The sequence below is a fragment of the Globicephala melas genome, chromosome 19 (genome assembly GCF_963455315.2).
Source record: "Globicephala melas chromosome 19, mGloMel1.2, whole genome shotgun sequence".
Lineage (NCBI taxonomy): Eukaryota > Metazoa > Chordata > Mammalia > Artiodactyla > Delphinidae > Globicephala > Globicephala melas.
Window position 1 is genome coordinate 33,812,672 of NC_083332.1, and position 61,897 is coordinate 33,874,568.

Genomic DNA, 61,897 nt, shown 5'->3' on the forward strand with positions numbered 1-61,897 from the left:
ACTTGTACATCTGCTTTAACCATTGAGAAAAAGTATACATTTAAAAATCAAAGTAGAGTAAATATGGTTCAGGCATTGAATACAGAGCTGGATGGCTGTTACGGATGTGGTTTCAGACATGTTTCTGTACGACTGAGAACCTGGCAGCCGACTGCAACCTTATGCCCTCCAAGGTGTTAATATAACAAAAGGTGACATCAGGCCAGAAAGAAAGAAAAAGCCTCTCTGCTTATCTTGCAGGATTCTAGAGCACCTTTTGGGACAAGCGAATCCTTTAAAATGAAAGTCCAGAACTTTCTCTCTTCTAATCCTCCCCAATTTTAACATTGCCCCTGTTCAGCAGGAAGTAGCCAGATGACTTTTTAGTCCTCACTGCCATAGATATGGAGGGTTATAACTGACAGTGGGGAATATGTAGCTGAATATAGAGTTAAAAATTTAACAACTGACCACCTCCTTTAACTCATGCATTAAATCAAATAATGTACACATGCTGTTTCTGTCTGCTAACTATGCTGATAAGTTCTAGCCTGTTTGGCTAGTTCTTCTTAATTTGAGTCACAGGTGTGTAGGATCAAGCAGAAGAAAAACAGAACATCTTGACCAGAGGCAGACCACTGCAATGGCCATGAATCACAGATATATCGAAAGAAACAGCACCAGCCCAGTGAGGTCTCAGTCACGTAGTCCTGTTACCCCTACCCTCAAAATTCTCCTTAAATAGACCTGCCCTCTTTCAGAGAGTAGGACAGTAGTTTTCAAGAAGTTAGTCTCCTACCCTCCTCATTTGCTGGCAAAATAATATTTCTCAAGGGAATTCCCTGGCAGTCCAGTGGTTAGGACCCTGCACTTTTACTGCAGAGAGTGCAGGTTCAATCCCTGGTCAGGGAACTAAGATCTCACAAGCCATGTGGGGCAACCAAAAAATAAATATAAATAAATAAATAAGTAAATATCTCAAGGACTCCAAAATGACACTGGCCAGCACCAGTGTGCTTGTGGTAGAATGAGCTACCAAAAATGGCTCCTGCCAGCAACTGTGTCCCCAGGGTGAGCTCCAATTGCTTCCCGCCTCTCCAGGAGACTCTTCTAGAACAGCAGAGGTGACTCAGGAGGCCCTGGAAGATCTCAGCCTCACAAGATGGAGAAGCCAGATATCAAATCATGAGGGAAGGCCAGCTGCAGTTGGCAAAACTCATTTGGACTGTGATGTGAGTGAAAAACATATGCTTGTTGAATGAAGGAATAATCAAAGAGCTAAAAGACTGGAATGTTTCTAAGTACCAAGAGCAGAAGAGTACAGGGTTTTCTGTGAAACTTTGGAAAGGATGATGGACTAGTTGACAAGAAATTTTTCTCACTCCAAACAATTGGGTTGGATCAACTGGCACTTTGGTGAAGCTATCCTGAGAAGCCACTATTCTTTTCCATTTTCTCCTGCTGCCCCCACATCGAAAGAGCACAAAGTGTTTCTAAGGCTATAGATAGCCCTGTGGGATGGTATTGTAGTTAATACTGAGTTCTGAAGGCCCTGGTTTTGCTAGTGAAATGATAGGAGCATGATGTGTGTACATTAAAAGAAGTGTTGTTATATTAAAATCTTTTCTTTCTTTCCTTTATTCTCAAAACCTTGTCCTCATTATCATTTGGCATTGGGAACAGGGACCAAAATTTTGGTTACATGCTGAGCAGAGCATTTCTGCCCACTCCAGGCTCCTGCTCCCCTTCTCTGGCCTGACAGGGCCCCTTGGCAATGGAGGAGGACAATCAAAATAGAACATGAGCACTGTGGCCACCAGGTAGCACCAGCACACACTCCTGCTGCCAAGCAAAGGCTCAGGGAAGCCCAGAGGACTAGGGGTCTTTGTTCTCTGGACCCGTCTCAGAGCCTATCTGAACCCTCAACACCTCCCTGACCAGGGGAGTGAAAAGCGGTTCTTGTTTGGATGAAAAGACCCATTGGGTTTTTTTTTTTTAATTTATTTATTTATTTTTGGGTGTGTTGGGCCTTCGTTTCTGTGTGAGGGCTTTCTCTAGTTGTGGTGAGAGGCAGCTACTCTTCGTTGTGGTGCACGGGCCTCTCACTATCGCGGCCTCTCTTGTTGCGGAGCACAGGCTCCAGACGTGCAGGCTCAGTAGTTGTGGCTCATGGGCGTAGTTGCTCCGCAGCATGTGGGATCCTCCCAGACCAGGGCTCGAACCCGCGTCACCTGCATTGGCAGGCAGATTCTCAACCACTGCGCCACCAGGGAAGCCCGACCCATTGGGTTTTGTATTGTTATATCTTGGGTGGCATTATTCACTCATTCATTCATTGATCAAAATCATACCCAGCCATTCCAGGAAGGAAGTGGAGAATACAAAGAAGGAATAACCCTGTCCTCGGGAACTCTCAGTCTAATGGAGAAGACAGACGGTGTGCTAATAAGGAAACATTTATTGAGCACCTATTGCATGCTTCTTTAAAGCCCTCTAGTGGCTCCCATTGCCTTCAAGGTAAATCCAAACTCCCCCTCCTCAGCCCACCCTGCCTCTCTGCTCCAGTCATCCTGTACTACCTGCAGGTGTGTCCCCAAGCACACCCAGCCCCCTGGGCCTCATACCTGTGCATTTCTCTGAAACTGACTAATTCCTATTTGTCCCTCAAGATGTCACCTCTAAAAAAAGCCTTTCTGAACCTATCCTTGTCACTGCACTCACCACAATTTGTCAAACTGATCTTTCAGGGGACCAACAACTTTGGGGCCAGGAGGTCACAACCACTTACTTTTATTTGTATATCCAGTGCCTAGACAAGTATCTGGAACATGGTCAGCCCTCAGTGGGTGGTTGGGTTTACAGATGAATGAGACGAGGCCATTTCATGACCTGGCAGTGAAATCACACACAGAATCCCACCTAGGGAGACAGGGCTCCCCATTACCGATGACACTTGAGCTGAGTCATGAGGGAAATTCCAGGTCATGAGAGTCACAAAAGTGACAGCACAGAAGTATGAAGCAGTACAGGGAATACAAGGATTTGCAGATTTGAAGGGTCTAAGTGAAAGGGCTGCAGAGGGACATAAAATCCAGAAGACAAGGGCCCTCCTATTCTGGATAAGGTGATGGAACTTTTTCCAGAGGGTGGTGGGGAGTCGCTGAAAAGCTCTAGATTGGTGGAGTAATGTGATCAGACTTGGGTGTTATATAGTGTATCAGTGAGCAATTGCTGTGTAACAAACCACCCCCAAACTGAAAACAACAACCATATATTTGGCTCCCGAGTCTGTGGGCTACCAAGCAAGTACTGCTGATCTGGACCAGCCTCTGCTGATCTTGATTGGGCTCACGCAAGTGTCTGCATCTGTGGGTCAGCCAGAGGCTGGCTGGTCTTTGTTGCCTCCAGGTGCTGTCTCATTCTCCAGCAGTCTCAGCTGGACTTGTTCACATGGCGGTCACAGGGGCGCAAGAGAGTAAGTATTTGTATGCAAGCCCTCTTATATCCAGAGCTGAGAGCTGGCACACCATCACGTCTGCTGTGTTTTATTATCAAAGCGAGTCAAGCGGCCGGCCCAGACTCTTCATGAGTGCAGCTGCAAAATCACATGGCAAAGGACACGTACAGAGAGATGTGAAAACAACTGTGGCCATTGAGATGAATTTCTCTGGCTCTGCAGGGTGGAGAACAGCAGCAGGGAGAACTGGTTAGAGTCTTTGATTAGCCCAGGTAAGAGGCAAAAGATAGATACTCTTCAGAGAAATGCTCTGTGAGTGAAGTCTCCTTAGCACTTCCAAGGTGCCAGGTCCTGGATTAGTTCCATCTTGGAGGCTGGGGAGTCCACCTGACAAGAAGGCATTAAATCTCAGTTTGAAGAGGAGGAATAAGATTTGGGAAGCTCCCACCCAAGCAGCCGCTGCATGGTTGGGGCTCTAGAGGCTGCAAGAGCCAAGGGATCAGTCCGAATGCTGTCCCTGGAAGTGTCAGCTCAGGCACAGTCACCATTATTTGGGAAAAGTGCTGGGAGTCTGGCCCTGGGGTTGTCGTCCAGCTCCATCCCTGAAGGAAGATGAGAAGCCCAGGTAAAGATTTTTAAACCATGGTCTGTGTAGGAAGGAAGGATTACTTTGCACTTAAGGACTTAGATTCTAGAGCCAAACTGGCAAGGGTCCTATCCCAGCTCTGTCACCAGCTCTGTCATGGGTGTGAGACCTGTGCTGTCACACAGTACCCACTCAGAAGCCTCCAGGCTCCGTGGTAGCTTTAGTACTCTGCTGTTGCCATCTTGAAATTCTGAATAACTTTTAAATTATTGCATGTGCAGTCCAGTTCCTTTAAACTAATCTTCACAAAAGCCTTGCTAGGTAGACATTAATATGCCCATTTTACAGATGAGGTAACTGAGGAAATGGAGGCAGCCAGTATGGGCTTTCTAAAGGTGGAAGTGGCGTGGCCCTGCCAGGGGGTAAACAGCAGTAAGGGAATAATCTGCCCCTAATTTGGTTCTTACTCTGCTCTTACCCTCAGTTCCAGGCCTCTCACAGTGTCATAGGCCCAGGAAGAAGAGAAAACCCAGGGGAGCCTGGGCTGTCAGTGCACTGACAGCCAGAGCACCGGCTCTGGGCTCAGGAGTTAGAGATAGAATTCAGAGCATGATTTTCCGGTTGACCTTGGGCATGTACATTTCCCTCTCTGAGTCTCAGTTTCCCCACCTATAAAATGGCACAGATGCATTCTGAGGTCCCTTGCCGCACCCTTGTATTAACCAGGTCTTTTATGTTCTGTATTCTGATGCCTTGACATCTGGGGCCTTGCTGATTCTGGAGGGACTGCCCCTCCCAGAGTTCGCCAATCCCTAATGATACGAATGAACTTCCCCTTCAAGCGTGCCAGAGCCTGTACCCCAACTACCTTCTCTACCAGGCCCTCCACATCTGGCCACTATCATCCTGCCCTAATCACTCCAGGCCAAGTACCTGACAACTGTGGGAACTCCCTAAGCCCCAGAGCCCATTGCAATTGGCTAGTTTGCCAATCCCAAACTGCTTATTCTGCTTCACCTCGACCTTGCCCCCAGCAACCAAGATAAAGGTTCTTGCGCCCAATTCCTCGTTCCTTCCTCTGCCTCCTGATGCACCCGGTGCCTCAGCTGTGGCCCACCATTGGTGGTGTCACGCCCCCTCCTCTGGGGAGCTGTGAGTAACAAACTATCTTTTCAGTGGCAGTTGGCTCCTGATCCGTGGCCTTACCACACCTCAGACTGTCTATTAATACACTATATCTTAAAACAACCCCTTTATTTATGAATTACTTTATTTTTCTTTCTCCATTCCAGGCACTCTTTAGAAACAGCAACCCATTTCAACCTCGCAGTAGCCCAATGAGGTAGATACACTTGTCACCCCCATTTTAGAAATACAAAACCGAGGCACAGAAAAGGGAAGGTTCTTGCCTCAGGACACACAGCTAGTAAGTGCTGAGCTGGAATGCAAACACACGCACTATGGCTCCAGAGTCGGTATTAATATTCTGGTATGCCACTCTCCATGATTTGGCCTCATGCATACTGATAATCAAGAGGAAAATAGTAGGCACTCTCCAAAGTTCTCAACAGCAAGGCGGGAGGTCAGCTGATGTCCCTCCTGCACATGGCCCGTGCAGCTGTGTCTCATGGTGTTTACCTTCCCCTCTGTCTCCTGCCACCAGATTGGCTGGACTCAAAGCTCCAAGCCCAGAGGGTGAGCCACTGCTAGGGAACTTTGGCCCTGTATGCATCTCTGGCACCTCGTCCCAGACAAAGATTTCAAAATGTCACCCTGCTATTTGCATTTCAGCAGGACTCATGCCAAGCTGTGGAAGTGGAGAGGGAGGTCAGGACCAGAGCAAAGAGCCACAGTACAGAAGAGCAGCTCGCATGCCTACAGGTCTCTAGGAGTTTGGAGAGGCAGTACGGTCCCACCCCTCAGCTCTGCCCCCCTCCAGTCCCGCCCTCTCTAGCTCTGGCTGCAAGCTCCTACTCCCCCGAACCCCCGGCCACCTCTAAGACACACCCTCCCCGCCCCAGAGTTTCCCCTCTTTTATACTGACAGCCAGGACTAAACCCTCCAATTACAGGTGGCCGGAGACTCTTCAAACAATTTGTTTCATAAGTGTTTTTCCCTTCCTGGACTCTAACCTTAGGGTGCTGTGGGCTACCAAGGCAGACACAAGCACACAGAGGCCTTTGGACAAGGGGAGGCTGTGGTCTGGGGTCCTCAGAACAACTTGAAAACTTTCAGAGCAACTCCCAGACCCACAGCTGCCCAGCTGGGGAATTAAGGGCAAATCTTTTCATTTCCCTGGGCTTCTATTTCACAGAGTTCCATGCTCTTATTTTGGAAACATCTTAAATCTCATTCAGTCTCCCTTCTGATGCCTAAATTGACTTCACAGTATTCCTGCCAAGTGACTCAGCCTCCTGTTGCACACCTGCAGGGTCAGGGAACTCATTACCTCTCCAGGCAGGGATCTTTGGACAGAATGTTCTTACAATAAAGGGACTCCATCTCTCCATAGTCTTTGGTTCTAATTATTCATTCATCCGTCCCTCCGTCTTTCCTTCCATTTATTCATTATTTCATTCATTCATTCATTCTCCTAACATTTACCAAACGCCTGGCACTCTGCTAAGTGCAGTGGATACAAAGATAAATCCAAGACGTGTTGCTGTAAACTGGACTGGATCCTGAATTTTTCTAGTTTCCTCAAATATCTGGCTACGACTCTCCAAACTAAAGTTTCAAGTTTTTTCCCACCTTTCTGATTTGGAATCACTAAGCACAAAGACTGTCCTTTAATCTCCTTGGAAGGGAACCCATTATAACAGGTCCTCCTGACTACCCAGATGACAGCCAAGTATCAGGGACTTAAACCTTGGGTCCTCATTTCCTTTTTTTTTTTAATTAATTAATTTATTTACTTAGTTTTGGCTGCGTTGGGTCTTTGTTGTTGCACGCAGGCTTTCTCTAGTTGCGGCGAGCGGGGGCTACCCTCCGTTGCAGTGCACAGGCTTCTCATTGCAATGGCTTCTCTTGTTGTGGAGCACGGGGTCTACGCACACAGGATTCAGTAGTTGTGACACATGGGCTCAGTAGTTGTGGTACATGGGCTTAGTTGCTCCACGGCATGTGGGATCTTCCTGGACCAGGGCTCAAACCCGTGTCCCCTGCATTGGCAGGCAGATTCTTTTTTTTAATATATAAATTTGTTTCATTTATTTATTTTTGGCTGCATTGGGTCTTCGTTGCTACGCATGGGCTTCTCTCTAGTTGCAGAGAGCAGGGGCACCTCTTCGTTGCGGTGTGCAGCCTTCTCATTGCAGGGGCTTCTCTTGTGGAGCATGGCCTCTAGGCACGCGAGCTTCAGTAGTTGTGGCACACGGGCTCAGTAGTTGTGGCTCGTGGGCTGTAGAGTGCAGGCTCAGTAGTTGTGGTGCATGGGCTTATTTGCTCCATGACATGTGGGATCTTCCTGGACCAGGGCTCGAACCCATGTGCCCTGCATTGGCAGGCGGATTCTTAAGCACTGTGCCACCAGGGAAGTCTGGCAGGTGGATTCTTAACCACTGTGCCACGAGGGAAGTCCTTTGGGTCCTCATTTGTCAACTTAAAAGGATTCCTCTAGACGCTAGGAACTGCACACCTGCTGGAGACCTCAAAATCAAATTGACTAGGAAAAGAAGTAGCCAACATTGAGGTAGACTACTTCCTACCAAGGCATTGGATCCAGAAAGTTTCATTCCATTTCTCCTTTGCTACTTGACCATTCTTTTCCTAATTCTTACACCGTGAAAATATTTTATGATTCTTTTGTCCACCTTTTGTCTTGCTCTGGCCTGGAAAGATAATGCCATTGCTCAAATGCCTCAGGACATTGCAAATAATGGTAATCCAACCACCAAATGACAGTTAGATTTGCCATGATGGTGGTGATTCTGTAGTTTTTCCTGTCACAAACTTACCCTGATTTCCAGTGCCTCAGTTTCCCTGGAACAAACTCAGTCCCCTCTGTACTGTGTCGGACAACGTGACCCTGGGGGTCCATTTCCCTGTCTCTGATTCCCTGCCTGTGATCCCAAACTGTGTACAAAAAGACGGGCACAAGGCAAGGATAACTGGAATAAACATGCCTGTGTGGTCTATCCACCCTCAAATTTTATTGACCTCCATGGCTGATGCCTTTCCAGCCCTGAGACACAGACTCAACTGGGAATTATCAGAAGGCATTCATCATTCAAGATTAGCTTCCTGTGGCAGATTACTACTCTCCCGGGGAGGAGTAAGTGCAAATGAGGCTATGATCTGAAACCTCTCCTCAACTGTTCAAAGTATTGCAGGATCTTCTGCTAACATAATGGTTGCCCAACAAAAATCCTTAGACTCTCTGGACAGGTTGTTTTTTGTTTGTTTGTTTTGTTTTTTTAACATCTTTATTGGAGTATAATTACTTTACAATGGTGTGTTAGTTTCTGCTGTATAACAAAGTGAATCAGCTATACGTATACGTATATCCCCATATCCCCTCCCTCTTGCGTCTCCCTCCCACCCTCCCTATCCCACCCCTCCAGGCAGTCACAAAGCACCGAGCTGATCTCCCTGTGCTGTGCAGCAGCTTCCCACTAGCTAACTGTTTTACATTTGGTAGTGTATGTATTGGACAGGTTGTTTCTGATAATAAAACTGCCAGTGATTATCTTTTAGCTGAACAAGTAGGTGTCTGTGCTGTGGACCACGACACTTGAGGCACCTGGATTAACACTTCTGGGGAAGCTGAACATCAGTTGAGCATGAGATCACTGAGCAAGCCACATGCCTTAAGAAAGTGACCCTTTCAATGGGGTCTTTCCTTGACTCATTTGATTTTGATTGATTTAGGTTCTTGGGGACCACGGCTTTAAAGTACACTCTAGACATTGGGAATTATCCTGCTTCTAATAATCATAGTAATCTCCCTGGTGTGTTGTAGCCCCTCAAAATCTTAGATACATATTCGTAGCTAATCTCCCTAAGACTGGAACATCAGAAAAGGAACAAAGAGAATAACCAACTAAAAAAATGTGAATCGAAAATCATGACCTCTGAATACAACAGAGATTCAGCAAAGAACATCATGACCTGTGAATACACACAGAGGATCAGCAAAAACTTCAGAGTGGCAGCTGGGAGTGGCACCGATGCCTTAAATTTTTATCACGTCTCTCAGTTAAGCTGAGACTCTGACCAAAAGCAGAAAATTGTCAAAAGAGACAACAGTCCCCAAATGGAATCACTTGCACTAAGCACACGTCACCAAACAGGTTTAATATCTGACTTAATTATAGTTCAACTTCTCCCAGGAGTAAAATGTTAAACCGGTCAATCTGGAATTGCCTGGTCAGCACCAGTGAGGTCACTGGCCTGATAGACCCCTGCCATCCCCCCCTTTAAAAATTTGTTTTTATTGTGGTAAAAGTCACATAATATAAAACATACTGTTTTAACCATATTTAACTGTACAGTTCAGTGGCACTAAGTACATTCACATTGCTGTGCAACTCTCACCGTCATCCATCTACTGCATTTTGCACCTTCCTAAACTGAAACTCTGTCCCCATTAAACATTAACTCCCCATTCCCCCTCCCCATGCCCCCAACCCCCTAGCCCCTGGCATCTACAAATGTACTTTCGTACTCCATGAATTTGACTATTCAAGGTACCTTGTATAAGTGGAACCAAACAGTATTTGCCTGCACCTACTGTATATTGGAATGCATTTTTAAGGTTAACAAACAGATTGTACCTTCTTTTTTTTTCCCCTGTGCTAAACAATAGGTTCTCATTAGTTATCTATTTTATACATAGTAGGGTATACATGCCAATCCCAATCTCCCAATTTATCCCACCCCCTTTTCACCCTTGGTGTCCTTTGTTCTCTATATCTGTGTCTCTATTTCTGCTTTGCAAATAGGTTCATCTGTATTATTTTTCTAGATTGCACATATATGCGTTAATATAGGATATTTGTTTTTCTCTTTCTGACTTACTTCACTCTGTATGACAGTCTCTAGGTCCATGCATGTCTCTGCAAATAGCACAATTTCGTTCCTTTTTATGGCTGAGTAATGTTCCATTGTATATATGTACCACATCTTTATCCATTCGTCTATTGATGACCATTCCATCAACTGGCTATTGTAAATAGTGCTGCAATGAACCTTGGGGTGCATGTATCTTTTCAAATTATGGTTTTCTCCAAGTATATGCCCAGGAGTGGGATTGCTGGGTCATATGGTAATTCTATTTTAGTTTTTTAAGGAACCTCCATACTGTTCTCCATAGTGGCTGCATCAATTTACATTCCCACCAACAGTGCAAGAGGGTTCCCTTTTCTCCACCCCCTCTCCAGCATTTGCTCTTTGTAGATTTTCTGATGATGCCCATTCTAACTGGTGTGAGGTGATACCTCATTGTAGTTTTGATTTGCATTTCTCTAATAATTAGTGATGTTGAGCATCTTTTCATGTGCCTCTTGGCCATCTGTATGTCTTCTTTGGAGAAATGTCTGTTTAGGTCTTCTGCCCTTTTTTTGATTGGGTCGTTTGTCTTTTTGGTATTGAGCTTCATGAGCTGTTGTTATATTTTGGAGATTAATCCCTTGTCAGTTGCTTCATTTGCAGATATTTTCTCCCATTCTGAGGGTTGTCTTTTTGTCTTGTTTATGGTTTCCTTTGCTGTGCAAAAGCTTTTAAGTTTAATTAGGTCCCATTTGTTTATTTTTGTTTTTATTTCATTACTCTAGGAGATGGGTCAAAAAAGATCTTGCTGTGATTTATGTCAATCCGGAATTGCCTGGTCAGAACCAGTGAGGTCATTGGCCTGATAGACCCCTGCCACCCCTTAGTGTAAGGTGAGCATGCCACAAAAAATGCACTCTTATTTAGTAACTTCCTTGTCCCACCTGCTTCTGCCTGTAAGAGTCTTTCATTTTGTATAGCTCTCTGAGCATCTTTCTTTCTGCTATATGGGATACTGCCCGATTCATTAATTATTGAATAGAGCCAATAAGATCTTTAAATTTTACTCAGTTGAATTTTTACCTTTTTAACACCTTTAATTCATGACAATTTATAATCTTCCATTTATGGAAATGGGTAAAATTTTTTTGAACAATTGCATTAAAACAAAAAGAATTAATTCATTTAAGAAAACTGCTCATAGGAACTTCCCTGGTGGCGCAGTGGTTAAGAATCCGCCTGCCAATGCAGGGCACATGGGTTCGAGCCCTGGTCCGGGAAGATCCCATATGCTGCGGAGCAACTAAGCCCATGCGCCACAACTACTGAACCTGCACTCTAGAGCTCATGAGCCACAACTACTGAGCCCATGGGCCACAACTACTGAAGCCCGCATGCCTAGAGCCCGTGTTCCGCAACAAGAGAAGCCACCGCAATGAGGAGCCCGCACACCGCAACGAAGAGTAGCCCCCGCTCGCCACAACTAGAGAAAGCCTGCGTGCAGCAACAAAGACCCAGCACAGCCAAAAATAAATTAAAAAAAAAAAAGAAAACTGCTCATAATAGTACAGACGGTATGCTGATATGGCTAAAAATGTGATGTTAGCATGAGAATAACAGATTCCAGAAACACTGTATATGTCTAGGCTGCATTGAAAAATTTCATAGAATTCCAGGTTCATAGAATGTTGATCCAAGGTGGATGGCGCATGAGGGATCACCTCAGCCATCGCCACCCCTGCCTCTCACCACTCCCTTTCCAAAAGGGACGTTCCGAAGTCACCCTGTGAGTTTCCAGACCTCTGGTCCGCCAGTGCAGCGTTCGCCACCATGAAGACTCTGCCTGATTAATCCCATGATTAATGGACAGAGTCCAGTTGAATGGTCCAGTAGGACATGGGCTCAGACTTGTCTAGTGCTTGTTCTAGTATGTGCTTTCCATGTATCTGTTGAGTGAATTGATGGAGATGGCAGGGGTCTGATTTGGAGGTTAGGGGTGTCTTCTTTCCCAAGACCTGCCCAGCTACTTAGGCATTAAGGCCAGTATAGGATTTTCCTCTTCAGACTAGTTCCATATGGGAGTTTCCCAAGTTAAAAGCTGTAATCTCTATCAAATGCCACTGAAACAAGAGCTGTATCACTTACAGCTGGTGCGACCCAGGGAGCGGGCACAGGTTAAGCAAACTGAGGTCTGGCTTGATGCCTTACCCATTTCTGCAGAGTCATCGTGAGCCAGGAGTGGGCATGCAGGCTGCAGACACTTCAAGGTCTGGGCATAGCTGCGCATGTTTGCGGAACTGTGGGTGTCACAAGAGGGCATGTGATGGAACAGTGGGGCTGGGAGAATAATTCATCCTTACCTTTTATATTTTGCTAAGACAGCATCCGGCAGTCTTCATAGTCTAAGAGCCAGGTCTGTCTCAAGTTGCAAAGGCCAGCTGGCCAGGGCAAAAGGCAGGATGATTTTGCCTTAACAGCTCTGTGTGTGTGTGTGTGTGTGTGTGTGTGTGTGTGTGTGCGCGCCGCGCGCGCGCACGCGCACGCATGCGTGCACGCACGTGTGTGAGTGTATGAGTGCAAAGTGATTAGAAACAGCTTTGTTTTCTGCTTAGGAAGACAGCCTGGGTTGTTCAGTGTGGATAGAGATAGGGGTGTTCTTTATTAGGGTGTTCTTTAGGACCCATGTTTCTTTCCTGGTAAAAGGGAGGAGCCCAGCCCAGGTCAATCTTTGTAGAAGCAGTCACCTCTGGGGCCTGACTCTACTGCTGTCCCAAACTCACCCCTCGCCGGCCTGCCACAGTGGCTAGAATGGGTGCAGATGAGCATCACTCTTAGAACTTGGATCTCCAAAAGCTTCATTTCAGCTACAACCTATGACGTTGGCCAAGAACCCATGAGCTTTTCTAAGAGTGTCATGTGCTTTATGGTTGCCCAATTCTTCCTAATGTTAATATTGGTCTGGCCTGGACAAGGTCAGTTTTGACAAATGACAGTTGGGAAACAGTGCAAGCATGGAGAAGGCACAGCTACCTTTTCAGTCTTCTGCCCTAGAGACAACCCCTTCACATCTGCTCCCTCTCCACGGACAAGAACAAAGTTCACATCTCACGACTCCGGTTAACACAATGTTTAGAGTAAGGTCTATAACACTGTGCAGCTTTTGTTCAATTCTCAGCTCTTCCTCTTACTTGCTTTGTGACTGTGGGCCATTTCCTTGTCCTCACTGAGCACTGGGAGATCATAGTATCAATTCACAGGTTTATTTTGAGAACTAAGTGAGATCCTGCATACAAAGCCCTCAGCACGGTCATTCTCACACTGTGAGCGCTCCGTAAATATTTGTCAAATGAATGTCTGAGTGAATAAAAGTGGAAAATACTAATAAAAACACACGCAATATTATAGCCAGGAAATGGCTGTTGCAACACAAGTTAGAGGTATAACCTTCCAAAATTTTTCCTCCCCAAAGAAAGATATTTTTTATATTATAATGGGATATTGTACATGACTAGATTTTTTATTTATTTTTAAAAATTTTTTTTATAAATTTATTTATTTATTTTTGGCTGCGTTGGGTCTTTGTTGCTGCACTGGGCTTTCTCTAGTTGAGGTGAGCGGGGCCTACTCTTCGTTGCGGTGCGTGGGCTTCTCATTGCGGTGGCTTCTCTTGTTGTGGAGCACGGGCTCTAGGCTCGCAGGCTTCAGTAGTTGTGGCGTGCAGCCTCAGTGGTTGTGACACACGGGCCCAGTTGCTCTGCGGCATGTGGGATCTTCCCAGACCAGGGCTCGAACCCGTGTCCCCTGCATTGGCAGGTGGACTCCCAGCCGCTGTGCCACCAGGGAAGCCCTAGATTTTTAAAAATATTTATTTATTGAAAGATTATCCACACACCATAAAATTCACCTTTCTGAGGCGTCCACTTCAGTGGTTTTCAGTATATTCACAGGGTTGTGCAACCATCACCACTATGTAATCCCAGAACATTTTCATCACCTCAAAGAGAAGCCTCCATGCATTAGCAGCCGCACGTCATTCCCCCACCCCAGGCCTGCGGCAGCCACTAAACTACTTTCCGCCTCTATGGATTTGCTTAATCTGGACATTTCATACGAATAGAATCATACAATATATGTCCTTTCATGTCTGGCTTCTTACATTAGCGTAATATTTTCAAGGTTCATCCATGTTTAGCATGTACCAGTACTTCATTTCTTTTTATGGCTGAATAATATTCCATTGTAGAGATAGATATTATTTTATTTGTCCATTCATCAGTTCCTGGATATTTGGGTTCTTTCCACTTCGGGCCGTTGTGACTAATGCAGCTATTTGTGTACAAGTTTTTGTATAGATATGTTTTCAGCTGTTGTGGGTATATACCTAGGAGTGGAATTGCTGGGAAATCTGGTAACTTTGTGTTTGATTTTTTTTAATTTTTAAATTTTTTTGGCCTCATCACGTGGCATGCAGGATCCTCAGGGATCGAACCCGCACCCCCTGCAGCGGAAGCATGGAGTCTTAATCGCTGGACCGCCAGGGAAATCCCTGTGTTTGATTTTTGAGGAATTGCCAAACTGTTTCCTAAAGCAGTCATAATTATATTATAATCTGTTTTTTTCCCCTTCACAATAGATCATGACTGCCTTTCCTTGTCAATAAATAGGGGTGTGTATGACTTCCCTGGTGGCTCAGTGGTTAAGAATCCGCCTGCCAATGCAGGGGACACGGATTCGAGCCTTGGTCAGAGAAGATCCCACATGCCACAGAGCAACTAAGCACATGTGCTACAACTACTGAGCCCGCGAGCCACCACTACTGAAGCCCCCGCACCTAGAGCCCGTGCTCTGCAACAAGAGAAGCCACCCCAGTGAGAAGCTCGCGCACTGCAAAAAAGAGCAGCCCCCGCTCGCCTCAACTAGAGAAAGCCCACGCACAGCAACAAAGACCCAACGCAGCCAAAAATAACTAACTAAATAAATAGAGGTGTGCTTCACTAGTTTGAGTGAAAGCATAGTATTTCCTTAGCCAGCTGTACCAGAATGTATTTAGAGAATGTCCTACTGTTCAACATTTAGTAATTCTATAAAACAGGCTTTGAGCATTTTCCTTGTGTCCCTAGTGAGTAAGTGGCACTTTCACAGGTGTACTCAGAGCACTTTGTATCCCTCTACTTTGGTGCTTTCAGATTGCACTGCAATCTACCTATCACCTCTCCCTGCATCTGTCTTATTTATTACATAGAGAGTTCCTCCAGGAGATGGAACATGTCTTGGATTTATCTTTGTATCCATTGCACTTAGCCTAGTGCCAGGCATTTGGTAAATGTTTGGAGAATGAATGAATAAATGAAATAATGAATAAATGGAAGGAAAGATGGAAGGATGGATGAATGAATAATCAGAACCAAAGACTATGGAGAGATGGAGTCCCTTTATTGTAAGAACATTCTGTCCAAAGATCCCTGCCTGGAGAGGTAATAGTTCCCTGACCCTGCAGGTGTGCAACAGGAGGCTGAGTCACTTGGCAGGAATACTGTGAAGTTAATTTAGGCATCAGAAGGGAGACTGAATGAAATTTAAGATGTTTCTAAAATAAGAGCATGGAACTCTGTGAAATAGAAGCCCAGGGAAATGAAAAGATTTGCCCTTAATTCCCCAGCTGGGCAGCTGTGGGTCTGGGAGTTGCTCTGAAAGTTTTCAAGTTGTTCTGAGGACCCGACCACAGCCTCCCCTTGTCCAAAGACCTCTGTGTGCTTGTGTCTGCCTTGGTAGCCCACAGTACACTAAGGTTAGAGTCCAGGAAGGGAGAAACACTTATGAAACAAATCGTTGAACCTGTAGGTGGCTACCTGTAATTGGAGAGTAAAGTCCGGGCTCTTGATTTAAAAGAAGGTAAATTCTGGGTGGGCGTGGCTTACAGCCCTAAACAGCAGCCCACGGGGAAGGGTGGGAGAGCTTTTCTTATTTCCAGATTAGGCTACTGAGCAACTGGGGCGGGAGCCTGTGCAGAGAGCTGGGGGCGGGGACTGGAACAGCCCCTCTGAGCAGGGCCGAGACCTGCGGGCACAGGAGCTGCTGTCCTTCCACGATGTGGGTCTTCGCTCTGGTCTTGTCCTCCCTCACCACTTTCACGGCTTTGGGTGAGTCCTCCTAAATTCAAATAGCGGGGGACCTTTGGAAATCCTTGTGTGGGACAAGGGGAAGGAGTGACAGGGGTGGTTCTGCAGCAGCGCACGCTCTGTGGACTTGGACCGTCTAGCCCAGCTGGTCCCCCGCAGCAGGAGACACAGTGGACGATAAACACCCTAGACTCGGCTGCACGCCGCCACACCAGAGGAGGACAACCAGCTAACCTCCCGGTTGGACAACCAGCTAACCTCAACCTCCAGCTGAGGACTTGGGAGAGTTCCATAGCTTTTCCTCTTGATTACTAATACGGACGTGGCCAAATCCTGGAGCTTAGCTTACCAGAATATTAATACCGCCTCTGGAGGCAGAGTGTGTGGGTTTGCATCCCAGCTTAGCACTTACTAGCCCTGTGAGCTTAGGCAAAGGACTTCCTTTTTCTGTGCCTCAGTTTCCCCCTCTATAAAATGGGGGTGAAAGCTGTATCCACATCATTAGGCTCTTGTGAGGTTGAAATGGGCTGTTGTTTCTGAGAGAGTGCCTGGAATGGAGAGAGTGCAAAAAAGGGATAAAGAAGTTGTTTTAAAAGACAGTGTATTGAAAAAAAAAAAAGTATATTGGAACTTCCCTGGTGGTCCAGTGGTTAAAGACTCTGCACTTCTACTGCAGGGGGCGCAGGTTTGATCCCTGGTCGGGGAACTAAGATCCCGCGTGCCTCGCAGGGCAGCCAGAAAAAAAAAGACAGTGTATTAATAGACAATTAGGGGTATTCTAAGGCCCACAGATCAGGAACCAACTGTCATTGAAAAGATGGTTTATGACTCAATTTCCCCAGAGGAAGGAGTACGGAACTACCATGGGGGGCCTGGAGGTGAAGCCCTGGGTGGGTCATGAGACACAGGGAAGAAGGAGGAACTGGGGGTGAGAGGCTTTATCTTGGTTGCTGGGGGGAAGGAAGAGGTGAGGCAGGGTATGCAGGTTTGGGATTGGCAAAGTAGCCAATTTCAACAGGTTCTGGGGCTTAGGGACTGCACAGTTGTCAGGTACTTGGCCTGGAGTGATTAGGGCAGGATGATAGTGGCCAGATGTGGAGGGCCTGATAGAGAAGGTAGTTGGGGTACAGGCTCTGGCACGCTTGAAGGGGAAGTTCATTCGTATCATTAGGGATTGGCGAACTCTGGGAGGGGCAGTCCCTCCAGAATCAGCAAGGCCCCAGATGTCAAGGCATCAGAATACAGAACATAAAAGACCTGGTTAATACAAGGGTGCGGCAAGGGACCTCAGAATGCATCTGTGCCATTTTATAGATGGGGAAACTGAGACTCAGAGAGGGAAATGTACATGCCCAAGGTCAACCGGAAAATCATGCTCTGAATTCTATCTCTAACTCCTGAGTCCAGAGCCAGTGCTCTGGCTGTCAGTGCACTGACAGCCCAGGCTCCACTGGGTTTTCTCTTCTTCCTGGGCCTATGACACTGTGAGAGGCCTGGAACTGAGGGTAAGAGCAGAGTAAGAACCAAATTAGGGGTAAACTGCTGTTTACCCCCTGGCAGGGCCATGCCACTTCCATCTTTAGAAAGTCCATACTGGGAACTTCCCTGGTGGCACAGTGGTTAAGAATACGCCTGCCAGTGCAGGGGACACGGGTTTGAGCCCTGGTCTGGGAAGATCCCACATGCTGTGAAAATAAGCGCGTGCGCCCCAACTGCTGAGCCTGCACTCTAGAGCCCGCATGCCACAACTACTGAGCCCATACGCTGCAACTACTGAAGCCACGTGCCTTGAGCCCATGCTCTGCAACAAGAGAAGTCACCCAATGAGAAGCCCATGCACTGCAATGAAGAGTAGCCCCCACCCACCACAACTAGAGAAAGCCCACACACAGAAACTAAGACCCAACACAGCCAAAAATAAATAAAAATTTTTAAAAAAGAAAGTCCATACTGGCTGCCTCCATTTCCTCAGTTACTTCATCTGAAAAATGGGCATATTGATGTCTACCTAGCAAGGCTTTTGTGAAGATTAGTTTAAAGGAACTGGAATGCCCATGTAGCACATAGTAAGTGCTCAGTATACAAACATTACATATAACACAAGTGGTAACTGCTGCTGTTACCAGTATTGCCTATACCTCTCAGCCAATCGCCCACTTTTTTACCTTTGCCATTTGGACATCTGTCCACTTCATCTCTCTTGAAGGTTATCATCGGATTTGTCCGGAAGACCAAATCTGGGTTATTCTTTTCTATTCTGGCCACATACTTTGAGAGAAAGGTTGACCTTGTGTCTATATCTAAAGGGGAACAATTGGGAGGATGAGAGGCTGGAAATCGTTTCCTGTTAGGATGCTTAAACAAACTGAAGCTGTTGAGGACAGACAAGAGAAGACTTGAGGGATGGGTATGAACATGGGTCACTAAGGCTTCCTGTCACATGAAGGTGCAGGATGTCCCAGAGCAGGTAGGACCAGGACTGATGTGGCAGCTTCAGGGAGATGCATTTCAGCTCAGTGAGAAAGAACTGTCTGCTCCACGAGAAGGGGACAGATGGAATCTGGGCCCATCTCGCTCCCTCTGGATGACCGTGCTCAGAGCCAGCAGAAGGGGCCTCTTCAAGCTGATTGTGTCACTCTCTTTTACTCCAGGACGGTTCACTGCTGCTCATTTACCCACTAAATAAAGCCCGAATCACTGGCCTGGCGTTTGAGACCCTCCCAGACATGAATCTGTCTCATCCAGGATTATGTTCCTCCCCCATTACTCTTCCTGACCCAAATGGGCCAATCGCTCTTCCTCAAGCAGGTCTTGCACTTTGCTGTCACAGAGCCTCACCTCTGCACAATCTCATCTCTGTTTATACCTTTAAGCACCCTCTTCCACCTCCCCTTGTCACTCCTTCCACTACTGCAAGTCCCAGCTCCAAGGTCACTGCCTCCATGAAGCCACCAGTCAGAAGGCCTCGCTCCCTCTTCTGTCTCCTATGGCACCTTACTTGGTACGTCTCTCAGGACACGGACCACTTTCTTCCCAGCAGTAGGGTCAGGTATGTATGTGGCTCATCCTCCACATAAGGCCAGATTTCTGAGAAGAGCAACCTGCTCTTGTTCATCCTCTCATCCAGCGTGCAGCTCGGCACCAGCATCCAGTGATTGTTTCTAGATGCTCCTAAGTGTGGAAACTGAATGCCCTCTTCATTCCCAGTGGCTCTTCTTTTTGCATTTATGTCTTATTTGATGCTGTTATACCTCCAATTCCAATTCGCTCCTTCAGATAGCGCTGTGAGTTAGGAAGGACAGTTAGCTTCACTCTCTCTTACATAAGAAGAAACTGAGGCTTAGAGAGTTGAGGGGACATTCAAGATCACGTGGCAAAAGTAACAAAATTCACCCAGAATCCAGTTCACACCTTCACCACTGACATGTTCTCATTTCCTCTCAATGTCCAGCAGGGCAACCACCCTCACCGCCTGTTGTGGACACCGCGCAGGGCAGAGTCCTGGGGAAATACGTCAGCTTAGAAGGTTTTGCACAGCCTGTGGCTGTTTTCCTGGGAGTCCCTTTTGCCAGGCCCCCTCTTGGATCCTTGAGGTTTGCTCCGCCGCAGCCTGCAGAACCATGGATCTTCGTGAAGAATACCACCTCTTACCCTCCCATGTAAGTCAAGGTGTGACTCTGGCATCTTCCAGTGGGGATGTTAGCCTCAAAGGGACACAGGAAGGAGCCAAGGCGATCCTCTGAGTGGCTCATACTTTGTTCTGGAATCCTAAGATATTGTAGATCCTTACAAACATTTCAGAACTCTCACAGCATTCTAGAGCCCTTTATTCAACTAATATTTATTGAGCAACTTTGCCAGGCATTTTCTAGTTTCCTGGGATCCATTAGTGAACAGAACAAAGATCCCACCCTCATGCAGCTTGCATTCTAGCAGGGGCAGATAGATAGTAAACAATATGCAAATTAGTAAATAGACTATACAGTATGTTAGAATATGATAAGTGCTGTGGAAAAAAATAGAAAGTTGAGCAGGTGAGGGGTTTCAAAAGTAATGATTCTGTTAACCTAAAACAATAAAACAACCAGATATTTTACCAGCAAAACCAGAGATTTATTTGGGAGCAGCAAAGAATCACAATTGGGGACATGCAACTATGGCAAACCACATGCAAGTCTGGTAAAAGGAAAGGAAACTCTTTTACAGAGGCAAAGGGGAAGTTAGAAGGCACTGTTATAAACAGAAGTCCATTGGAGGAAACTGGGAGTTTGTTATGTAGTGGCTTTTAATTGGCTGAGTAATGATAGTCTCTGATTGGCTGAGCTGTTGCCAGGCAAGGAGGAAATCTTTCTTGTGGTAAAGTCGTGTCATTTCTGGTCAGAGGTGCACAGTATGTCTCTTCCTAGGGGGATCTGTATTGAGGTGGAGTGATATCTTCCTGAGATCTCCCCCTCCTCACCTCCAGATTCCATTTTAGTGCGGGTTCTCTTTATTAATTTTCACAGTTCTATTCATTTTCCTTCTTGAACTTTACCATAGTGGGAAGTGAGGTGGGCCAGGAGATGTGTGGATGGGTAGTGCTTTGGGGTGTTGACTGGGCAAGTTCTCAACTCCCAAATGTGTCTGGCTACCTAGTCACAAGCAGAACGATGGTTGATGTGTTCTAGTTAGCTGGTCAAGTTGGGCAAGAAGACTCACAACTGTCCCCCAAGGCACCTTAGATGTCTACAAGCACTGATTCAGACCATATTTATCTCAGCAAGAGATTTCTAATAATTTCCAGGGTCCTGCCTCTTGCTGAATTTTCTTTTCTTCTCTTCTCTCCTTACTCCCTTCCTTCCTTACTTCTTCCATTCTTTTAAAATAATATTCATTCTTTTTATTTCCTGATTGCAATTAATATGTTTTATTTATTTTTATTGCAAGTATACATTTAATTTCCTGATTGCAAGTAATAAGTAATACATACTTATTACATAAAAGTGAGAAAATATAGGTAAGTAAAGGTAAGAAAATGAAAAGCATACACCACAGAGCAAGAACTGTTGTTCATATTTTAGATTCTATTTTTCCAGTCTTTTATCTGTTGCATAATTTCTCCCTTAAAATGTAATCACATAATTTTCTGTACCCAATTCTAATGTGTGTGTTTTTTTTTCCCCCACACCAAAAAGCAATTCTCACACACCATATGTGTGTCCAACCATTTAGCTAATTCTAACACTGTCTTCCTAGAGATAGCATCAGATTCCACAGATTAAGGGCTCAGCTCCACAATAACTCCCTCTGCTTCGATGCCAGTTCCAAGTCCAAGTCGTCACCTATGCTTCTGACCAACTGGCTATAAATTAGAGGTTCCTGTGACCCCGTCCTTAAGTTCTGTTAATTTGCCGTAGCAGCTCACAGAACTCAGGAAATTAGTTTTCTCACTAGATTACCAGTTTATTATGAAGGATATTAAAGGATACAAGCCACTAGCCAGATGAAGATATCCATAAGGTGAGGTCCCTAACAAAGGAGCATCCATCCATCCTTCTGGAGCTTGGGACCCAGCACGGTGGCACTTAGAAGAGTTCTGGTTCACCAACCAGGACGCCCTCTGAACCCTGTCCTTTTGGGTTTTATGGAGCCCTCATTACATGGGCAGGATGATTGAAAGCATTGGTCACTGGTGATTGATTCCTCTCCAGCCCATCTCCCCTTTCCAGAGGTCAGGGGGCTGTGGCGCAGAGTTCCAACCCTCTAATCACATGATTGTTCCTCTGGCAACCAGTTCCTGCTCTTAGATGAGGTCCAAAAGTGACCTCATTAACCCAACAGTATACACCACTCAGGAGATTTCAAGGGTTTTAAGAGCTCTTCAGGGCTTCCCTGGTGGCGCAGTGGTTGCGAGTCCGCCTGCCGATGCAGGGGACGTGGGTTCGTGCCCCGGTCCGGGAAGATCCCACATGCCACGGAGCGGCTGGGCCTGTGAGCCATGGCCGCTGAGCCTGCGCGTCCGGAGCCTGTGCTCTGCAACGGGAGAGGCCACAACAGTGAGAAGCCTGCCTATGGCAATAAAAAAAAAAAAAAAAAGAGCTCTTCAGCAGAAACTGGACAAAGATCAAATACATATTTCTTCTTATATCACAATATCATATTACACGATACAGATACTTTATTTTACTTTATTTATTTATTTATTTTAATTTATTTATTTTTGGCTGCGCTGGGTCTTCATTGCTGCATGCGTGCTTTCTGTAGTTGCGGCCAGCGGGGGCTACTCTTCGTTGTGGTGCGCGGGCTTCTCATTGCGGTGGCTTCTCCTGTTATGGAGCACAGGCTCTAGGCACGCGGGCTTCAGTAGTTGTGGCGCATGGGCTCAGTAGTTGTGGCTCACAGGCTTAGGTGCTCCACGACATGTGGGATCTTCCCGGACCAGGACTGGAACCCATGTCCCCTGCACTGGCAGGTGGATTCTTCACCACTGCGCCACCAGGGAAACCCCAAGACAGATACTTTAGATGCCTGTTTTGCTCATGAACGTATATCATGAACATCATTCTATGTCATTAAATATCACACCCCGACATATAATAGCTGCATTACGTTGCATATTGAATCATAATTTATTTACTGCACCTTTTATTTGGGATTATTAATTGTTCTTGATGATTTTGATAATATAAGTAGCACTATGATGAATATCCTGTAGCTAAATCTTCATGCATGTTCATAAATATTTTTGGATAAGTTCTAAGAAATAACATTTCCGAGTAAGAGTATTTTTAAAATTTCCCTTCAGAAATACTCCAACTGCACCCCTTTATTTAATATATGAAAACCTCCATTAACTGAATTTTAAACAATGTTTTGGGTTATCAAAAATGATTTGGGGCTATTGAATAGGCAAAATAACGATAATTTTTATTATCTTCGTCATTATATGTATGATTATTCTCTTTATTCTACATTTATCTGAATACTAGTGACATTGACTTATTTTTCTCTTTTTAAACTTTTGATTGTCTTCTTTTATGAATATTACGCCCCTTGCTTTGGTGATCTGGGGAAAGTTCCCCCGGGATGGAAATCAAGAGTTTATCTTTGGAGCTCTGACTCTGCCAATTGACAGCTGTGTCATCCAAGCACCTCAGTGCTTCAGTTACCTCGTCGAAATACTGGAGGCAGTCATGCTGTTTTGTGGGGACACTGAGATCTGGAAATGTGGCTTATAAGGTCCTTGGAAACATAAGCACTACATAGTATGGTTCTTTCTGGCTGTGTGACCTTGGGCAAATTCTCTAACATCTCTCAGTTTCTCAACTGTAAAATGTGGATAATAATAGAACCTAAATCATGGGGCTGATGTGAAGATTAAATGAGTTAATACATAAGGAGTATTTAAAACAACAGTTGGTGAGAGAGCACTGGAATCACAACTAACTGCTGAACAATCATTGACAGGAAGACACTGGAACTCACCAAAAAGATACCCCACATCCAAAGACAAAGGAGAAGCCACAATGAGACTGTAGGAGGGGCACAATCACAATAAAATCAAATCCCATAACCGTTGGGTGGGTGACTCACAAACTGGAGAACACTTATACCACAGAAGTCCACTCACTGGAGGGAAGGTTCTGAGCCCACGTCAGGCTTCCCAACCTGGGGGCCTGGCAATAGGAGGAGGAATTCCCAGAGAATTAGACTTTGAAGGCTAGCGGGATTTGATTTCAGGACTTTGACAGGACTGGGGGAAACAGAGACTCCACTCTTGGAGGGCACACACAAAGTAGTGTGCGTATGAGAACCCAGGGGGAAGGAACAGTGACCCCATAGGAAACTGAACCAGACCTACCTGCTAGTGTTGGAGGGTCTCCTGCAGAGGTGGGGGGCGGCTGTGGCTCACTGCAGGGACAAGGACACTGGCAGCAGAAGTTCTGGGAAGGACTCTTTGGTGTGAGCCCTCCCAGAGTCCACCATTAGCCTCACCAAATAGCCTGCAGGGTCCAGTGCTGGGTTGCCTCAGGCCAAACAACCAACAGGGAGGGAACTCAACCCCACCCATCAGCAGACAAGCAGATTAAAGTTTTATTGAGGTCTGTCCACCAGAGCAACACCCAGCTCTACCACCACCAGTCCCTCCCATCAGGAAGCTTGTACAAGACTCTCAGATAGCCTCATCCAACAGAGGGCAGACAGCAGAAACAAAAAGAACGACAGTCCTGCAGCCTATGGATCGAAAACCACATTCACAGAAAGAGAGACAAAATGAAAAGGCAGGCGAATATGTTCCAGATGAAGGAACAAGATAAAACACCAGAAAAACAACTAAATGAAGTGCAGATAGGCAATCTTCCAGAAAAAGAATTCAGAATAATGATAGTGAAGATGATCCAGGACCTAAGAAAAAGAATGGAGGCAAAGATGGAGAAGATGCAAGAAATGTTTAACAAAGACCTAGAAGAATTAAAGAAAAAAACAGAGATGAACAATACAATGACTGAAATGAAAAATACACTGGAAGGAATCAATAGCAGAATAACTGAGGCAGAAGAACAGATAAGTGACCTGGAAGACAGAATGGTGGAATTCACTGCCACGGAACAGAATAAAGAAAATAGAATGAAAAGAAATGAAGACAGCCTAAGAGATCTCTGGGACAACATTAAATGCACCAACATTCGCATTATAGGAGTCCCAGAAGGAGAAGAGAGAGAAAAAGGACGCCAGAAAATATTTGAAGAGATTATAGTTGAAAACTTCTCTAACATGGGAGAGGAAATAGCCACCCAAGTCCAGGAAACGCAGAGAGTCCCAGACAGGATAAACCCAAGGAGAAACACGCTGAGACACATAGTAATCAAATGGACAAATATTAAAGACAAAGAAAAACTATTAAAAGCAACAAGGGAAAAATGACAAATAACATACAATGGAACTCCCATAAGGTTAAGAGCTGATTTCTCAGCAGAAACTCTACAAGCCAGAAGGGAGTGACACAATATTTTTAAAGTGATGAAAGGGAAGAACCTCCAACCAAGGTTACTCTACCCGGCAAGGATCTCATTCAGATTCGATGGAGAAATCAAAAGCTTTACAGACAAGCAAAAGCTAAGAGAATTCAGCACCACCAAACCAGCTCTGCAACAAGTGCTAAAGGAACTTCTCTAAGTGGGAAACACAAGAGAAGAAAAGGACCTACAAAAACAAACCCATAACAATTAAGCAAATGGTAATAGGAACATACATATTGATAATTACCTTAAATGTGAATGGATTAAATGCTCCAGCCAAAAGACACAGGCTCACTGAATGGATACAAAAACAAGACCTGTATATATTGCTGTCTACAGGAGACCCACTTCAGACCTACAGACACATACAGACTGAAAGTGAAGGGATGGAAAAAGATATTCCATGCAAATGGAAAGCAAAAGAAAGCTGGAGTAGCAATACTCATATCAGATAAAATAGACTTTAAAATAAAGCATGTTACAAGAGAGAAGGAAGGACACTACATAATGATCAAGGGATCAATCTAAGAAGAAGATATAACAATTATAAATATATATGCACCCAACATAGGAGGACCTCAATACGTAAGGCAAATGCTAACAGCTATAAAAGAGGAAATCGACAGTAACACAATAATAGTGGGGGACTTTAACACCTCACTTACACCAATGGACAGATCATCCAAACAGAAAATTAATAAGGAAACAGAAGCTTTAAATGACACAATAGACCAGATAGATTTAATTGATATTTATAGGATATTCCATCCAAAAATGGCAGACTTACACTTTCTTCTCAAGTGCACATGGAACATTCTCCAGGATAGATCACATCTTGTGTCACAAATCAAGCCTCAGTAAATTTAAGAAAATTGAAATCATATCAAGCATCTTTTCTGACCACAACACTATGAGATTAGAAATCAATTACAGGGAAAAAAACGTAAAAAACACAAGGAGGATAAACAATACATTACTAAATAACCAAGAGATCACTGAAGAAATCAAAGAGGAAATCAAAAAATACCTAGACACAAATGACAATGAAAACATGACGATCCAAAACACATGGGATGCTACAAAAGGAGTTCTAAGAGGGAACCTTGTAGCAATACAATGCTACCTCAAGAAACAAGAAAAATCTCAAATAAACAATCTAAACTTTCACCTAAAGGAACTAGAGAAAGAAGAACAAACAAAACCCAGAGTTAATAGAAGTAAAGAATTCATAAAGACCAGAGCAGAAGTAAATGAAATAGAAACAAAACAGTATCAAAGATCAATAAAACTAAAAGATGCTTCTTTGAGAAGATAAACAAAATTGATAAACCTTTAGCCAGACTCACCAAGAAAAAGAGGGAAAGGACTCAAATCAATAAAATTAGATTAAAAAGGAGAAGTTACAACAGAAACCGCAGAAATGCAAACCATCATAAGAGACTACTACAAGCAACTCTATGCCAATAAAATGGACAACCTGGAAGAAAGGGACAAATTCTTAGAAAGGTATAATGTTCCAAGACTGAACCAGGAAGAAACAGAAAATATGAATAGACCAATCACAAGTAATGAAATTGAAACTGTAATTAAAAATCTTCCAACAAACAAAAGCCCAGGACCAGATAGCTTCACAGGTGAATCCTATGAAACATTTACAGAATAGCTAACACCCATCCTTCTCAAACTCTTCCAAAAAATTGCAAAGGAAGAAACACTCCCAAACTCATTCTACGAGGCCACCATCACCCTGATACCAAAACCAAATAAAGATACTACAAAAAAAGAAAATTACAGACCAATATCACTGATGAATATAACCGCAAAAATCCTCAACAAAATACTAGCAATCAGAATCCAACAACACATTAAAAGGGTCATACAGCATGACCAACTGGGATGTATCCCAGGGACACAAGGATTCTTCAGTATATGCAAATCAATCAATGTGATACACCATATTAACAAACTGAAGGATAAAAACTATATGATCATCTCAATAGATGTAGAAAAAGCTTTTGGCAAAATTCAACACTGATTTATGATAAAAAACTCTCCAGAAAGTGGGCATAGAGGGAACCTACCTCAACATAATAAAGGCCATATACGACAAACCCACAGCAAACATCATTCTCAATGGTGAAAAACTGAAAGGATTTCCTCTAAGAACAGGAACAAGACAAGGATGTCCACTCTCACCACTATTATTCCACAAAGTTTTGGAAGTCCTAGCCACAGAAATCAGAGAAGAAAAAGAAATGAAAGGAATACAAATTGGAAAAGAAGAAGTAAAACTGTCACTGTTTGCAGATGACGTGATACTATACAGAGATAATCCTAAAGATGCCACCAGAAAACTACTGGAGCTAATCAATGAATTTGGTAAAGTTGCAGGATCCAAAATTAATGCACAGAAATCTCTTGCATTCCTATACACTAACAGTGAAAGATCAGAAAGAGAAATTAAGGAAACACTCCCATTCACCATTGCAACAAAAAGAATAAAATACCTAGAAATAAACCACCTAAGGAGGTAAAAGCCCTGTACTCAGAAAACTATAAGACACTGATGAAAGAACTCAAGGATGACACAATCAGATGGAGAGATATACCATGTTTTTGGATTGGAAGAATCGATATTGTGAAAATGACTCTACTACCCAAAGCAACCTACAGATTCAACGCAATCCCTATCAAATTACCAATGGCATTTTTTATAGAACTAGAACAAAAAAATCTTAAAATGTGTATGGAGGCACAAAAGACCCCGAATAGCCAAAGCAATCTTGAGGGGTAAAAAACGGAACTGGAGGAATCAGACTCCCTGACTTCAGACTATACTACAAAGCTACAGTAATCAAGACAATATGGTACTGGCACAAAAACAGAAATATAGATCAATGGAACAGGATAGAAAGCCCAGAGATAAACCCACGCAGTTATGGTCAACTAATCTCTGACAAAGGAGGCAAGGATATACAATGGAGAAAAGACAATCTCTTCAATAAGTGGTGCTGGGAAAACTGGGCAGCTACATGTAAAAGAATGAAATTAGAACACTCCCTAACACCATACACAAAAATAAACTCAAAATGGATTAAAGACCTAAATGTAAGAGTGGACACTATAAAATTCTTAGAGGAAAACATAGGAAGAACAGTCTTTGACAAAAATCACAGCAAGATCTTTTTTGACCCACCTCCTAGAGTAATGGAAATAAAAACAAAAATAAACAAATGGGACCTAATTAAACTTAAAAGCTTTTGCACAGCAAAGGAAGCCATAAGCAAGACGAAAAGACAAACCTCATAATGGGAGAAAATATTTGCAAATGAAGCAACTGACAAAGGATTAATCTCCAAAATTTACAAGCAGCTCATGCAGCTCAATATCAAAAAACAAACAACCCAATCCAAAAATGGGCAGAAGACCTAAATAGACATTTCTCCAAAGAAGGTATACAGATTGCCAACGAACACATGAAAGGATGCTCAACGTCACTAATCATTAGAGAAATGCAAATCAAAACTACAGTGAGATCATCTCACACCAGCCAGAATGGCCATCATCAAAAAATCTACAAACAATAAATGCTGGAGAGGGTGTGGAGAAAAGGGAACCCTCTTACACTGTTGGTGGGAAAGTAAATTGATACAGCCACTATAGAGAACAGTATGGAGATCCCTTAAAAAACTAAAAATAAAGGGGCTTCCCTGGTGGCACAGTGGTTGAGAGTCCGCCTGCCAATGCAGGGGACGCGGGTTTGTAACCCGGTCCGGGAAGATCCCACATGCTGCGGAGTGGCTGGGCCCGTGAGCCATGGCCGCTGAGCCTGCGCATCCGGAGCCTGTGCTCCGCAACGGGAGAGGCCACAACATTGAGAGGCCCGCGTACCGAAAAAATAAATAAATAAAAATAAATAAATAAATAAAGGAAATGAGCTCCCTGAAAAAAAAAACTAAAAATAGAACTGCCATACGACCCAGCAATCCCACTACTGGGCATATACCATGAGAAAACCATAATTCAAAAAGAGTCGTATACCACAATGCTCATTGCAGCACTATTTACAATAGCCTGGACATGGAAGCAACCTAACTGTCCATCGACAGATGAATGGATAAAGAAGATGTGGCACATATATACAATGGAATATTATTCAGCCATAAAAGGAAACGAAATTGAGTTATTTGTAGTGAGGTGGATGGACCCAGAGTCTGTCATACAGAGTGAAGTAAGTCAGAAAGAGAAAAACAGATACCATATGCTAACACATATATACGGAATCTAAGAAAAAAAATGGTCATGAAGAACCTAGGGACAGGATGGGAATAAAGATACAGACCTACTAGAGAACAGACTTGAGGACACAGGGAAGGTGAAGAGTAAGCTGGGAGAAAGTGAGAGAGTGGCATGGACATATATACACTACCAAAGGTAAAACATGTAGCTAGTGGGAAGCAGCCACGTTGCACAGGGAGATCAGCTCGGTGCTTTGTGACCACCTAGAGGGGTGGGATAGGGAGGGTGGGAGGGAGACACAAGAGGGAAGAGATATGAGGATATATGTATATGTATGGCTGATTCACTTTGTTATAAAGCAGAAACTAACACACCATTGTAAAGCAATTATACTCCAATAAAGATGTTAAAAAATTAAATTAAATTAAATTAATAAGAAAACAAACAACCAAATCAAAAAATGGGCAGAATACCTAAGCAGACATTTCTCCAAAGAAGAATACAGATGGCCAAGAGGCACATGAAATGATGCTCAACATCACTAATTATTAGAGAAATGCAAATCAAAACTACATTGAGGTATCACCCTACACCAGTCAGAATGGCCATCATCAAAGAATCTACAAACAACAAATGCTGGAGAGGATGTGGAAAAAAGGGAACCCTCTTGCTCTGTTGGTGGGAATGTAAATTGATTCAGCCACTATGGAGAACAGTATGGAGGTTCCTTATAAAACTAAGAATAGAATTACTATATGACCCAGCAATCCCACTACTGGGCATATACCTTGAGAAAACCATAATTCAATAAGACATATGCACCCCAATGTTCATTGTAGCACTATTTACAATAGCCAGCTCATGGAAGCAACCTAAATGCCCATCAACAGACAAATGGATAAAGAAGATGTGGTACATGTATACAATGGAATATTACTCAGCCATAAAAAGGAATGAAATTGGGTCATTTGTAGAGACGTGGATGAATCTAGAGACTGTCATACAGAGTGAAGTAAGTCAGAAAGAGAAAAACAAATATCGTATATTAACACATATATGTGGAATCTAGAAAAATGGTACAGATGAACCGGTTTGCAGGGCAGAAATAGAGACAAAGATATGGAGAACAAACGTATGGACACCAAGTGGGGAGTGGTGGTGGTGGTGTGATGAATTGGGAGATTGGGATTGACATATATACACTAATATGTATAAAATAGATAACTAATTAGAACCTGCTCTATAAAAATATAAATAAAATAAAATTTAAATGATAAAAAAAAAAATCTCCTATTAGGGCAACCAATAGTTCTTGCCTGTGATGGGTTGATGATAGAATTTTAGTATGTCAGTGCTGCAGGACCCTTATGGAAATCACTCCCCTCATTTACATAGAGGAGCAGACTAGGGCCCAGAGCAGGCAAAGAATTCACCTAAGGAAACCCAGCAAATTAGGCTGAGTCATGGGCTTCCCTGGTGGCACAGTGTTTGAGAGTCCGCCTGTCGACGCAGGGGACACGGGTTCGTGCCCTGGTCCGGGAAGATCCCACATGCCGCGGAGTGGCTGGGCCCGTGAGCCATGGCCGCTGAGCCTGCGCATCCGGAGCCTGTGCTCCGCAACGGGAGAGGCCACAACAGTGAGAGGCCTGCGTACCGAAAAAAAAAAAAAAAATTTAGGCTGAGGCAGGATTAGAGCGTAGTTCCCCTAAAGCTGCCCCACAAATATTTGACCTCTGACCTGTTGTAGGCCGTAAATAACTGCCGTTTGGGTGATTTCTCCTGGTTTATGGAAGTCTCCCGTGGACTAGAACATGTTTCCCTGTTAGCAGAATATGTTCACCCTATAGCGGGCATCATACAGCGCCCAGCGGAGAGCTGGTCTGGACCCAGGGCAAGCAGGAAATGGTCCTTTCCCAGGCCCAGCAGCGTATAGGCAGCCTCCTTCCTTGACTCAGGGCATCCCAAAGGCCCCAGGAAGGGAAGAGAGTCAGGCCTTACCATACCTGGTCCTAGGAGACCTTGGTGAGCCTGAAAAGCCCCCATCAGATGCCTCCTACCTAACCCAGTGTCTTGAGTCTGGTGAGAACAACTCTATTTACTGCCCTAAACCTGCCAGTCCAAGACCTGGCCTGACCGCAGGAGACATCTCCTTGGTCAGCTCTGATTGAACTTCAAGAATTCATTTCTCTCCTTGCCTCTCCCAGGTGCTCCCAAGACCAAGTGGCGGGGCAAGCGGTCTCAGAGCTCTTTACCAACAGAAAGGAGAACATTAATCTCAGGTTTTCCGAAGACTGTCTTTACCTAAATATTTACACTCCTGCTGACTTGAGGAAGAGAAGCAGGCTGCCGGTAAGCAGTGGGAACAAATGGTCAAGGCTGGTGTAGACTGGAGGGGATGAAGGCAGTGTTGGGTTGGGGCGTCTTGGACCAAGGCTGTTCCAGGGGCCCCAGGCTGTTCCCCAGGGGCCTCAGGGCTTTCTTTACCACCACAGCCAAACCTGACATCGAGGAACACAGGTTTTCCACACCTCAGTTTCCCTTAGTGACAGACATAGGGCCTCTGGGGGAGTTTGCTGTACATCTGTAATGAACATTTTAATTTTTCTAAGGTCACTCATGCTAATAGATGGACAAGAAGGATTACTCTTAATTGTTAGATTAGGAATCTGATACCCAGGGTGGCTAAGACATAATTTCCAATAAAGTCAGAGCTGGAAGGAATCTTGGAGATAAGCCAACAACCCAACCGTTCCGTTACAGATAGAGAAACTGAAGCCCAGTGAGGGGAAGGCGAGGTTGCAGAGTAGGGTTGCAGGACTAGAGCACGGGTCTCCTGATCTCAAGTCACGCTCTTTGACACACACACACACATACACACACACACACACACACACACACACACACTAGCAAGTGGAGCCTGTGGGTGGCCTTTCCTCAGCACACAGAGACCTTCTCTGACAAACTTTCAGTGTCTCAGTGTCACAGGTGGAGGGTGCAGAGCCTGGAGCAACAGAGAAGCACTTTCCTTTGCCTTTGCCAACTATCAAGATTTTATTGTAGATAATTTTACTTCCTAATTTACTTTGACACAAGCTGATGACCCAGTGAGTCAGCATTTGCAGAATAAATGGAAGCCCAGAGATGGGGCAGCTTTCCAGACTCAGGCTGGAGGGTGGGGCTGGTCTGCTGGGAAAGGAGGGGTCAGTGGGGTAGAGACAGGCGGGGTGTGAGCACCCAGCCATCTCCCAGGAACACCCCTGGCATGGTGCCCAGATGTGGAGGAGGGCATCTGTGAACTTGTGACTAGAAGGTGGCCCTGCATATGCTGGGCTCAAAGAGGTGGGGACAATTGCTCATTCATTCATGCATTCATTCATTCCCCTAGTACATACTCAGCGCCCCCATATGCATAGCTAGAATTGGGGGTTAAGAGAAAGGAGGAACATAAAACCATGACCACACAGCCCCTGCCTTCGAGGATCTTAGCATCTGGGTTGCGCAGAGCTGGACTAGCTTCTTCAGCAAATCACTGCTGGCCAGCCCTTGGCTCAGCCTGGACTCAGAGGTGACTGCACACTCAGTCCCTCTGCCCGGAGGTAGGGATCAGAGATGTAGGAGGAACAGGGGCTCCAGGAACCTGAAGCTGAAGAACCTCTACTATGGACACAGGCTCTGGAACTGCAGGGTCTGGGTGTAAGTCCTGGTTCTGCCTTTTACTAGCTGAGAGACCTGGCTCTGTTTCCTCAAATCAGGGATAATCACACACAAGTGTTCAATGATGAATATCAAGATTTATGTCAGTGTCTGACACAGCATACGAGGCAAGTCTTGTTGATGCATTAGTTAGAGTTGAAGGGAAGAAATTCCTCCTGCCCCAACAGCCAGCCTACTGCACCGTGGCCATTGGCTGCCGTGTGCTGGGCAGCTCGACGTGTGGACTCTGGAGCCAGACTGCCTGGGTTCAAGTGCTGCCTCCACCACCTATGAGCTGCGTGACCTCAGGGTGGTTAAGTGCCTCAGTTTTCCTGTCTGTGAAATGGGACGATAGTAGTCCCTATCTTGTGGATGGTTTATTTTTAAATGCTTAGAGCAGTACTTGACACATAGTTCATGTATGAGTTCTTTGATTTTTTTATTAACAAAATCATTATACTATTATTTTAGCCATTCTCACTTTCTTGCTATGTGAACTTTTTAAATTCAGGGCCATGAATTATGAATTGTCATGTCCACTCTCATCCTTAATCCTTACCACAGTCCCTGGCACCTAGTAGGTTTTCAAATCATATTCATCAGATGATTGAAGACTTCTTAGAGGAGGTGGCTTTTAGGCTGGGCTTTGGAGGATGGGTGAGATTTGGGGAGCAGAGGAGGCAGTGGAAAGGCCTATTAAGAAGAGGTACCACCCAGGGCGTGTGCTTCTTGACATGGTCATCATTCACGTGAGAAGTTTATTTCACCTCACAAAAGGTAACTAAGGTGAAGCTGAAATAAGCTGCTAACCAAGGGCTGTTGCATGCGGAGTGTGCTGAGCTGCGTGAGGGGTCCGGGAGTGAGGACTGTGGGAGTGTTGGGGAGAAGATGGCGCTCTTAGCCTTGGCTCTTCCCATGATGATGTTCTCAGCATGAAGAGCACTGGCAGGAGGCGGCACTGAGGCAGGGGAGACAGGCAGGGGCAGCCAGGGTGCACTGAGTTGGGCCACAGCTGGGAGAACGGATAGATGACCAAACCAGACAGCCTCTTGAGGTCTTTCCCAGCTCTGCTTCCTATGCCCTGTATGGTTGCTTCCTCCCCATCCAGGTGATGGTGTGGATCCACGGAGGAGGTCTGATGTTGGGCGGGGCATCAACCTATGATGGGCTGGCCCTCTCTGCCCATGAAAACGTGGTGGTGGTGGCCGTTCAGTACCGCCTGGGCATCTGGGGATTCTTCAGGTAAGACACTGGACTCTCCTCACGGCACATTGACCCTCAGTGTGGGAGTGCTAGGACCCCACTCTGGTCATGCAAGCCCTCAAAGGGATCTTTGCTAGGTTCCCTACTAAGACATGCAAGTCCCCTCATAATTGGGCTCTACCTACCTTCTCCTTCCCCAGCCACCCTGGTCCACTTACTTGCATGTAAAATGCCTAATCTGCCTGACAAACTCCTATTATTCCTGCAAAACCCAACCCAAATGTTACCTCGTCTGAAATGCTCATCTGTTTTTCACCTGTGCTGCCCAGCATGTTGCATACCTGTAAGGTGACAGTTAACATGCAGCGCAGCAGTTAGAGGCTTATACATCTTACCTCATGGGGAAGGAAAGAAGGAGCAGACTCACGTGGGAGCTCCGTAAAGTCTTGTAGGTGGAGGAACGGGTGGCTGGAACTTGGAGGCTGTAACGAGCACCTGACTCCAGTGGACACGTCTCCTGAGAGGAGTGTAGGGTCCACTCACCCCATTTCCTTCATGGAGTTTGGCACATGCGTGAGCGAAGGCTCGAGTCTCCTCCATGGAGTGTCCGTGGGGACAGGAACCGGACTTCCTGCAGGCACAGTTACTGAGCCTTTTCTGAATGCACCAGCCCCAGGACCTCTTACCCTCAGATGGCTGGTGGGTGGGCTGGACGAGGGGTGATCATCTCACTGGAAAGACCTATGGGCTGGAGGAGGGCTGTCCCAGGCGAGTCGCGTCCCGGGATGTGTCACCTTCACTGAGACTCCTCATGTCCTTCCCCCGCAGCCCACGGCTGCTCCCAGTTACAGTATAACTGCGTACACTCCCCCCTCCCTCTCCCCCAGGCTCTCCTCTACCACGTCAGTCAGGGTTTCACCCCGACCAGACACCACACTGCTCTGGTCCAGGTCACCAGCGGCCCAGCCTTGGCAGCAACCGCACGTCACCCCTCAAACCTTTTTGAAAAATTTCCTGCTCTTGGCTCCTGGCCACCTCCTCCCTCATGGCAGCTCCTTCTCGGCCCCTCCCGGACCCTCCCCTCCCCATCTCAGCCTCTGTGTGCATCTTCTTCTCTGTCCCACTGGTTCCCTGAGTGACCTCAGGGGGCACTTCCAGGCTCCCTATTTTTAGCCCATTTCTCCTTTGAAACCCACAGGTACATCATTAACTACCTCCTGCCATCCCCACGGGACACCTGAGGGCACCTCTCCCTTCCTCGAACAAACTTAACCCTTGACTCCCGATGCCCCTGCCCCAAACCCTCCTCCTTTCTCCACAGGGCCTCCTGCTCAGCTGCAGGCAGCTCCACCCTTCCAGTTACTCAGGATAAAAGCCTGGGGGCACTTGGATTCTTTTCTTTTTCTCACACGCCACATCCAGTCACCAGCAAATCCTCTTGGCTCCACTTTTACAATATGTTCAGAATCCAGCCACTTCTCACCTCCTCCCTTGTAGTCACCCTGTTCAAAGCACTCTGTGTCTCTCCCCTGGATTGTTGTAATAACACCTACTTTTATAACCCTGCTATTTTACACCGTGTCTGATCCACACAGTAGCCAAAGTGATCATTTAAGACATAAATGGAATCATGTCATCCCTGCAATGGCTTCCTAACTTACTCAAGATGACATTGACATCCTTACCGAGGCCCTCAGGGCCCTCTGTAGCTGTAGGTCCTAGATTCACACTTTCGTTCACTGGATGCCGGGGCCTTTGCATGTGCTGTTTCTTCTGCCTGGAATTCCCTTTGGAATTGTAGAATAGTAGATGCTCAATAAATAGATGTGGGATGGATGTATAGAGCGCTACAGCGGAACAATGCTGCAGGATGGGAGGCAGGTGAAGACCCCAGTGTCAGGGCTCTGGAAGCCCAGTCTCTTGCAGAAGGCTTACCCAGACCCCCAGCCCCATCTGTGGTCCTGAGAGCCCTGCTGTGACATGTCTGCTCTCAACCCCACCCTGTTCTCTTACAGCACAGGGGATGAACACAGCCGGGGGAACTGGGGTCACTTGGACCAGTTGGCCGCACTGCACTGGGTCCAGGAGAACATTGCCAACTTCGGAGGGGATCCAGGCTCTGTGACCATCTTTGGAGAGTCAGCAGGAGGGGAAAGTGTCTCTATTCTTGTAAGTGTTCCTGGCCCTGATGTGGCTACTGATGGGACCCCTTGCAGACCAGCCAGTCTAGTCATGGGACCTGGTTCAAGGCTGACCCTACTCTGTGCAGCATCAGATGGTGGAAAGTTACGGCCAAACTCTCCTTGGACCGCAGGAAGCTCAGAGCTCAGCTTAGCATCCTGGGGCCATATCTCCAGCCACGGCTGCAACGGAGACATTCCTCCTGTCCTGTGTTGGTTGAGCTCTTACTCTCCTTCCTAATCATTTTACTATTAGTACTCACCTCACTCCTCTTGGGAAGTAGGGGTGGGTGTAAATTCTGGATAAGAGGAGGCAACCATGAAGTTGGGTGCAATGTCATTATTTGGCTTGAAGCCAGATCTACAATTCAAGGGGACACGAACACTAAGAACAGGTCAGAGGCCTCCTCTGGGGAGGTCTGATGGCTTGTTCATCTCAGGAAGGAGGGCAGCAGCCTCTGGGGCTGAGGATGGAGCTGGGCTGGGGGAGGAGAGGTAGAGAGAGGAAGGAGGATGGAAGGGGGGATGGGACCCGGGAAATGGAACACAGACACGACCTGGGAGCCTGATGTGGGAATGGCAGTTGGGAGACACCGAGGGAAGCAAAGGTGGAAAACCAGATTAGAAGGCGCTGGGAGCTGTTAGAAACCCTCCAGCTGCCTCACAGTTGAGCAGAAGGTTAACACTATTACTGTATTTTTAAAACATATGTTGGATTCATAGTTGAATCTTCAGAGGAAAATGTTTTTATTTTATAAAATGGAGAAAAAAGAAAAGCATAGATAACTCTCCCAAAATAAAAATTCATCCACAGTCCCATTAGCCAGGGATTGTCATCATGGACAGTTTTATTTTTCTAGTCTTTTTTCCATGAATCTATCTATCTATCTATCTATCATCTATCATTTATCTACCTATCTATCTGTCTCTATGAATTTTTAAACAAAAATACTTCCTTAATATTATAACTCAAATATTTCCCTCACCATTAGTTATTCTTTCATATTTTTTGTGTGTATAGTCGAGTATAGTATTTCATTGTAAGAATGAAAAATACCTTATTTACCCAATGTCATATATTAGAACCTTGTGTTATTTCCAATTTTTACTGTTATAAATAACATGAACATTTTAGAGATTTTTGTGTGCCTCCATGATCATTTTCCTTAAAATAAATCCTAAGTAATGCAAATGGGGAATCAGAACTGTGCTTTAAAGTGCTGCTAGGAATTGCTGAGCTGCCTTTCAGATACTTTGATTGTTATAATCAGTCTGTGCCACACACTTCCTGTTTTGTCCTTCACTCTGCTCCTGGCTCCTTCCAGCTGAGGTTTTCTTGCAGAAGCCAGGCCCCATGGTCTCCAGGGGAACAGCCCAGGACAGGGCTGTGGATGGGGGTAGCTGTTGAAGACCCCTCCCCGTGAGCATAAACTCCCTTTCTCGCCACCCTCCTCCCAGGTGTTATCTCCCCTGGCCAAGAATCTCTTCCACCGGGCCATCTCTGAGAGTGGTGTGGCCCTCACTTCTGTCCTGGTCAAGAAGGACATGAAGGCTGCAGCTAAGGTAGGTCTCACACTGGACTGTCCCCACACCCTTTGCTCTGCTCTCCTGGAGTTGTCAGGGGTCTTTCTTGCTGTGGGAGCCAGTTGACATCCTCAGAGAATCACAGAAGTGAGGGTGGCTGATCAGGGAGGGCAAGGACACACCTCATCCCACCTCCACCTTCTACTGCTGAGCAAACTGGGGCAGAGAGCAGAAGCACTTGCCAGGGTCAGCAAGTGATCAGAGCAGAGCCGGACTCAGACTCATGACTCTGGACTGCCAGCCCCATGCATTTTCCACTGAACACGCTTCCCAAAGTGTTCCAGGTGGGGTGCTGGCCTGGACAGTGGTCAGTGAACTGTCATCCTATCTTGCCTCGCTCAGGGTCTGAAATCTGATGAACTCATTGGCACCATGTGCGCCTGGAGTGGATTCTCCTTGGGGGCTTGTGACTGGGGTGGGTTCCTGAAGAATTCATTCATTGATTCATTCATTCACTCAACAAATAGTTTTGATATAATCTGACATATCGCAACCTCATGAAGCTTCTGTTATAATTGAGGAGACAGATTAATAATTATATAATTGCACAACTTACAAAATGTCAACTGTGACTAGAGCAATAGAGGAGAGATACCTGATGTCATAACAGAATCCAAAAGGAGCGCTTAGTCCAGTGGATAGGGGGAGGTTATCAGGAAAGGCTTCATGAAAAAAAGTGATCAACGAGTTGAGATGAGAAGGATGAGCAGTAAATTACTTGGTAAGAAAAGAATATCCAGGAAGAGGGAACAGCCTGTGCAAATGTCCTGTGGCAGGAGCAGGTATCTCAACTGAGAGAGAGCGAGAAAGGCTGCTGTGGCCAGAGCAGAAAGAGCAGACGGAACCTGGAGTGAAGTGAGGATGGAGCCATCGGCAGGGCCATGCTGCAGAGGACCTGGTGAGGACTTTGTCTTTATTTGGAGAGTGTCAGGAAGCCAAGGAAGGGTGAGCAACAGGGAGGCTCTGCTGAGGAGTGTGCGCTGGAGTCACTGATGTGGAGCGATTTCGTCGGGCTGTGAGAGCTGGTGGACGGGTGGGGGCAGCAGCCAGACTTAAAGGAACTGACTGGTAAGCAGGAGGGGAGGAGATAAGACACCAAGAACTTAAAAAATTGTTGAGACTGTTTTTCAGAATTCTTTGGCTATTAACAGCAGAAGCCCATTGGTCAGGCTTAAGTCAAGAAGGGGGAGTTTATTTAAAGGAAACAAAGGTGGCAGAAATGGTGCTGGATTTTGCTGTCACACAGGACCAGAAATTGGCAGAATGAAGAATCCAAGACTCATATTCTTGTGCGCTCTCTCTCTCTCTCTCTCTCTCTCTCTCTCTCTCTCTCTCTCTCTCTCTCTCTCTCTCCCCGCTCTACTTCTTCATGTGCCTTTTTATTTAATTTTTCACCAAATACATACTGAGCATTGATTGTATGTCAGACACCGGACCAGGCTCTGGGCAGCCCATGTACACTCTTCATGGTCCCGCCATCATGGAGCCTGATTTCTCTCCTTCTGCATCTTCCCCTCTGGCTGCACTTTGCAAGTGTCTAGCCTGAGGCCAAAAGGCTATTAATTGGGTGAGCCGAGATTTGAAATTAGTGGGATTCTGTATTCCATGCTCTCAAGCCCCACTCCATGCTGCCTCTCTTTAGATGTTCAGCTTTGAGATCATTATGTCCACTTGAACAGAGATAAGGCAGCAGAGGCTGAGGAGTATAATTGACACGTCTGGGATCCAGGACATACTGGTCTAGAGTATCTTCTGCTACCATGTGTTGACTTTAGAAATTGAGGTTGGAACAGAACACCTCTTTATTGATGGAGGGAAGAGACAGGGCTCTTGAATTCTGCTGTCACCTGTGATCTCTGCAGAAAATTGCTGTCTTTGCTGGGTGTAAAAGCACCACCTCGGCTGTCCTTGTTCACTGCCTGCGCCAGAAGACAGAGGACGAGCTCTTGGAGATAACGCTGAAGATGGTGAGTACATCCTGTCTCATAGCCACACAAGCTCCCCGTCCTATAAACATGGCCCCAGGCTTCATCATTTCAGCTGTCCCCTTGCCCTGGAAAAACTACCTGGGACAGTTTCTCACCTCTCAAGAGCAGTGTCAGACTGGATCTGAATGGGGAATTTCCTTCTTTCTTTTTTATTATGGAATAACTCAGATGTTAGCAAAGACAAAAAATAACATAATGAACAACTGTGTAATAACTCCTCATATCTATCAAAACTTTTTCCAATCTTGTTTTTCTGATAGATTTTTTTATATGTGACTATTTTCTTTATTGTAAATATATGTGTCACATACAATTTACCATTTTAATCATTTTAAGTGTACAATTCAATGGCATTAATTTCATTCATAGTACTGTGCAACCATCACCGCTATTTCCAAAACTTCTCATCATCCCAAACAAAAAATCCCTACCTCTTTAAACAGTTACTCTGCCTTCTCCCCTTCCCCCCAGTCTCTGGAAACCTCTAATCTACTTTCTGTCTATGAATTTGCCCATCCTAGATTCAGTCATGTAAGTGGAATCTGATAGATTTTTAAGAAATTAAACATTACACATTCTCAGAGGTGATTACCATCCTGAGTTTTGGGAATGGGGTTATTCAGAACAAAGCTCTTCAGAAAGGTTGTCACAATTGTCTTGGTTAATTTAGAAACCACCTCAATTATCATCCAGTGGTGGCCCAATTTTCTAGATTTTCTGCACGTCTGCCTCAGTAGTGATTCTAACATAATCGTATATCTACCCATTCATCCATCCAACCATCCATCCACCTATTCATCCATCCATTCATTCATCATCTTATTATACATCTGTCCATCCACCAGTGAATCCAATTCATCAGTATCTTTTCATCAATCTAATATCAACTCATCTATAACATTCATTCATCTGTTATCAATCATTCATATATCTGTATTTCATCATCCATCTCTCTAAAATCAGTGATTCATCCATCACCTAATCTGCTAGCTATCATCCATCTATCCACTTATCCCCCCAATTCAATACTCCAAGTATTGACTAATTCCATCCACCCATCCATCTGTCTTTGCTAAGTGTATGGGGGGAGGTAACAGCGTGGGTGATGCAGACGTAACTGGATATAGTCCCTGCTCATAAGGAACTATTCAAGGAGAAACACGCCCATATACTTAGTGGATTAAGTGTGGTGGGAATACAGAGAGGGGATGCATTCATTATAGTAAGCAGGGATGCTTCACAGAGAAGGTGACATTTCAGGATTGGTGGATGGCTATGGTAGTGGGTCATCACAGGAAGCTACAGCACAACAGATACCCAGAGATCACCACTTATAAGATCCGCTTGTAAGGGGAGAGTCTGGACCCTGGACCCCTGAGGATGCTCCTGGACCCCCAGCGGCCAGCCTCCAGCACTGGACTCTGCTCTGTTTCCATGGGTTAAGTCCAATGTAGCCTTGGATCCTGGTTTCTCAGGCTCAAATAAGGTGACCAATGTGCTCAAAGATAAAAACACAACTGTTTTCTGATGCCTGGAAAGAGGTAAATTTATTTCAGCAATTCTCCGTGTGGCACAAGAGATCCACTTATAAGGGGAGAGTCGGTGACTTTGGGAGAATCCAGAGAACCTAAGAGCCCATGTTATCCTTCTGAGATCTTCTGAGATCATGTGGAAGTGTTTCCATGATTATCCTCTCTCCCCAATAACACACGTGGGTGTGCACGTGCGCACACACACACCTGGATTGCGGGGCTACAACCCATAACGGAGGGACCCTTACTGGGACTTCCTGCATACTGGTCAGGCCTGTTAGCTGCAGTGTCACAATATAATCAGCACAATCCTGGTGAACTCACAACAAAGAGAAGCGTGGAGTGGGGTGAATTTCGGTGAGCTTGTATGAGTCAGGATTTTCTAATGCAGGAGGAGAAAACTCATCTCGAAGTGACTTGAGAAGAGAAAGGGATATGTTGTAACAGAATCTTCAGGTAACTAACTGAAAAGTCCAGGAGTTGATGGCTTCAGGCATGTCCGGATCCAGATGCACATATGATATCATCAAGACTCTGTCTCTATCCCTCAGCTTTTTACCTCTCTGCGTTGGCTTCACTCTCAGGCGGATTTGTCCCCTGGGGAGGTTAGACAACAGCAGTATCCTAGACTTACATCCTATCTGCTTAGAAGCCCTCTTTCCCAATAATTCCAGCAACAGTTTTGGGTAAACTCTATTGAACTGACATGGGCACATGTCCATCCCTGAAGTTATGCCTGTCTTCAGGGAGATGGTGCACCTCAGTTCACATATAGATGCCTGGAATCGTGGAGTGAGACTGGGGAAGAGGGAGTCCCCCAAAGGAAAATAGGGATGTTTTCGCCTGGAGGAACAAGAAGAGGAAATGGGTGCAGGGCAGGGCAGGCACAAGCCGCAGTCCTCTCCAGAGCTCCCCTCCCCCGTCCCATACCTGCACCCTGTGCTCATGCCCAGGGGAGCTGGTGCCCTGCCCACTTCCTTTCAGCCCAGCCAGGGTGGCACCAGGAGGGAGGACTTGATACCTTTGACGCACAGCTCACAGGATCAGCTTTGCTCTCAGGAAGCCTTTTCACCCACAGCCTCTGCCTTTGTCTTCACAGAAATTTTTCGCTCTTGATTTACACGGAGACCCCAGAGAGGTAAGATGCTTACAAGAACTGACTATAGATGGAGAGATGCATATAGATACACACACCCTTCAAATTAAATACACATTACGTTATATAGTTTATACCAACTTGAGTGAAGATCTGCCCACATCACCTAACCACTGCTGGCCCTGGTCAGAGTTCTGCCCCCTGGGGTCCACAGACTTAGCCCCCTTTGTTAGGACCCTGAGTGTGTGGCCACCGCCCATGGGCACGCAGGTCTGCGATGCCGGCTGTGAGCTCAGGCAGGTGGAGAGGGGGACGCGGGTGTGACCTCGAAGGGGAAGCACAGACGTGACGCTGCCCTCTTCCCCAGAGCTTTCCTTTCCTGCCCACCGTGCTTGACGGAGTGCTGCTGCCAAAGATGCCCGAAGAGATTCTGGCTGAAAAGAACTTCCACCCCGTTCCCTACGTCGTGGGAATCAACAAGCAGGAGTGTGGCTGGATTCTGCCGACGGTGAGAAAGTGCAGGCCTCTTAGACTCGCCTCCCCTGCCCGTCGCATCACCCCTCCCATCTCTGGTCACAGGATCCCTCCTTCTACGCACGCACCTCTGGGACCTTCATACACCTTGACGTTTCCGTGGAAACCTTCTCCACGATGGCCCAGCTGTCACCTGGGTGGTGCGGCCCTGGGGACCCACATCCCCACACACTCTCTGCTTGTCCTCCCATCCAAGAATCCTGAAATGTCAGTGCCAGGAGGGCTGGGAGAGATAATCATTGGGCAGATGAGAAACCCAAGGCCTGGAAAGGGGAAGGAGTTTGGGAGTTAAGGAGAGTGAGGCCTGGGACCTGCAGCCTCTCCCCTGGGCTTGGTGCTTCCATAGTTTCCCCATAAATTCCACCCACCCACACCTCACACTCTCATTCATCTAACTGGAAACATTCAAAGGAGCCTGCTTCCGCCTGAGTTAAAATTGACTTCTAAAAGTTAGGAAGTACTTTCCCTTCAGCCAAAGATAAACAAAGACGGACACCAGTTGAATTGGTAATGAGTTTGATTCAGGGACACTCTTGCTATAGGGAAAAGATCAATTGTAAACTGAACCCAAATCGCTGAAACAAAAGGCTGGAGCCTATTTAAGGCTGCGGGTGCGGGGAGGGGGGATTTGTCCATGAAACTGGGCCACCTGGATTTGTTAGCTGGCATTTATCTGGAGAAGAAACAAACTTCTGTATTTATGACAGGAGGCCGTGATGTAAGTAAAAGCAAGCCTCCCACTGAAGTTAGGCATTATCTTTCCACAGGGACTGGGGGAGAGAGCAAGAATTATCCCCTGAATGTTTGCTTTTCATAAAAGTTGGCTCTCAGGTCCTTGAGAAAACAGGTTGGAGCAGTGGTTTTACATCCCAAAGGGCAGAAAAAGGATTTATAATTACAAGGTTTCTAAAGTAACTGCACTAAGAAAGAGTTCAGGGACATACCTGCCTATCACCAGGTTTTGGCTAGAGCAGACGGTAAATTTTCCTGGCAGCACAGAGCTTTTTAAGGGGGCCTGGGGTCATCCTGGGGACATGGCCTTAAGCTGCTTGTGGCTGTGCTAGAGTTTGGTGAAGTCACTTAGTGCAGAGTTTTGATGCAGTTGTTATGTGCAGAGTTCTGCAGTTCTTCAGAATGATTTCAGAGGTTATACCAAAGGACCAAAACCATAATGGCAGAATTTGGGGCTTTCTCTGCTATCTAACACAGGCGGGGTATTTGTGAGGTCTGTGTCATCTGCCCCAGAGCCCTCTACTTCAACACTTGGCTGGCTGAAACCTTCCCTCTCTGTCTTGATGACCACTGTGGAGACTCTAGCCTAAATATATATATATATATATATATATATATGCACACATATATATGCACGCATACACACACACACACATATATATATATACACACACACACACATATATACATATATATACACATACACACACACAAAGACTGGGACAGCTTCCCTTATCAATTACTTTATCTTCTTTGCATTCCTTGATTTCTAGATATAAAATTCCATTTGATTCATTGATTTTGCCCAACTTATCAAAGACCCATGCCCTACAGAGTAAAGTAAGTCAGAAAGAGAATAACAAATACCGTATGCTAACACATATATATGGAATCTAAAAAACAAACAGAAAAATGGTCATGAAGAACCTAGGGGCAAGATGGGAATAAAGACGCAGACGTAGAGAATGGACTTGAGGAGATGGGGAGGGGGAAGGGTAAGCTGTGACAAAGCGAGAGAGTGGCATGGACATATATACACTACCAAACGTAAGGTAGATAGCTAGTGGGAAGCAGCCACGTAGCACAGGGAGATCAGCTCGGTGCTTTGTGACCACCTAGAGGGGTGGGATAGGGAGGGTGGGCGGGAGGGAGATGCAAGAGGGAAGAGATATGGGAACATATGTATATGTATAACTGATTCACTTTGTTATAAAGCAGAAACTAACACACCATTGTAAAGCAATTATACTCCAATAAAGATGTTAAATAAATAAACAATAAAAGACTCAAAAAGAAAAAAAAATAGACCCATGCCCATCAAGATATGACAGTGACCTTCAGCCTGCATTGGTTTGGTTTGTTGGTAACTTTGGTTTTTCCTGTCATTACCTGATGATTCACAATTGCTTAACCTTTGTTTTAACAGTTCATGGGCTACTCATTCTCTGAAGGCAAGCTGGACCAGAAGACGGCCACGTCACTCGTGTGGAAGTCCTACCCCATCCTTGTAAGAGTCTAGGAATCACAGGAACTGGCTGAGCCCTAAAGAGGGGAAGAGGCTTGTTCCCAATTGCAGAGCAACTAATGGCAGAATGAAGACTGGGGCTGGGGGGGTTCTGCCCCACTTTTTCTGCTTTTCTTATCACTACCCAGGGTTGGGGGAGGGGGAAAGTTTGCACTGAGCTCAAAAAGTTCACCATTAACACAAGAAGAGAAACTGTGTCACTCACCAGGGGTGGTGAAGTCAAAAATCCAGAAATAGGGGCTTCCCTGGTGGCGCAGTGGTTGAGAGTCCGCCTGCCGATGCAGGGGACACGGGTTCGTGCCCCGGTCCGGGAAGATCCCACATGCCGCGGGGCGGCTGGGCCCGTGAGCCATGGCCGCTGAGCCTGCGCGTCCAGAGGCTGTGCTCCGCAACGGGAGAGGCCACAGCAGTGGGAGGCCCGCGTACCGCAAAAAAAAAAAAAAAAAAAAAAAATCCAGAAGTAGCAAAATTTAAACCACCAAATGAATGAAGAGTATTTAGTAAGAGTTTATGGTACATAAAAAATAGTTCACGCCCTGGGGGCTTCCAACTTCAAAGGCTGGTAGGAAGCTGGGGGCGGGGTGTGAAGTTACAGGATGGCTTATAAAGTGAAAATGAGGAAGTTGTTAACATTTTCAGTGTTTGCTTATTACAGTAGAGGTTTTCAGGTGGCCAGGGATTGGTTAAAAGTGATTATCTCATACTATTTTAGGGAGATGACTTAGTTTATTTTTTGATTGTCAGAGGGATTTACAAAAAATAACCTAAGTTAGGTTTTGCTTATGTGCATGAAATAAGCTAGAGTTAGTTTTGCTTACATGGCTTAAATGGTTTTGTCTGCACAGATAATGCGTAAGTCTGGTCTCCATTTTATATTTAACTTTAACAGTGGTCACTTTCACTGGATCTATTTCAGAGCATCCCTGAGGAACTGGCCACGGTGGCTGCTGACAAGTATTTAGGAGGGACGGACGACCCTGCCATAAAGAAAGACCTGTTCCTGGACCTGATTGCAGATGGGATGTTCGGTGTCCCATCTGTGAATGTGGCCCGTCGCCACAGAGGTGAGTCCCAGACACTGGACGGGAGAGGGACACTGACCTCTCCAGCTTCACTGACTGTCCTGCCCAGCCCTCAGCACAAACACATGTGGACATTGCTGAGGGTCGTACATCCAAGGCTGATTGCGTTTGGCCTGGGGTGGGGCACTGTCCTGTTTTGGTTTCCACCAGAAGCAGACTCCGAGAAAAGGATCCAAATGCAAAGAGTTTATTTGGGGGGTGATCCCAGAAAACACCAGTAGAAGAGTGGAGAAGTGACATGAATGGAGAGGAAGCCAGTCCACCCTGCACTGTCAAGAAAGCATCCACTGTGGACACCCGGACCTGGGGAATTCTGGGAAACCAGCAGAACACATGTCTCAGGGTTATCCCTAGTGAGTGGCAAGAGAGCTGGGGTATTTATCCTCCAACTTTGACGAGTCATTGGTTGAAGGCTGTTCCCAAGGGCAGTTAATTCCCTGGTGCTTTGACCTGTTGCACACGTGGGCAGAGTGGTCTCTGGCTGCCAAAGACCTCAGGCAAAGAGCTGTGGATGCAGGAGGTGGAAATCAGGCTGGCGTGCCCGGAAGCAGGGGATATGGGGAGGCACCGACAGCATCTGCCACAGGGCTCCTCACCTGAATTGCGGTGGTCTGTGGGGCTAGAGGGGAAATCTTGGAAGATAGGTCTTGGAAGGTTTCCAAGGTCAGAGCTAGCTGCAAACTAGTTTGTTAACCAGTGGAGCTGGGGGTAGAGGGAGGCCAAGCATAGGATCAGGAGTGTTGTCTGGGACCAAGAAAGCTGAAAGGAGTGATTATTGGAAGAGTGGGGCCACGCGGTCTAGAGAATGTCAATGTCTGTGGCTGGCTGTTGTTTCTCCCAGTGTGTGCTGTGTCCACCACAGGACCTTCCAACATTGACCCAAGACTGTGTGTAGGGTGTGAGGTCAGGGATGGATGAGCTCACCTGGAGAGGAGGTGTCCCTTTTGGGTACCTTTTGAGTTACTCACAGTACCCTTCATTTCTTGGAGACCTCACTCACCTAGTCTGCAAGCCAGGAGATGGTTCTGGGGTCCAGACCTCCCTGCCTAACGGTGCTAGAAGGGTTTTAAACTTTGAGACTTTATAAGCATGATAAAACGTAGCTGTGGCTGACTTACTCTATCCCCGAGCACTCAGTACAGTACTTTGGAGGTTCTAGTTACCATTTCTTCCTCCCTAGGGTCCTGATGACCAGCCAGGTACTGCCTGGGGTCAAATCTGTTCTTCCATAAATTTGGTCTTGCCTCTTGCTACGTGTCTTGATTTGTAGTATCCCCTTCAGCATCCATGCTGCTCCCAGCCATACTGGACTTGAGTTTTTTATCTGACATCCCGTGACTTTGAATTCAGGGTCTTATTGCCAGCACTTCCCAGAGTTTATCAATGTTATTTTTTCATTGTCGTATTTCTCTCAATCTCTTTTTGATAAAGTAGTTTTCTGAGTATAAAATTAATCTTACCATTGTAGAAAGTTTTGAAAATATGGGAACATATTAAAGAAGCAACTATATATTACTCATAATTCCTTCACCTAGAAGTATCAGCTATAAAGTTTTGGTTTTTTGTTTTTTTTTGCGGTACGCGGGCCTCTCACTCTTGTGGCCTCTCCCCTTATGGAGCACAGGCTCCGGACGTGCAGGCTTAGCAGCCACGGGCCCAGCCGCTCCTTGGCATGTGGGATCTTCCTGGACCGGGGCACAAACCTGTGTCCCCTGCATCGGCAGGCGGACTCTCAACCACTGCGCCACCAGGGAAGCCCCATCTATAAAGTTTTGACATTTTTTTTTCTATTAGCCTTTCCATGTCTTACACATAATTTTAAAATTAATTTTATGTTCATAGACAACTATATTGTAGGCATTTCCTCAATGTCAATATAAATTATGGAAAATAGCAATTATTTCATGGTATGATGGATTAAAATTTACTTTAGTATTCCTGTCCTATTGGGTATTTAGCCTGGCTGCTCATTTTGATGCTACAGAAAACATCATACTCAGCCTTATGTGCATAAATCTTTAACCAAGTCTCAAATAATTTTCTTAGAGTTGGTTTCTAGAAGTGAAATTATTAAGCTGGGCTGTAGTAGAATTTTAAAGTTCTTGATACATTTTGTGAAATTGCTTTCTAGTGTATGAGAGTGTGGATTTCTTAGCTCTCTCACTTGGGATAGTCAGATTAAAAGAATAAAAATAATGCTGCCAATTTTATATAAGTCTTACCTCACAAAAAAAGAACATCACACTGTTTTAATTTGCATATTTTTGTTACTAGCTCTCTCCTTGCCCCTGCTTTTGTTGTTGCTCCTAATTGTTATTATTGAAATCTCTGCCCTACTTTCCTTTGAAGACGTGTGTTGTGATTGCAGGAATTTTTTTAAAATATTTATTTATTTGGCTAAGCCGGGTCTTAGTTGTGGCGCACAGGATCTTCAGTTATGGCATGCGGGATCTTTAGTTGCGGCATGCGGGATCTTTAGTTGCGGCATGCGGGATCTAGTTCCCCGATCAGGGATTGAACCCAGGCCGCCTGCACTGGGAGCATGGAGTCTTAACCACCGGACCACCGGAAAAGTACCCCCGTAGGAATTTTTTTTATAAATCTCAGTGGTTTAAGGCAAAACACTGAAAAAAAAAACAGAAGAAGAAGAGGAATGAAAAGAATATCTTTTGCGCAGCATGCTGCCATAATTAAGTTCTCTCATTCACACTAGGTCTTTCTTTGTATGGTTGGGTTCTCAGTTCCGTTCTAACACTTCTGAGTAGCAGAGGCAAGGGTAAACACCCTCCTTTCAGTGAGTTCTGCTTGACCCTGAAGCAGCTGTTTAGCAATTGGATTATGGAACCACAGACGGATTGCTTCTTCCAAACAATGCCTCTTGCTAAACCAAGAGTGCAGTGAGAGGGGGGAAGGGAGGCAATTAAATAAATTATTGTACATCCTCCTGTCAGGATGGCATATATTGTTACACTATGTAGTTGACAAACATTTAATGATATGAAGAAATTATTATAGTCATTACAAAACTACACATCCAATAGTATCCTTATTTTATATACATAAGTGAGATAAGTGCTAAAATATTAACAGAGGTTTCTCTGAGCAGTGGGATTATATGTGATCATTTTGTTCTTATTCCTTTTTTCTGCATTTTCCAAATGTGATTCTGTCCCCAGGAAGGGAAAACGTGTGATATTTCCCCGCCAGCCTGACTTGGGACCTGACCCTTCCCGGGTAGAGTCACTCGCTCTGGGCATAATGATCAATGCAGAGCACAGAGCTCCCTGGGCGGGTGGCCCGTGAGTTAGCCCAGAAGGAGCAAGATGGGTGACGCTGCTGAAGCATCAGCAGGAAAACTGACATCTTCCTGGGGCTTAGAGAGGGGGTGGTGAGCATAGGGGCAGGGGAGAGGAGGAGGGAGGAACTGTACCCTTCCTCGGCCCCTTCTTCCTTCTGCCACCACCTTAACACTCCCCGGGCCAAGCAGGAAGCAAGACCTGTGAGATGACAGAGAAAAAGGAAATGCTGAATTGTGGTTTCCTGAGACACAAGGAATAGACTGTCCCCTTTCTGCATAGGCTTGTATTTAAATATCTGCACTTTCAGACCAGCAACGTGGATTTACTTCACTTTTCTTGGAATACGTGTGAAAAATACCAGAAACGCTCAAAAATGGGCATAATAGAAGACACTGTCAGGCTGCAGGTATTCTCCAAGGGAATGAAGACTAACCTGTTAGCAATGAAATGTCGTGGTATTTCTGTGTACATAAACTATGTATCTAGATGTTCTGCTCTGTGAATGCATCAATAGGCAAAGAGGTTTATATGTATTGACCCAATGCCTCTATAATGATAGTTATTTTGAATCAATTTCCCCAAAGTTTCAACATTCATTCATTCAATAGCTGGCTCAAATCCAGTTCCACCTCCACCACCAGTACACCCTTAAGCAAGTCATAGAACTTTTCCCAAACTGTTTTTCTGTTATGCTGATAACCAGGGGCTTCCTGCAGGGACACACAGGGTCTGGCACACAGTTGCTTCTCACAACGGGCAGCTGCTGTTAATATTGTTGTTCACTCAGGACCAGGCATGCCCCCAATTTCCTGATTGCTCACAGCGCCCCTCCCACCCACCTCTGGAGCCCTTGATACCATCCAGGTGTGCGTCTGCTGAAGTGAACTGTGCACGAATCCATGTCTTCCAGATGCCGGAGCCCCCACTTACATGTATGAGTTCCAGTATCGCCCAAGCTTCTCACCAGCCATGAAACCCAAGACGGTGATGGGGGACCATGGGGATGAGCTCTTCTCAGTCTTCGGGGCTCCATTTTTGAAAGGTGATGGCCCTTTGGTGACTACAGACTTGGAGTTAGGGGATCTGGGTTCAAGTCTTGGTTTGGTGGCCTTGGGCAAGTTCCTCCTTCTCTCCAGGTCTTAGTTTCCTGAATTCACCATAACAGGGTTGAAGGACAAAGGGTCCTAACCTTTCTCTTGCTCTAATGTGCATGGTGGAGAATGTGTATCCTTGCGCCCTCCTCCATGGTCACTCTAAGAATCCAGACCTGGGCATCAGTAAGACAGGAGGTGGGTCACCTGCAGGGCCCTGCTCAGGGCTAGAATGCCACCACTCACTTCGCACTCACAAGAGCATATCAGAAGGTACGTGAGAGTAAGGTTAGAATTGCTCTTAACCTTGAATCAGGACTAATATGTGTCTGTCTATCCAATCATCTATCTATCTAAAACTCATATCTTTAAAAATTAAATATGTTTAGGATTATATTTTAAAGAATACCTCTCACAGATGTCTTTAATGTCTTAACCCTCAGCAGTTACCGACAACTTGTGTGTGACACAACCCAGGGCTGTACATGGCAGTGCCTCTGGGCACTTTCTGGTTGGGTGACTCTTTGGGGGCCTTGCAGCTTGGTTATTTTTCAGATTCTATGAAAATGTGTGTGGGTGTAGGAGATTGAAAAAAGACCCAGAGGAGAGTATCCTGGGAGGTGGGGTTACTGTAGCAGAAACCCTGGGGTGTGGCCCTGTGACCCAGCCCTTCACTGAGCCTGACCTAGGTCAGTAACTGTCAAGCTTGAAGTGCACTTGAATTACCCAAGATCTTCTTAAAATGTGGTTTTACTCAGTAGGTCTGGAGTAAGGGCCCCGTTTCTGAATTTCTAACAAGTTCTCAAGGGCTGCTGCTGCCCCTGAACCACACTTTGAGTAGCAATGGCTTTGTCTCCTCCCCACAGATGGTGCCTCAGAAGAGGAGACCAATCTCAGCAAGATGGTGATGAAATTTTGGGCCAACTTTGCTCGGAACGGGTGAGCTGGTGGCACAGACGGAGCAGGGTTGGGAAGGGGCAGGGCGTGTCTGCTGGGTGGGAGGAGCTTCAACGTGTGCTGGGTAAACTCCCCGCCCTGTGGCCCCTGACGTGAGAGCTCCCTCAGTGGACAGGCTGCCCAGGAGATGGTCAGCCTCCTGTCTCTGGAGGCGCATGAGCCTTTGGCAGAGATGAAGCCAAGGGGTCCCTGACAATCTCTGAGGGTTGTTGGGGCCACACAGTAGCTTTGGGGAATTTCTATGTGACTCTGTTCCCAGGAATCCCAACGGGGAGGGGCTTCCCCCTTGGCCAGTATATGACCAGAAAGAAGGGTACCTTCAGATTGGCGTCACCACCCAGGCAGCCGAGAAGCTGAAAGACAAGGAAGTGGCTTTCTGGAACGAGCTCCTGTCCAAGGAGGCGGCAAAGAAGCCACCCCAGTTAAAACATGCTGAGCTGTGAACGGGAGGCTCAGCTGGCCTTGGGGGCTTGTGGGACCCCAGACAGGGGTCTTCTATTCTATAGAAGGTGTTTGTGGGCCTAAGAGGCATCTTATTGTGGAGGCTGGGGAATTATCTGATGGGAGTAGCAGAGGTCAGGGAGGGGGAATTTCTGTTTCTGTGGCCTCAATTTTGGAAATAAATGTTCTTTTGGAGACCAAGTCAGTGTCTTTGTCGTGGGCTGGAATTAAGTCATCCTCATTAGCGAGAGAAGGATGAGAGAGGGCACCACTGGCAGGAAGGTGACTCGGGCAGCTCTGGCTTGGCCTCTGGACACGAAGAGTCCAGTAGGCTGGGCCCTGGGAGGGGCTGAGGGGGACACTGCATCTGCTCCATATCTCTGGGCCGTCAACAACTCCAGTAAGTGGATGTGAGGGAACCAGAGTGCAGTGTCCCTCTCCTCCATGTGGAGCCGCCTGTAGACATGGAGGGGGCACAGACCGAGGATGTACCTGGAGTGGGAAGGAGGGGGACTTGCCATGGTGACACTGTGGCACTGTTGTGTGGCCCTTACTGACCCTCCCACAGGTCTACAATTCTTTCTTCAACTTACACAGTATCCTCCCAGGCCCCTCCCTGAGGCCGTCTCTTCCAGCAATTCCTCTGAACCCTTTCTGCAGCCTGGACCACATCAGGTCCAAGCAGTGACCACCTTGAAGTGAGTCCCTGAAGTGTCACGTGAAAACTGACTCTTTCAGAATCCCTGGGGTGACTTCTGGCTCCCGGGATATAGAAAGCTCTAAGGAATGCCACTCCCACCTTAACAGAAAGAAAAAAGTGGATTATCCTCAAAAGCATGACTTTCTCTGACTCATTCAAAGAGGTTGCAAGGCAAACAATTACCCTGAAATCTCGGGGAAGACAGGCATTTTGAAGGAGAGATGGGAAGTGAACACTGGCTTACCGTCTGGAGACAGATGGAAGATGGAGTCACCATATGTGTGAGTACAATTACTCTTAAAATTCGAATCGAGGGCTAAAGACCAAACATAGGTGAGTATGAGAGTATGAAATCCTAAAAACCACACACCCACAGGGAATTTACACTTGTTACAGGCCCTTCTCCATGGACCTCTATCAGGGACCCGTGAGAAATACTGGGAATAGGTAGTAAGACGAGAGAAAACCTGCCTCAAGGGTGCAGGCTTCAAGCTCTGCTCAGACACTTCTCCATGAAAAAATAAAATCCCCAAACCACTGAAGAAAGGTCAGCAAACCCACTTCCCTTGGGGCCCTGGGAAAGACCTATTGTGGCTGAGGAAAAGGAAAATTTTAGAACTTTATATACATATAGGAAATCCTGGGCTTCTCTGGTGGCGCAGTGGTTAAGAATTCGCCTGCCAATGCAGGCGAAATGGGTTCGAGCCCTGGTCCAGGAAGATCCCACATGCTGTGGAGCAACTAAGCCCGTGCACCACAACTGAGCCCACACACCGCAAGTACGGAAGGCCAAGTGCCTAGAGGCCATGCTCCGCAACTAGGGAAGCCACCACAGTGAGAAGCCCGTGCACCACACCGAAGAGTAGCCCCCGCTCGCCGCAACTAAAGAAAGCCCGCGTGCAGCAAGGAAGACCCACTGCAGTCAAAAATAAATAAAAATAAATAAATTTATTTTAAAAAGAAAAAATTTTAAGTAAAATCCTAGTGCAGGTGACAGCAGATGGTAGGCATCCTCCTTCAACTTTTTGAAGGACAGGGACAGGCTTGCTCCTGGCTTTATATCTCAAGTGCCAACTCCTCTTTTCTGGGAAAGATGATAATCCTTTCTGCGAATTGGCACATGCTCACACGATTGATGAGGACGAAACAGGACACACAGCTGTGCACAGCACCCCTGTCTTATTGGTTTGTAAGTAGGAAAATATCACCTGAAATATGACTAATAATAATAAAGTAATAGCTAATACTTTGGTTTCTTACTGTGTGCCAGGCTTAAACCTAATATTGTTGTATCTATTACATTCTTAAATCCTATTGAATTCTGACATGCTAATTTGTTGCATAGATAAATTTTTAAATAATCAGGCACTATTATTTTACACTTTTGCAGCAGAGGAGAATGACCAGAGAGGTTATATCAGCTGGCAGTAATGAACACATGTGGGACTGGCCCTCCTGCAGGCTGACTGCAGCCGCCAACCCAAACGGACACCATGTCATCCCGTGAAAGGTGAGAAACCTGAACACCTGGCAAGAGGCAGCAGTGGGAAAGCCCTGAGCTGGCAGTCACAACCCTCTGCACAGCTCTGTGACCTCTCTGGGCTTCAGCCTCCCATCTCTGCAGCCAGGAGCACAGCTGGACTCTCTCCGAAGACCTTTGCAGCCTTGAAAAAGGAGCCGTTGGATTCAGCCTCCAGTGATGTCAAAACCGGCACCATGTGGGCGGGAGGTGAAACAGCTGTAGGGTAGGTTTACTCCTCTGAGTATAGGCTGTGTGCCCTTGGGTGAGTTGCTTAACCCCTCTGGAATTGGCACAATCGCTCCAGACCTTGCAGGCTCACGGCATGGTACTGAGGGTTGGCTTTCTCTTGTCCCTAGAGGCCCTGCTAACTGTCTCTCCAAGGCTCTGTGCCCTATCCTGGGCACAGATGGGCCGGGCAACCTAAACCTAGTGTCTGAGAGCAATTATCTCAGGACAGAGGACATCATCGTAAACTCAGGGTCTCGGCCTGAGGTCAGCTGGGGCCAGGCCTGCTATTGAGAAGGATGGAGTCTGTCCAAATGCTGTGGCGGTGACTCGTTCCACGGGGCTTGTTGGAGGACATCCCCACGCCCTCTGGCCCTGGATAAGCAAGGTTCCTATCCATCTCTGCCCTCACCATGAGCTTGCTTGCAAACCAGGGAGCCTTTCTCCAGGAGCTTGTCGGGAGCTCAAGGATTCTCTGTGCACAGATGTCAGTGTGGAGAGAGCGATCGTACGGGACACCTTGCGGGAAGCCCGAGCTGGGAGCCAGGCCACTATCTCGCTTATTCCCCCTCATTGACATTAATCTTTTGTATCGAAAGGAGGAAATGAAATCTCAGAGAGTATCAGTGACTTGCCAGGTCAGGAAGTGGCACGGTGGCTGTGAACCTGAGTGCCTGACGCCGACGCCCACGCACGCAGCACGGGCCGGCTCCCGAAATGCCCTGTGCACTCGGGGCACCTGTGGCCCATCTTGGTCCTGACTTCTGAGCCACGTGTCTCTTTCTCTCGGAGTGCCCATCAAATAGGAGTTCCCTCCCCAGACCGCCAGGGGGCCCAACACCTGAAATATGCTACCCGTTCCCTCAGCACACACTTGTTGCTAATAAACCCCACCAGGCCCCACCCACCCCCCCGCCACGCACTGCAGCACCACCATCACTCTGCAGAGGAACACGTGAAGTCCTTCTTCTGAAACCAGGTCTCAGGGAAACAGCCGGGAAATTCCCACCAAATCCAAATCACTTTCTTTCGGGGTGTCAGGGAGCCACGGGCTGGTTTTTGAGGGAAGGGAAGATGTCAGCCTGACCTAGGGAGGTACTTGCGAAGATTCAGAGCCAAGCCCCTGCAGGGAGCTGTCACGGGTGGCGAGTGTCCTGTCCGTAGCCCTGGGCAAGCCAAGACTGAGGTTCCCTGTGGGGAGGCAGGGGGCAGAGCTGCTCCAGGCGTGTGTGGTCCACACAGTGGGGCATCTGTGAAGTGTTCCCAGGACTCGGGCACACTTTCAACGTACGTGCAGCATATGAGAGCGTCCAGTTTCCAGAATTGCTCCTCCACGTGTGAAGGTGGTTTTACGTGTTGAAGGGAAAACTGGGTGTCACATATCGTGTCCTTTGACGTGTTTTCTTCGCGATCCGTTTTCCCGACCAGGGTGAAAACTGTGGCAGAAAATACAAAGAGGTCTTTCCAGGGTGTTTTAGACGCAAGCCCCGTGCAGAAGTCACACGAGAGGGGTGTGGGATTCCACCCCCTCTGGGTACTTTTCTAGGCTCTCATCACCGAGCGCTGAGTTTGGCAGGGGCCCCCAGAGAAGGAAAATGAGAAATGGGCAACTTTCTCTGCAATCCATACTCCTAAGGGGAATAGAGGGAGTGTGTCCTCTGTGTGTCCAATGCCCTATATCATCTGGCGAGGGTATCCTTTGGAGCTGAGAAACGGAAGCTCAAATTAACCTAAGCGGCTAAGACGCTCAGTGTGTGTGTTTTGGGGGTGTGGGGTGTGTGTGGGGGTACTCTTTGGTCCAGAGCCGAGGTCTCTGCACGTCCAGTCCAGTTCCCCACGCCAGCCCTGATGGGCACGGAGTCTCTTTGTCCAAGACACACCAAGGAAGACAGAGCCAGAATAAAGTCAACAGCTTTTATTACAAGTCACAGATTTCATAGAAAAAGGAATGTAGCGTCAGGTCCGGTTGTATGAAAAACGGTAAAATGCAGGTTTGTCCTGGTTGCTCTGTGGACACCCGGGGCAGGCTCTCCGCGACATCAGGCACAGCAGCTGCACTTGTCCGAGGCCCCTTTGCAGACGCAGCCCTGGGCACACTTGGCGCAGCCCTGGGCACACTTGGCGCAGCCCACGGGGCAGCAGGAGCAGCAGCCTGGGGAGGCAAGGGCAGCGTGCAGTCGGACCACGCGTTGTCCGGAACCACCCTTCCCAGCAGCAGGCCTGGCCCCAGCCGCCCTCGGGCCCAGACCCTGAGTTTACGATGGTGTCCTCTGTCCTGAGGTAATTGCTCTCAGACACTAGGTTCAGGTTGCCCGGCCCATCTGTGCCCAGGACAGGGCACAGCGCCTTGGAGAGACAGTGAGCAGGGCCTCTGGGGACAGGAGAAAGCCAGCCCCCAGCACCACCAGTGATGTGAGCCAAGTCCTCAGGATCAAAGTGGAGGCAAAGCCCGCACAGAGCAGCTCCCGCTCGGGATAGGGAAGCTCTGGGCTGCTTCGACAGGGAGGGGCTGCACCAGGTCCGAGAAGCCACGCACGGCCACTGGTTCCTGTCCCTAAAGTGCTTCAGTCCCTGAGAGGAGTCGGAAGCGGGACTCAGGAGGCAGGAGGACTAGTTCTAGTGACAGGTCTGAGGTTGTTTGTCGGTGACCCGTCTGGGCCTCAGTCTCCCTGTTCTCTAGTGCGCGCCTGGGTCTCGGTCATGCCGAAGGTGATTCCAGCTCTGACTGTGAATCCCTTCCTGGTGAGGGGGGTGCCGGGAAGTCTGGTCCCTGTCCTGCTCCTGCCTGCCTGCTGAGCTCTGGGCCCCCTCCTCGCACTCAGCCCAGACCCCGCATTCCCAGAGAAGGCCCCGCACACTCACTCTTCTTGCAGGAGGCGCATCTGCAGGCTTTGCAGGTGCAGGTGCAGGATCCAGCGCAGCCGCAGGAGCCGCCTGCCGGGAAGGGAAAGGAGGCCAGCAGTGAGCAGGGACGGGGATGCAGGAGCCACAGCAGACGGTCAGCAATGCCTCCCTGAGCCCTCCTCCTCTGTCAGGACCCAGCCCTGGGAGCTCGTGTCCACTCGGGCGGATAGAGAAGCCCCAGCTCCTCTCTTCTGGTCCAAGGAGAGTAAGTCCCCTCCTGATGGGACTCCACAGGGAAGGTCCCGGGCTCCAGACGCAGCCCAGGCCGACTGGGGCCGGGGGCCGGGGCCCATGGCCTGAACCCTAAAGAGGCAGCGTCCCCTCCTCCCATCAAATCGTGGCAGGTCCGAGACCGCCTCCAAACGCTGGGTCCCGGTCTAGCAATCCCCTGACCTGCCGGGTGACCTCAAGAAGGACAGCCTGGAGCCTCCGTGCCCTCAGTGTCAACGGAGAGGCAAAGGGAGACTGACGTGCCCTCAGGAGCCTGGCTACCAAGAAAGCCCTGGACCCGTGACAGGAGTCCTCCTGAGCTCAAACTCAAAGCCCTCCCTTCTCGTCCTGTGCCTGGGAAGGGGGCATCCTAAGGCTCAAAGGCAGGGCTCCCTTACCAGTGGGGCAGGAGCACTTGGGGTCCATCTGGAGGAGGAGTGAGGCCCGAGGTCCAAAGCAAGGGGCGAAGCCGCTTCACGGGTCCGGTGGGGGCCGTGTGGGAGCGAGGAGCCCGGGGGCTCAGTTATAGGCCGAGGAGGCGGCCCGGGCGCAGAGGCCCCGCCCCCGCCTTGCACCCGCCCCGCGGCTCCGCGCCCGCGCCGCCCGCGCCGCCCGTGCCGCCCGCAGCGCCCTGGGCCGGGCTGTGAGCAACAGGCGGGGCCGAGCGCACGATTCCACGTCGGTGCCGGCTGGAGCGGAGGAACCGGGTGCCGTGCGGTAAGCGGTGTCCCAGCCCCCTGGCCGCCCCTTCCCAATGTGCCCGACGGGAGCAGCCACCGTGTTGGCGGCTTGTGCAGGAATCCGGCTCCCGCGTCCGCCGGTCTTCCCCGCCCCAAGCCCCAGGCCCCGCGCCGCCGGCCTCCGGGTCGCCGTTTCCTGCAGCCTGAGAACAGCCCCCGCCTCCCGCTCGTGTCCCTGGCTTGGCTGGAGCCGGGGAGCGGTGTCAGAGAGCGCAGGCGGATGTGACCCTCACCACCGTTTGGCCGACCCCATGCGTCCCCGGGCGTTGCCAGCCCCGGTCCCCACCACGGTCCTTTGGAAGCGTTTTTCCGGTACCGCCTCCTGTAACCGCAGCGCGGTGAACATTGCCTTCAGCCGCGAGGCGTCACTTGTGTTTTCCTTTCCTGGAGGGATCCTGGCTCATTTGTCCGGGGGCTTCTTTGCCTAAACTTTCCAGGGGCGCTCCTCACTGTAGCCGGTCCACCCCCACGCCAGGGTGGAGGTTCCCTCATCATGGGATGCTTCCCCAGGGGCGGCATCATTGTAGGTGATAGGCAGACCTGGCGGTAAATAACAAAGCGAGACAAGTGGATAGAGTTCCCTTTGAGTAGTCCTGACAGTTACTCACCATGGAGTCCATGCCAAGCCTTGTTAGTCACTTTTGCTCTTTGAGTTGTCACACCAACCGGGAAGGGAGACAGCAGTCAGGAGCCCGCTTCCCAAAGTCCAAAGTCCCTACAGTACAGGGAGGCTACTGAGGCAGGCACACAGGGCTGGGGAGTGGTGCCCTGCTTCTGTGTTTTTGTCGCTTCGCAGCTGAAAGAGGGAGTCAGTGAGCAAGCTCCCCTTTGGCCCAGAGCTGTGTCCTCGGCCCGTCTCTACCATGTCCAGCTCAATCCTGGGGGCGACCAAGGTGACACAGTAGGAATGTATTTATGATTTTGTGGCTACCTTCTGACTCTCTCCTTCAGTAGCGTTCGAGAGGTTTCTTTTGGTATAACGTATTTCAGAAAATCACTGAAAAGAAAATGGTAAGGAAATCCTGATGCAGGTGACAGCAGAAGTGGCAGGACCCTTCTGTGTCTGTGAGGAGGACACCGACTGTGCTCCTCACGGCTTTCTATCTGTAGTGTCGACGGCTCTTTGCGTGAAGGCAGGATAACCCTCTCGGGGGTACTGGTCCCACGCTCACAGGGTCGATGGGGACGGCCCAGAGCACAGAGCGAAACACACCGTCCTTGCTTGCGTGTCTGGAAGGAGAACAGTGTCTCCTAGGCTGATGATAACAAATAAATCAATAGATAAATAAATGAATGGGTGATGTGATCGATTGCTCACTGAGTGCCCAGTATATTCTGACCTTCTTGGCATGTATTCAGTTCTTTAATCCCGAGAGCCAGACACTATTATTTTCCCTTTAGAGCAGAGCAGACGGAGCCACAGAGAGGTTATGTCCCATGGCTGTACGTGGCACAGATGGGACTGGCCCTCCTGCAGGCTGACTGCAGCCCCGCGCCCAACCGGACACCGTGTCATCCCACGAAGGGTGAGAACACTGAACACCTGGCACAGAGGCAGCAGTGGGAGAGCCCTGAGCCGGCAGCCAGAACCCTCCGCACAGCTCTGTGACCTCTCTGGGCTTCGGCCTCCCACCTCTGCAGCCAGGAGCACAGCTGGACTGTCTCCGAAGACCCTGCAGCCCTGAAAAAGGAGAGGCCGGACTCAGCCTCCAGTGATGTCATAACCGGCACCGTGTGGCCGGGAGGTGAGACAGCTGCAGTGTAGGTTTAGTCCTCTGAGTATAGGCTGTGTGCCCTTGGGTAAGTTGCTTAACCTCTCTGGAACTGGCACCATCACTCCAGACCATGCAGGTTCACCGAGTCTGTCCAAACGCTGTGGCGGTGACTCGTTCCACGGGGCTTGTTGGAGGACATCCCCACGCCCTCTGGCCCTGGATAAGCAAGGTTCCTATCCATCTCTGCCCTCACCATGAGCTTGCTTGCAAACCAGGGAGCCTTTCTCCAGGAGCTTGTCGGGAGCTCAAGGATTCTCTGTGCACAGATGTCAGTGTGGAGAGAGCGATCGTACGGGACACCTTGCGGGAAGCCCGAGCTGGGAGCCAGGCCACTATCTCGCTTATTCCCCCTCATTGACTTGCCAGGTCAGGAAGTGGCACGGTGGCTGTGAACCTGAGTGCCTGACGCCGACGCCCACGCACGCAGCACGGGCCGGCTCCCGAAATGCCCTGTGCACTCGGGGCACCTGTGGCCCATCTTGGTCCTGACTTCTGAGCCACGTGTCTCCTCTTTCTCTCGGAGTGCCCATCAAATAGGAGTTCCCTCCCCAGACCGCCAGGGGGCCCAACACCTGAAATATGCTACCCGTTCCCTCAGCACACACTTGTTGCTAATAAACCCCACCAGGCCCCCCCCCACCCCACCCCCGCCACGCACTGCAGCACCACCATCACTCTGCAGAGGAACACGTGAAGTCCTTCTTCTGAAACCAGGTCTCAGGGAAACAGCCGGGAAATTCCCACCAAATCCAAATCACTTTCTTTCGGGGTGTCAGGGAGCCACGGGCTGGTTTTTGAGGGAAGGGAAGATGTCAGCCTGACCTAGGGAGGTACTTGCGAAGATTCAGAGCCAAGCCCCTGCAGGGAGCTGTCACGGGTGGCGAGTGTCCTGTCCGTAGCCCTGGGCAAGCCAAGACTGAGGTTCCCTGTGGGGAGGCAGGGGGCAGAGCTGCTCCAGGCGTGTGTGGTCCACACAGTGGGGCATCTGTGAAGTGTTCCCAGGACTCGGGCACACTTTCAACGTACGTGCAGCATATGAGAGCGTCCAGTTTCCAGAATTGCTCCTCCACGTGTGAAGGTGGTTTTACGTGTTGAAGGGAAAACTGGGTGTCACATATCGTGTCCTTTGACGTGTTTTCTTCGCGATCCGTTTTCCCGACCAGGGTGAAAACTGTGGCAGAAAATACAAAGAGGTCTTTCCAGGGTGTTTTAGACGCAAGCCCCGTGCAGAAGTCACACGAGAGGGGTGTGGGATTCCACCCCCTCTGGGTACTTTTCTAGGCTCTCATCACCGAGCGCTGAGTTTGGCAGGGGCCCCCAGAGAAGGAAAATGAGAAATGGGCAACTTTCTCTGCAATCCGTCCTCCTAAGGGGAATAGAGGGAGTGTGTCCTCTGTGTGTCCAATGCCCTATGTCATCTGGCGAGGGTATCCTTTGGAGCTGAGAAACGGAAGCTCAAATTAACCTAAGCGGCTAAGACGCTCAGTGTGTGTGTTTTGGGGGTGTGGGGTGTGTGT

General features: G+C 47.4%; 2 protein-coding genes and 1 non-coding gene across 4 annotated transcripts; 2 read left to right on the forward strand and 1 right to left on the reverse strand.

Moving 5' to 3' along the window:
- The first annotated feature begins 16,098 nt into the window (after nucleotides 1–16,098).
- LOC115850120 (liver carboxylesterase) lies at nucleotides 16,099–52,306 on the forward strand. 2 transcript variants are annotated; one of them, XM_060288701.1, is made up of 14 exons: nucleotides 16,099–16,150; nucleotides 19,581–19,788; nucleotides 31,572–31,716; nucleotides 34,169–34,302; nucleotides 36,279–36,432; nucleotides 37,902–38,006; nucleotides 39,890–39,994; nucleotides 42,647–42,685; nucleotides 43,011–43,151; nucleotides 45,336–45,416; nucleotides 46,351–46,498; nucleotides 50,726–50,857; nucleotides 51,773–51,845; nucleotides 52,123–52,306. In XM_060288701.1, exons 1-14 carry the CDS (start codon nucleotides 16,099–16,101, stop codon nucleotides 52,304–52,306), a joined length of 1,701 nt encoding a protein of 566 aa, XP_060144684.1. The 2 variants fall into 2 exon arrangements, with proteins under 2 accessions (XP_060144684.1, XP_060144685.1); XM_060288702.1 differs by having other exon boundaries at nucleotides 19,584–19,788.
- TRNAR-UCU (transfer RNA arginine (anticodon UCU)) lies at nucleotides 16,762–16,835 on the forward strand. Its single transcript has one exon. It is a non-coding gene; the product is annotated as a tRNA-Arg (tRNA).
- A 4,484-nt stretch (nucleotides 52,307–56,790) lies between the features above and the next one.
- LOC115850121 (metallothionein-1E-like) lies at nucleotides 56,791–58,291 on the reverse strand. The gene is made up of 3 exons (XM_060289076.1): nucleotides 58,264–58,291; nucleotides 57,614–57,685; nucleotides 56,791–56,903 (listed from the first exon to the last, which is right to left on the reverse strand). The coding sequence occupies exons 1-3, from the start codon at nucleotides 58,289–58,291 to the stop codon at nucleotides 56,791–56,793; spliced, it is 213 nt and encodes a 70-aa protein (XP_060145059.1).
- Between the last annotated feature and the right edge of the window lie 3,606 nt (nucleotides 58,292–61,897).

What these genes read in the sequence shown, in the direction of transcription:
- LOC115850120 (XM_060288701.1), top strand. Translation starts at nt 16,099, where the DNA reads ATGTGGGTCTTCGCTCTGGTCTTGTCCTCCCTCACCACTTTCACGGCT. An exon ending in GGCATCTGGGGATTCTTCAG is followed by an intron (nt 34,303 to 36,278) that starts GTAAGACACTGG and finishes GTTCTCTTACAG; the next exon opens with CACAGGGGATGAACACAGCC. An exon ending in TGTGGCCCGTCGCCACAGAG is followed by an intron (nt 46,499 to 50,725) that starts GTGAGTCCCAGA and finishes CATGTCTTCCAG; the next exon opens with ATGCCGGAGCCCCCACTTAC.
- LOC115850121 (XM_060289076.1), bottom strand. Translation starts at nt 58,291, where the DNA reads ATGGACCCCAAGTGCTCCTGCCCCACTG. An exon ending in CAAGTGCTCCTGCCCCACTG is followed by an intron (nt 57,686 to 58,263) that starts GTAAGGGAGCCC and finishes CCTTCCCGGCAG; the next exon opens with GCGGCTCCTGCGGCTGCGCT. An exon ending in ATGCGCCTCCTGCAAGAAGA is followed by an intron (nt 56,904 to 57,613) that starts GTGAGTGTGCGG and finishes TTGCCTCCCCAG; the next exon opens with GCTGCTGCTCCTGCTGCCCC.